This window comes from Cololabis saira, chromosome 1 (assembly GCF_033807715.1).
Source record: "Cololabis saira isolate AMF1-May2022 chromosome 1, fColSai1.1, whole genome shotgun sequence".
NCBI lineage: Eukaryota > Metazoa > Chordata > Actinopteri > Beloniformes > Belonidae > Cololabis > Cololabis saira.
In genome coordinates, this window is record NC_084587.1 from 15,750,774 (window position 1) to 15,811,721 (window position 60,948).

Genomic DNA, 60,948 nt, shown 5'->3' on the forward strand with positions numbered 1-60,948 from the left:
TCCCTTTCAGGAAAAACCTTTGGATGAGGTGAGTAGTGATCTCAATCTGTCAGTCATTGTAGGAGTGCTCGTATTATGCTGACTTACACATGCACAATGTTATTTTGGTTTTAGTTTACTTGAATATATTTGCATGCTCTGATGTCTTATAAAAATATACGTTCTTTTTCTCATACTGTGCATTGCTGCAGCATTTTTGTCTAAAGCACCCAGCAGGTGTTCAGCAGATCGGTTCAAACTCGGGTGAGGAAGTTGATTATTCTTTGTTTAATCTGTGAGTTCACGCCAGCATGAAGCAAATACAGTAGTTCAAATATGAAAAGCCTGGACTACAAAGGCATTTCTGCATAATCAGAAGCAGTTTAGTCTGCCAGATATTTCACTTGCATAAAAATACATCAATAAAGGCAAAGGGAATTGTACAAGATGCATCTTGCGTGTTCTTTATTATACAAAATGAGTCCTAGTGCTGCTTTAGGATGCTGGGATCTGTCAGCCATCATCATTTTGTCATCTTGGGCTCATGTGTCTCTCCATCTCTCTCTGCAAAGTTGTTTTTAAACCTGGATCACAAATGGAGCCAAACTGTCTAGAGTGAAAAAGTGGAAAGATTTACATATAGATGCCATGAAATATATTAAACTAGATCTATTTAGATATATGTTATTATATCATTTAGAGATATATATTCAGATAAAACTGAAGTTGTTGTATTTGTACCTGAGCGCCCCAGGAACACTTTGTTTTGTTACAGTATGTAGTTACTCTAGATGGCATTACCTTGCCTAGTACTACAGTTAGGAACCTGTGAGTTATTTTTGACCAGAATCAGTCTTTCAATCCGCATATTAAAACAGGTTTCTATGACTGCCTTTTTTACGCCTTTGTGATATTGTTATGATTAGGAACCCCAGACTGAGACAGAAAACTGATCCATGCATTTTCTTTACTTCAAAATTGGACTATTGTAATTCTTAATTATTGGGTCGTCGCAAAAATTCTCTAAAAAACCTCCAACTCATCCAAAATGCTGCAGCCATGATTCTGACGAGAACTAGGAGAGTTCATATTCCCCCAGTTTTATCCTCTCTTCATTGGCTACCTGTAAAATCCAGAATAGAATTTAAAAGGATTCTCCTCACATATAAAACTCTTCATGACCAAGGTCAATCACATCTTAAATGGTTCCATATTTTCCGAGGAGAGCTTTGCTCTCAGACTTCAGGCAGAGTTTCTAAAAGTAGAATGGGAGGTCGATCCTCTCTCCTCTGGAAGCATCAACTTCTTTTTTGATAAGGCTTATAGATAGGGATGGCTCAGATAAGCTGAAACATGCCTTGCTGCTATAGGCTGAGACTGCTGGGGGAACTCCCATGATGCACCTCTCCTCACTCTGTTCTCTTCTAGTCCAACTCTATCGATGACATAATTGCCATCTTCCCTGTCCATTCAACCTCCAACCGGTCGAGGCAGATGAACCTCCTTCCTGGGTCTGGTTCTGTCAGAGGTTTCTTCCCGTTAAAGGGGAGTTTTTCCTTTCCACAGTCGCCTGGTGCTTGCTCAGGTTGGGGGATTGTTTCAAAGGAACGTTTTGATGCAATCTGTTGGTTTCCTAAGTGAAGCAATAATTATAATTGTTATTTTTTTGGCTTTGTATGAATTGGACTACAGTATTGTGGACTATTAATTAGAACTGTATTGTTGAAGTGCCTTGAGATGACATTTGGCATGAACTGGCACTATATAAATCAAACTGAATTGAATTGAATTGAATATGCAAGCTCCTGATGGTGTTTAATACCAGACAACTGACAACCTGGCAACAAGGTAACCTTTAGTTTATCTCACTGCAGACCGAGATAATACACCTGTTAGCATATATCATCAATCAAGTGCACCCCTGCAGATATGCTACACTATTTTTTTGATCGTGACGGATCCTGGTGGGAAATAAATCCTCTGATGGTGTGCAAGAAGCATTCTTAGTTCTCAGAGTAGTGAGTAAACAATCCTCCAGGTTATTGGATTGGTCAGCCTGAGGAAGGTCACCTTACCTCCCCTCCCTGCAAAAAATCATTGATCCATAAACCTATGAGACTACAGAGAGGGGAGGAGGATGGACAGAACAGGAAATTGAATAAGAAAAGTGAAAGGAGGGAAACAAAAGGTAATCGATGATTATAATAATGGAAGATGAACACAATGTGCCATTTTTGGTTCCTTCGTTGAATGAATGTTAGCCTAATTTGAAAGTAGTCATTACTAATAATCTCAAAGTAGTTAATCAGTCAGCTGACACCTGATCAATTCTGGATCAATTTCTTTCTTATTGTGATGGGCTGAACATGATGCTTTTCTTTCTGTGCATTCTTTTGAAAAAAATAACGGACAGAGACGGAGGAGAAGAGATGTAATAAGTGTGATGGGGATATGCATGCTTTCAGCAACACAGCTGCTTTTAGATTTATTCCACCTGTGTGGGGTGTGGAGTGTGGGGACGTTTTTCACAACTTAACATAAAAATGCGCCATTAAATTCAAAACACAGTTTCTAAAAAGGCTGTCAGATGATCGACCTTCAAAATAATACACATAAAATAAATGAAATCAGATCTTTCAAAGTTCACTAAATGATAAGACAATGTACATAACTCAAATTTTACTAATTTCAATAAAATTTTAGTTTCCATATTCAATTTCAGATGAAGGTGGGTATGTGCATTGTTCACATGAAAGAAGAAATTGCTCTACACTTTTTGAATAAGTGAGTTAAGTCATCATCACTAAAACATATCAAGCCCTCAATGATGTGGAAAATAAATGATATCTTCTTTAGTTTCTGCAAAGTTAAAAAAAAAAAAATCACATGATCATTACCAGCTTTTAAAATGACCTAATAACCTTAGCTGAATAGCAGCATGTGACGTATGACTCATGTCTTTATTTATTTAACAAAAATAAAGCCAAAATGCAGAAGTGTACCATGTGTTTTCCTACCTCATCCATAAGAATGAATAGGATATATAACAGCTGGAAAATAATGATCTCATTCTTTTGATTAACTGATCATCGGGAAGTATGACCAACTCTATAAAAAGTAAAGTACTGGCTGGTTTTTGGTCTGGACCACTCAGATATGTGCCAAAAGAATGCCAAGAGGGGGAAAACATCATCAATTATCATACAGAAGGAACTGTTTTGGCCCATCAATCTGGACAAGTCTCTGGTTTCACTGCGATTTCTGAACATTTCGGATTTATCATCCTAAGGTAAAAAAGGTTGTGGTAAAATGTATCATAAATTTGAATATTTTAAATGGCAAAACAAGTATGACCTGTTTGGAAAGAGAGCCATGAGAATATCCTCTTCTCTCTGCAAAGGACGTTGGAGAATTAGCCTAGATTTGCAGTGTTACATTTGAACAAAGCACAAGATTTCTGGAATAAAGTAGAGAAGTTTTGCCATAAAGTGCTGCCGTGTTTGGTGACTCAGGCTCAGCATATCAGCACAAACTCTTCATAATTTGCTAAGGCTCTTCTGCCGATTCAAAAGCTAAAACTTGTTTGAAAGCAGACCATTCAACAGGACAATAAGCCCAAATAAAAACTCAATGAATGACTGAGAGAAGAAAAGGATAAGGGTATTGAATTGGTCTAGTAACAGTTCAGAACTTGACCGGACTCAAATACTGAGACTTAAGTTATTCCTAAAGTTGGTTCAAAAACCTTTTCAATGATGTGATGAAACTTAGTTGTTGTTTGTTTTTATTTTGTATGGCTTCTGAAATGCTTTTTGATATCTTAGTACAGTGTAACATGTTGTGTATTATTTGTTGTCCGAGGCTGTATTTATCTAATTATACTCACTTTTTTCCCCACATCTTTCACAAGCAAGCCAAATAGCATCAGTGTTAGTTCCTGATACAGACTGACAATGCTCGTCACATCTTGCAAAAAGCTGCACAAATCTTACAGCTATATTTAAAAACAATGCCTTCTGTCATCTTTTAAGAACGTTAAGCACCTATAGGAGGATGTCTGCAGTCTCAGAAAAAAAAACCTAAAAAAAACCCTACACCTGTTCTGTCTTGACCAAACTTTACTTCAACCTGGTCTTCATTTCTATTCCAGAGATACCAGTAAGCTATAATTAGATAAGGATCATTATGGAACCTGAGCACATCCAGACACTTAATGGCTTATTATGAGTCACTGCTGTCAGTATATGTTTCTCAACTGCAGTCAGATTGTTGCTGCATAAGTCCAGCAATTAGTTACTCACACTCACCTCCCACATCGATGACATAACAACCAGGTAACCCAGAGGGAAAGGTTTGCTTATTAACAATATTTCTATAGAGTGCTATTGCATTTAAATTCCTTTCACTTGTGAAAATGTCCATAGATAAAAAAAAAAGTCAATACATTTGAGATTTTTTCACAAAGCTTGTGATTAATTTAGATGAAAGGGCTAAATCAGCAAAAACAAAAAGGCGGAGAAATTACTGAGTAGAACAAAGCTGAGTTCAGAGAATTGGCAGATGGAGAAGAAAGAAACAAAAAAAATCAATTCACAGACAGAAAAACCCCCCAAACAAACAAATGGGAAAAAAAAACCCAAAGAAATGGAAAAGTAGTCAGGACTATTATTTAGACCGGAATATATTTCAGACTGCTGCCATACTAATCTGCTTTTGATATGATCAAAGAAGAGATTCACGAGGCAGAACAGAACTCTTTCCAGATGGAGCCTTCTTTTTAAAGCTCTTAAATAATGCTGCTAATCCAAATAGAATGAGCAAGACTAAAAAAGAATCAGTGAAATTAGTAAATGTGGTCAAATGTATATAGATCTGTTCTGATAAGCAAAGTACTCACCTGCATCCAGGCAGGCAGCTGTTTGAGACTGTGGGTTCTTCCGTGTAGTGTTTCTGCATGCTCTGTAAAGTAATAATTGAGAGTGCTGTGTTCGAAATACTTCAGCACTGAGTTGATCCGCCTTAAAGGTCAAAGATCCATAAGCAGCTGGAGGAAACAGGTGTTTATCATAAAGCGTGTCTATATGCACAGAGGCAGACTTCACTTGGAGAAAGACAGGAGACACTTCCCCAAAGCAGAAATTGAAGGTACCGTTTCTGATGTGCTTTCGTCAAAATGATAACCACTGCATGATGAGTTTAATGTATTAATTTAACATCATAGCCTCAAAAAATGCACCCTCCACTGTGCCTTTTCTTCCTTTATTGAATTTTTCTGTTTATCAGCTATTTTTATGCCTGTAAAGTTCATATTAATATTGTTAAAGTATTCCTTTGAGGGTGGTAATAAGAATGTCTTTTTCAACCATAAACGGGGAGTCAGGGTCTAATCTCGCGATTAAACCTCTTCTTCTCTTCGCATGACTGATAACTGGCATTAGATCCATCATATTAGATAATCATCCTTTAACTTTCCACTGGGTTGGCAGGTAATCAGTGGTCCCATTGTGAGGCACTAAGTTTGGCAAGATTTTGAAATAAGAGCCACAAAATTAGCTGAACTGCCAGGAAACTGGGTAATGAATTTGGAGCTGATTACTAACTAATGACCAATTTATTTTAAAATAAACTGACTTTTAATGAGTAAAAAACAACAACAAAACAATCAGAAGCTAATAGCTGTTAAATAAAATTTGATCAGGAGTTCATTATTAGGTAGGAGCTCATTATTAGTCACTGACTGAGACCTCACTCCTTTGAAAGCTATATTTTTGTGGCTGTGAAAGTGTTATCAAACATCATTCCGTCAACTTTATTCACTAGTTACTATAATGAACACACACTGCATGCAAGATGTCCTCATATTGACAATTACTGCTGCGTACAGTGGATCTGGGGTATGTGGGCAGCATAAACATAATGGCACAAAAGCTGGAGAGGAAAAAGCTTTAAAGTTCGTTCATCAGTTACTCATAACTAGAAGGGCAGGAGCACAACAAGTAACCAGTTCTGTTAGCACAATTAATGCCAGCACTGTAGATGCTGTTCAGATTCTGATCTTGTACATTCTTCAGTTTTATTGTCAATTCAATTCAATTCAATTCAATTTAATTCAATTCAATTCAATTCAGATTTATTTATACAGCGCCAAATCATGACAAATCGCATTTCAAAGCATTTCAACAAAAAAGTTCAACTTGTTCCAAATTAGTCCAAATAATATAAAGCCAATAAAATCAGCATAATAATAAAAGCTTCACTAAGAAATCAACGGCTTGCATCAAAACTTCTCTGATAAATTCATCATCCTGAGATTGTGAAAAGGAAAAAAAAAAGGAAGAAACCTCTGACAGAACCAGACTGGGAAAGGGTGGCCTCTACCTCGACTGGTTGGGAGAGAGAGGACAGGAGAGAGGAGGATTGTAACAGTCAAATTGCATATTCAGTGTGGTTTTAGTTGTGTGGTACAGTAAGACCTTTATATTGTAATCTTCAAACCATGCAGTGAATGCAACAAAAACAACTAATGTCAACTAAAAACTTGGCACTTTTTGAGATTCCTTCAGGAGATAACGACTAATCAACCTTTAGAAGGGAGTGTTGCTCCACATGAGCCAAATCTATGTGCAATGTTGTCCTTCTTAGAGGGGGGGGCTGTTCACCATGGGAGTTCACTGTGTGAGACCAAAAGAATAATTATTTCCGCCAACTTTCAACTATCAGTGATCATTTCACATGAAAATATAGCTGCAATCACACCTCAACTGTTTTTAACATATGATATCAGGACAGAGAGACAGGATGGAAATGCCTTGAATTCAAGTTAACATGTAGTCTTAATGAGCCGTCAGAAGATTAAACCAGAAAATATAGTATACTAATATTGTAATATGTAATATTGTACACTAAATAACTATAAATATGGTGGCCATTTCAGATAATTCAGACATTTGTATGTCGACGAAACTACAGAAATACAGAAAATAGGTTGAAAGAGGCAACATAGTTTTCCGGAAACAGAATATCTGTCGACTGAATAAAATTCACCAAGTGTTTGCAGGACTCCACAATATGATGCAATATATCTGTTGTGCACTGCAGAACAGTGGGTGGTGTGCAAAATAAAACAGGCAAAGGTATGTCTCTGAGTAGTTGTAGGATTGCAGGGGGCCAACTCAATTGGAATAAGTGGATAGCGATGGCAGAGAGAGAGGAAAAACAGACGGGAGGGCTTGTTGGATCGAGGGGGGGGGGGCATTAATCAGTGGCAGGTGGGATAATTAGAGGAGGGAGAGCATTTAGAGGACGCTGACACTGCAGCTTATCGGGGCATAACTGGCCTTCAGCTCTTCATATTCCAGCACAAGGGAGCTTTTAGCATGCATCTGGCGAACTGACAGAGTGAGAGACAAAATTAAATTGTCCAGTGACCGAAGAGCATTTAGTACATGTCAGAAGAGAGCCAGGAGATCGGAGATAAACTTTTAATCATATTCTAATGGATTACATAAATTAAACCGCTCTTACTTACTAACAGAAGTCTTTGAACTGAAATGTCAAATCAACCTTCCAGCTTTCTTCCAAAATATTCAGGTCATTTAGTCAAACTCTGTAATGAAGGTAATGGGATAAAAATGTTCTCATGCACGACAAATGTGTTTGGTTTTAAAATTGGAAGTCAAATTTGATTGTCATTACACGAGCTGTGGCGCAAGATATGACAAGAATGGTCAGCCATCGGAGCAGCCTGGTAGCTGAACACAGACGATAATGTTCATGAGTCTTGTTTCAGTTGCAGGCTGGACCTGGACCGCGTGTCCATCTGCTCCTCAGTTTCCCCTCATTGCCTCTAACAATCTATTAAAAGTGAATAAAATTAACAGTCAGTTGTAAAAATGTTAGACAATTTAATAACTGGAGGGAGTAAGAAATGTTGTGTGAAGAGTTCTTCAGGGTCTATATACTTTAACGAACTCTGTAAACATCAAGGTCACAGTACCACATACACACAAACAGACCCATAAATTGCTCAATAACAGAAACTGCAGAACAAATCACTGAGTGTGGATTGTCTTTAAAAACATCATGCTCTGAAATTGGCCATATTTGCACCAAAATTAATATATTTATATTGCTTATTTAAATGCACGTACTTCTGATGGAGAGTAGTAGCCACCTTCTTTCCAAAGAAAAGCCTGTAAACTATAACATGAAGGTATTACGTTACCCTTCAGGCTGCAGACTGTGTTTGGACCACAGCTCCTGATGCACATGACTTTATTATAAAAACAGAGATGAGTCCACTCAACTGGACCAAAAGATGGCTGCCCGCTATCTCGTAAACAATCTCTTTTCTTTTTATCAGGAAGTTCTTGTTGTCAGTTTCAAGGCCTTTAGCCAAGATGCTAACAAGTGTCTGTGAAAAGAGGTGAGAACACTAGCATTCATGAATATCCGAATTTGGTACATACACCAAAATGGTGTGGTCTCCGTTTGGAATTGGAGCTGAAAGGTAGTGCTGACAATGATTAAGCCATTTGACACAGGACTGAATGCCAACTGAACACTTTCTCGCTGCATTTTAAAGCCAGATGTTAATAGCTATACAGTTTCTTATGATTTATTTTAATGCCTCACCAATCCTATTCACTTAATTTGGGTTTACAGGGTTTACAGGCTACTGTTTTCTAACCAGGAAGTTAGAACACAGCCTAACTTCTCGTCCTCACCACCACACATGGTTAGGGTTTGGGTTCCAAGCCTCCTTGGCCCTGACCTGCCCGGAGAGGTGACATCTGGGTGGTCCTGGGTCTCCCCACTGTCCCCTCTCTCAGCCGCTGTGGGTGGGGGGTGTCTGTCCTTCTGTACTTCACTGTTGGTGACTTTAGCTCTCTTTGACAGAATCTGTCTCAGGTCCCGATAAAGTTTGTTAGAATAGACCAGGGGTCGGCAACCCGCGGCTCTAGAGCCGCATGTGGCTCTTTAGCGCCGCCCTAGTGACTCCCTGGAGCTTTTTCAAAAATGTTTGACCTTTTTTTTCTCCCATTTTTCCCTTTTTTTCTCCTTTTTTCTTCTTTTTTCCCTTTTTTTCTTTTTTAATCTGAACATTTCAACTTTGTTTCTTGAAATTTCGACTTTTTTCTTGAAAATTTTGACTTTTTTCTCAACATTTCGACTTTTTTCTCAACATTTCGACTTTTTTCTCGATTTTTTACTTCAACATTAATCTCGACATTTCAAATGTTTTTCTCGACATTTCGACTTTTTTCTCAACATTTCGCCTTTCGCCATTTGCCTTCATTCTAAGGCTTATACAAGACTTTTCATTTTTTGCGGCTCCAGACATATTTGTTTTTTGTGTTTTTGGTCCAATATGGCTCTTTCAACATTTTGGGTTGCCGACCCCTGGATTAGACTGTCAAGACGACTGGGGAAGGAAACATTCACCCTCACACTCTCAAATTTGCATGAGAAAATGTGCATGCTGCAAAATTTAATTGCATATAAAAAAAGAGGGTTTATTTTGCAAACAACGCAAACAAACAAAACAAAACAAAAAAACCTGTTTCTTATGACCGATGTAAAAAAAAAAAAAAAAAAAGAGTAAGGATCCTTTTATTGGAATAAGAAGTGGCCAAATTATGCTTGTCTATGTTTTCTAATTTATCTGTCGTATTATTATAATGGCTTGTGTATATTTTGGCATCCCCATGCACACAATTCCTTAAATGATTCTCGGGATGCTAAGAACACTTCTTGTGAGTTTTTTCCTAACATTCATAGATCTAGTTTTCTTCACCTCTGCAGTGTCTGATATGTTACATGAATGGCACAGAGGCAAAATGCTTAACACTGTGTCACCCCCCACCCCCAATGCTGTTAAACATCTGCTCTGCTTTTGGAGGTAGTAACACGTGTTTTGGAGGCGAAATGAGTGATGTGTGAACTGGCATTGCAGAATGATGTAACAGTGGAGCAAAGATGTAAACTACACTGAGACGATGAAGTCAGTGTTTCACAGGGATGCTGCGATATGGCCTGGTTGGCAGTCTAATAGCAGCGTTCAGGCTGATTGTTAAAATGCCTATAGTGAACTGACAAGTGTCACTGGGTTCTTAACCTCAGTGGAAAGAGATGTAGAGACTAGTTGTACTAGGAACTTTGTCACTCGTCTTGGGACTCTAGCTACTGGGCAAACCCTGTTGCTTAGCAACCTGGAGGAGCCACCACCAATTGTAGCTGGGCCATCACCATTGTCCTGCTGAAGTTGGATAGCATCTCCCGTCTCTGTGGTAACACCCAAACGCCAGCAGCAATCAGGAAACTGAAGCCAACAGTATTGCATGCTTCCCACAGGAACAACCAGTTACACTCTTTAATTCATTATTTACTTTATGTTTTTTTCTGTATTCAGAGCAGTGGGAATAAAGTAATCAGGTGCTGACTGTGGACCATGAAGTAGAGGAAAGGGAGCATCCTCACAACTGCAGAATGCTGTGGTGCTTTGTGAAACTACCCACTGGGGAGGGAATACTGCACCTTTGTGGAATCACCGTGAATGAGCGGCTGGAGAATGGAGGCAGAATGGAGAAGGGAAATCCACTCCCTCTTTATACTGCAATATATGTGTACCAGTGTCTTATTCCACCACGTATGATGCAATTTCCTTGTATGCTCATAGTTTCCACCCAGTGCACACCCACCTCCCCAATCCATCGCACTTTACGTTTATATCATTGATTGGTAAAAATGTAAACCTTTGTGGCGGCCTGAGATCCAACAGACCATGGAAAACAGTTACGGTCAAGATTATCTCATGTTTGTTTTTGTCTGCATCAGTGCATCACTGTGTCTTCTTCCTAGCACGATACTGCCATCATCATGAATAGTACTAATGAGTTGGATATCAAGTGCCTTGCTTGCTTCCTCAACATATTCTGCTGAATTGACATGTTGACTACCTGATCTTATGAAGCAAATCTTGCCATTTTGATCACAATTATCACAATGATTTTGTGACAATTTATTGTTTCGTTTTTTTGCCTCAAACATGATAATAACTTGAAATAAATTAAAATAACAAAGATAATGAAAACCCTGGGGGCTGTAAGTAACAACCTTTAACTGAATCAGATTTTCTTATAGTTTGCTTATGATTGGATTGACTTTTAATACAAATACAGTAACATAACGCTTCTTTTGAACTGATCTTAAAGACGAAAACCTAATGCTAGAATATATAGAAACCTGTGCTTATCAGTGTATGAGCGCCTGTTTATGGTAGATGAAGCTTTGCAGTAATTTCAGAATCTGTTTCAAACAATTATTTGCATTTATCGCCGTCACCAAGATACACTAATTGACAAAACTGACAAATTAAGGTAAATTTTTCTACTTGAACATATCTTGATCATGGCCAGAAACAACAGATCCAGCTTTGAGTTGAAATCAACAATGAAGTAATTTAAAAAAAGAAATACATAAAATACAACACTTTAACAATGAAATGGACATGTGACCAACTTATCTCGAAAATGAAGTGGAAATCTAAATCATAAATCTGAAAAAGGCTAAAAATATTTTGAGATCTGTAATTTTATTAATGAATTCAAACTCTGGTCTTCATAATTCACAGTGTGATGCGTCCATTTATCATGCTTTTTTTATTGAGGCTTTTTTATAAAAATGTTTTATTGTGTTTGCATTGTTTTTTACGGTAGGACTTTTATGGGATGTTTTACTGCCAACTCTGTAAGTCGGTTGTTTCACTGAGAGCAATAAAAGCTGATGGTGTGAATTGTGACCAATAAAGTATATTCTAAAGTTTAAAGGGTGGAAGTTACCACAAATCACCACTTACTTTTAAGTTTTAGAAATTTTGCGGATTTGTATTTACGGCATATGAAAATACTGATATCCAGCTTTGATTTGATTTTTTTTTTCACCCTTTTCACCCGCCTTAAAGAGCAAACATTGTAGGTCTCGGAGCACAACCACTCATTTGCTCAGAGGTAAGCTTGCGAAAGGTGCATTGAGAGCATATTGATTTTTTTTCCTCATGTTAAAAAGCTTTTATTGATATGGCATTTTCTCACAGGAAAGGTTATGGCTGAGGAGAGAGAAAAGGGAAGGAGGAGGTAAAACATTAAAAGCCCCATCGCTTTTGTGGCTCAGAGGTTTCTACAGGTTCATCCCATTTAAGGTCACTTTGGTGGTCGTGTCATCTGTTGGAAGGGCAAATTACACCCTCACACAATAGGCATAGAAAACATGACTAAAAGCCTTTGAACTACAGTCATACAGTCACATCAAGTCTATTTCATTGTGACCAAAATAACAAAGAAATGAAGGGAAGATTTAAGGACATTCTGTAATGAGAGTATGTTATAAAACTGTGATTCAAACAGACAAATTAGAGCAGCAGGAAGATAAGACTGGACCTCTTCATCACCTTTAAAGCATCCCTCATAATGATAATCTCTTTGTGAAACATCGTAATTTCTACATAAAAAGACATAAAGATTCATGGTGCTCTCTCTGGAGAACCAGACAACGCCTTAGTGCTGACACAGCACTAAATCACAGCGCTCTCATCCCCGTCCTCCGACTCCCCCTCCTCCTGCTCTGTGTTTAATGGAAAAACATGCTCATACTCAATTTACCATCGTTTCTCCCTCTTTTGTGTCTCCTTTAACTCGTTTGTCGCGTTAAAGGAGAGATAAGGGAGTTAAGAAAAAAATACCTTCCTCCACTCAATACCCTGTCACATCAATGCAGACATGCATAGTTTTAAATGGGGTATATTGTGGAGAAAGAGAGAAAAAAAACCTTGGATTTTCATCTTTTTTCCAATGAATACTTGTAGACTTGAAATAAAAAAAACTTAATGCATATTAACATGTGAAACCAAGCTGATGAGATGAAAAAGGCAAAATAAACATAGGGATTACTGCATTTTTTTTCTTTTCTTTTGGTCTTTACATGGCAATGAATCCATATTTGCAAATGCATTTCACTCTAAAATGTTAAATTTTTAGTTGTGCAAGAACATAGGAAGGGAGGTCACACAAGTAACCAGATGTTTAAGTCTGGCCCACAGCACGACAGTGCAGGCAAAATGATCGTGTTTTTTATTACCTCATTAACCGTAGACTTGTATTCACTTGTTTGTCCGCTGCAGAATCTAGTATGCATTTAGAAGCTGGGTAAGGTTATCTAGGGTTGTCTAATGTCCAGATTGTTCTAAAATTCATTTCAATAAACATAAAACTTTGCCTATGCATATTAAACAGCAACTCCTACCAAATAGTGTATGACCTAAAAAGCAATGATTTCAACTCTCATGGTGCAGAGGATGAAAGAGAATTTTTAAATCTCTGTAGCTATTGATGTCTTTGCCCATCTGAAAACATCATTGTGTCCATTCAAAGCAGATCCAGGTATTAGGTTCAGATATCACAGTGAGAACATGATGGGGGAAGATCAAATGTCCTTCTTCTAAAGCGTGACATGCAACCAGAACCTGCACTGAGCCTGCAGGGTGTCACCTGTTCTATAAAATCTTCTCTTGTACCTTAATCCCTAATTTCAACACGCTGTTAGCTTCAATTTCCATGCTCTCCGCACTGGATTTCTCCACTAATTCAGCTCTGCTCAGAAAATAGCCTCCGTGCACCACTCTCTCCCTCTCTCTAGTGTGATGGGTTTTTTTTGTCCGAGACGACAGCGCAGACTGTCAAGCACCCAGCAGGATGTTCATAATGCTGAGAAAATATCTGAGTCTTAAAGAAAAGTTCAGTGGTTATGATTTGACTCTCGGTCTTTACGTATGCTTGCACATACTCAAAAACACTTCTTATGTGCCCGCAAGCCTTTGCACAGCTGTGTTCATCGTCAAAGCCTCAGTTAGACGTGACAGATGTGTGATGCTTTGCAACTGTGCAACAAGAGAGATCACTATGGAAAAAAGCATCCGTTTGATTTCATACAGAATTAAAACGGTCTCAAAGAGAGTATTGACTATAAACAAGACCGAAAGTGCAAAGTTCTGGCAGCGAGCTACACATCTTTCAAACTCCATTGCTGCTTCTAAAAGTTCAGGAAGAAACATTTAATTATTGATTTGTTATTCTGAAATTCGTGGTTGGCACCGCAGCCAACATCACAAAGTCAATAAATGAGAAAGATTTATTTTGGGGAGCTTTAATGAAATGTCAATATGTTCCAGTGAGTAGTTCAATAGGGCGACTTGGGAATAAGGCCACTAATTTATTAAAACATACGACCTGGTTGAGCAGTGATATCTGCAAAACAAAAAAATTCACTGTGCGACAAAAAACTGGACTTAAAAGTCGAAGTCTTGTCAGAATGGCTTCACTAACTGACTGCTGCTCTGAAATGTATATTTGGACATTTTGGCCATCACCTAAGTGTATTAAGGTTTGTTAGACATTACAAACAGGCATAATGAGTGCAAAAAGAAAACAAAGAGGTAAACAGAACAGTGCATATTGCAGAGACGCCTCAGTGTGACATGCTGGCTTATGGATGAGGGGAACCATGTTCTGAGACTACTGGGATTTGTTGTGAATACTTTATACATTTCACATCATTGAGCTCATTTCCCCAATGTTTACTTCCTTGCCTCTGGACAATCAATCCTTTTTTAAACCAATTTAAAGCATTTGTCTGCTCAGTTTCTTTGAGCAGTTAGAGGAATATGAAGTGGTTGAAGGTTCATTTCCATAACATTCATTGCTCACAGTATAGCAAAGCCATCCCATAATGCATCAGCTGTGTTGTCAGCATAACACTGAAACAATCCCATTGTTTTCTTATTGGGACATTTTCCTGTTCCATGTCATGCACTCATGCTTGTCCACTTGTTTTCTGCCTACATTATCAACAATCCAATAAAACTCAACAGAGCAAGCTGCACCACAAGGAAACTAGCGTTTTCCTGCTTCTTGTTACCATGAGAGAGTGTTTCATCAATAAATCACAGTGGAAAGTGGACGTGTTGCAGTCAAGACAAAGTAAACTAAAAAGAAAGAAAACAAACAAGAATGATTAGGTTCTGAGTGAAGTGTCTGAACACCAGCGTTGGAGACCTTCAGCATCGTCTCTTCTGGACATTCACCCATTCATCTGCAGTTAGCAGCACGAGGAAGTCTACTTTCCACTTTGGTGAGTTTATGAGCCTCAGCACAAACATTTCTTAAATCACACAAAGACAACAGAGACTCCATACCAATGGCCGTCCGCGAAGGTTTCATGGAGGCTTGAAGATCCTGGAGAGATTTCCTGCTGGTCCCCTGAAACATATGGAACATTAACGTTTTATCACCACAGCCAAGATGGATGTTGTGGAACTGTTGTGATTGTGAGTTTTTCCTCATGATATTTAAAAAATAATATGCAAGTAGAAATAAATGTTTCAAATCTTGGCTTGGTTTTTTTTCCAGGTCCTTGGCTTCCTACCATACTCCACAAAAATGTTGGAGTAAGCTTGTATAGACAATGGATGGATAGATAAATTAATACCCATTACAAGAAATAACTATCCTTTCTATTAAATCAAGGAATACAGGGGAAAATATTGTGTCTGTTGTTTGACAATACAGAAGTATAAAATTCATTTTCATGAAACAGTTCTCATTTTCTACTTTCCACATGTTTTTTTTGTGTAAATTATGCCAGAACTGCAGTTATTTCTTTAGTAAATAAATGTAACCTAACTCATGGAGTCGTTACTGTTGCCAGTGGCGACTCGTGTGGTCTGGCAAACATAAAACGCATTTCAGTCACTCAGCCCAAATATCTGTCAGCACTTGAAGCAGACTCAATTGAACATAAAAGCCCAGAAAGTGATTTTTTTTCTTCTTAATTTTGGCTGCGTTTCCCTCCCCTCTTTAAGCTGCTGCCTGACCTATGATGAGAAACTGCTGTGGAGTGGAGATAAGCCTCCACCTGCCAGCCACGCTCATCACTGTGTTTGTGTGTGTGTGCGTGTGGGCCCACATGTGTTCAGGCTCGCCGAGATAAGTGGCTCTCAGGTACCCAACCATAAAATCTGAGCTACACCAAACACCCAGGAGAGATCCAATAAGCCTGTACAAAGGAAAATAAAAACAAGTTCCATTCAGAAGAAAATGAAAGTTAAAAAGAATAGTTGTCTCTTCTCCAGCAGCAGGCATTTTCTCACAACTAATAGAAAACGTCCCAATTCTTCAAATAAATGTAAATGTGATGCAGCATCTCATAATTATGGTTATGAGATTACAGCAGGATTGCTTTGTGATTATCAAGAGTTCATCTCTTCATTTTAAAAGCAACTGAAACATCTGGCAGATTAAATTTTTTGCTTTAGTACCGGTAGTTTAAAAGGAAAAGGATTCCTTGCATCTTTTCTTTTTGCCTTTGTTTCTCATAAAAGTATTAAGACCATTGGCCCGTCTTTTAGCTGGCACAGATGAAGCACGTAACACATCAGACATTTACGTAACATTGGAATTAATTCATGGTAAAAGTTTACTTGATCCTTTTATTGGACAGAACGATTAGAATAATTAGAAAAACAACCCCAAAAAACATTGTTAAAGGAGCTTGAGGCTCCTTTTAAGAAATGAGACTCTCTAGCGCCACCCTTCACCATGACGGCCGTTGGGGGTACTGCAGCCAACAGTGAAGCCGGCACGGGAGAACGGGGAGAACGCACATGCAGCGTCATGTGACGTCACATCCGCAGCCCAGTGCGGGAAATTCGGGACCGAATTGCAGCACATTTTGCAGCACACAGCCTGTTCAAGGCAAAGGAGAGATACACTAGAGGGCTCATTCTTTTGGGTTTGGAACGCTTCATCTGACATTATTACTAGAAAACTTAAAATGTATACAGATTTTTTTCATAAATCCTGCCACAATCCGGCCTCAAGCTCCTTTAATGTCTTTCTTTTTGACAACACAGACTGGACTACTGAGCAACTTAAAACATCAGGCAACAGACACCTTTAAACATTAATAAAGAACATAGAGTTGATTGGCATTCAGATCGATTCCTGTCTCCATCAGCCATCAACGTGTGCTGGGGCAGGACACGCAGTCCAACGCTCAGAAAGAAATCAATAAATGAAACAGCTACGATGCCAGGGCTCTTCAAGTCCAATCCATGTTGGACAGTGTCCCGCATTTAGACTTCTTTTTGCATCAACACACCTGATTCAAATGAGTGGATCTGTTAATGGCACAGTTATTTGTATCAGGATGAGTTGAAGAAGGGAAACATCTAAAACCGTGCAGGGCAACAGCCTTCAAAGATCAGACTAGAAGAGCCCTGCACTAAGGGGTCATGAGCAGAGATAAGGGGTCACAAAAGCCATTAAAACCAACATGATGATCCACTGTGGCACATCTCAGTGACAGTTAGTCGATTTAGTATAGAAGTAAAATATTTGTAGGAAAAAAACATGTGTAAGATCTGGAAGAAGGCGCCGAATTTGCATGATTAGAAATGACACGGGTCGCCACACAACAAGAAGGTGCCCTTTCCTGCATCACGTTTGCATGTTCTCCCAGTGCCGCTGTGGGTTCGGTTGCTAAGACAACTGGAGACTTTGAATTGAATACATGAATGTGAGCGTGCTCTTGCCTTTGTATGGCCCCGTGATGAACATCTGAACAGGGTGTGCCCTTTGTCTCGCTGGGTAACCGCTGGGATAGGCTGCAGATCACCACTGTCCCGAACAACAATAAAGAAAATGGATCATTTGAGCAAAACTCGTCAACCACGAAAGTTCTATTATATGATGTAGAAGCTGCTAGAGAGTCATGGTTCTTGGGAAAGTGAGTCTTGCATCACTTTATGGGAGTCATATGATGCTGTTCATGACATGGTTAAGCTTGTATTCATGAAGTAAAAGTGAAGAGTTTTGTAACTGCTGTGGTTTGAAGGAATAATGAAGAAGCAGGAAGACCGTTGAATTTTTCTGCATAAACTCAAAGCACCTGCAGACTGCTGGAGTAAAGAGGTTTGCACAGTGCAGGTGGTGGGAGATAGGAGGATGATGGCTAAGCTGTCATCCATGATGGAGAAGGACTCCCACCCCATGAAGGACACCTTCAGAGCGCTGGAGAGCTCTTTCAGCGACAGGCTCCTTCACCCTAGGTGTGTGAAGGAGCGCTACAGAAGGTCCTTCCTCCCTGCAGCTGTGAGACTACACAACCAGCACTGCTCCCAGTAGACCACATACAACCTGACAATAAATGTACATACTGGAAATAATGTGCAATATCTTTCACTCACTGCAACGTGCAATTATGTAAATATCCATCTGTAAATATCCGTCTGTTATCTTTTTCATATACTAGTATTTCTTATTATTTATCTTTCTTATTATTATTATTATTATTATTATTATTATTATTATTATTGTATACCAGTTACTGTTTATAGTGTTTATAGTGTGTTATTATTATTACTGTGTTATTACTTTTTCTATTGTTGCCTCTTGTTTTTGCACTATCCCCCTTTGCTGCTGTAAACTGCAAATTTCCCCTCTGTGGGACTATTAAAGGTTTATCTTATCTTATCTTATCTTTAACAGGAATATCCCAAAGCTGGTTGTGGAGTTGATACAACATGTTCTTGTTCTGTCTTCAGCCTAACTGAAAATGAGTTGGTAATCCACTGAACTCCACTGATTCAGCATTTACAACTGGTCAGAAACACAGCCACAAGTCCGCCGCAGACTTGTTGATGCAACCAGAAGTGACTGCTCAAGGTGCAATTTTGAATTGGTGTCTGTCACATTCTATTTAACTCAGAAAACCTGCAATAAGTTAAAACACAGAGTATTTGTTTAAAAAAAAAAAAAATCAGTCTGCTCCAAGAACAGAAAAGTTTAATGAGAACAATTTTGCCTTGTCATCTATATCCAACAAGAAAACTTGCACACGTCCAACCTTACATCCATCTCATTAATAAAACTCACTGTGGACCTAAACTCAGCCAAGAAGATCACTGTCACCCCCTGCTCTCGCACACATCCAAAACAAAGCAGACAAACACTTCTCATACTTACGTTGAGCTGATAGAAACTCGTTCTCGTCCTCGCTGCTCTCGGTTTCTCACCCTTTCTGAGAAAATGACAGGAAGTCGTAATAGGAAGTGAAGTTGCCATATAATGTACATGTGTTCTTTCCTCTGAGCCGAATCGTAAGAGCTCCTTGAAAGTGCACGAGAAGGAAAATGGTGTGGACGCAGACGCCACACATATGTTTGTGTCTCAAGAGTGGAGGCGATATATAACGGGCCGCATGTCATCCTGAACAACCGTATGTGATCTTACTGTACAGCCATGACAAAAGCTGCCCTGACAAAACTTCTCCTCCTCGTGATCCTCGCTTTCATCATCTGCCTCCCAGAGTTCTTCACTTTACACAGAGGTGAGTCATCCAGTACGACCTCAGATTGGACATATGTAGCATTTTTTATTTTCATACTTTTATATGTGAGTATTTTTGTTTATTCAGTTCATATCGATTTGAAGCATTCACTTAAGTTACTGATGCATTAACTTCAAACTGTATCATTGTTTTTTTTCGTTCGTTGTCATGTTTCTCATTATGCAGAGCTTTTCTGATTTGTTTTCTGAGATAAAAATCAGACTCCCATATACGTAGCTCCACACAACCCCAAACTGACGGCTGTGAAAATGCTTCTGTATTGTATCGTGTTGCCTTTAAACAGTTATTCATGACAGCAGCCTGCTTTAACCTTTGTACTCGTGCCGTTTGCCTTCAGTGGTTTCTCTTTTACTGTCTTCCCCCGTGTGCCTCTCTCTGTCAGATACAAACTGGAGGCAACAGTTTCCATTTTAAGGTCTTGCTTTCTGACTTGAAGAGCACTTTGGTGTTTTTCTGCCTCATCCCGGTGTCGGCTGAGTGATCTTCCTGAATTTTCATCCTCTTTATCCTTTCAGTGTTAAAAGTGAATTTCAAATGCAAGCCCTGCGAACAAGGGAACCAGGTGGAGAAAAGGGAAGATGGAAGGCCTGGAAACGCTGAAGATAAGAGGACGGATATTTGTGATCCGCCTCCGACTCCAGATCATGTAAACCGGAGGCAGATCTGCACACCGGAGAACGAAAGCATCTTAACAGAGTTAGTATCAGGAGATGGGGAAGGAGGAGATAAACCAAAAATGAGCTGGTTCATGTGTGAAACAGACAAGGACATGACAGAATTATACAGCAACGTCTCATCTTCAGGTATTGCACAAATGAACACCCGAATGTTTCTGCACAAATCTAGTGGTTCAGTCTTGATCTCAGATCCTGTCTGAAATACCTCACTAACTACAATAAACCAGTTGCTTATTTAGCTTATTTATATAAACTTCATCGTTTTGTTAACATTTTGAATTGCCAAAGTTAATTATTTGCTCATATTTCAAGTGTTTGGCAGCCAAACACTTGAAATATGAGCAAATACTTGTAAAACTAATGGCATTTCTATCAACTCAGCTTTTTTTCTTTTTTGTTCTTTTTGGATCATGTTCCTGGGTTCTCTCATCATCAAGACTAAATTAAGCTGAACGTTAACATCAAGACATATCTTTTTTCAGATTTGTAGTGAAGCCTTTGTGTGTATATCTCAAACAGACATAACTATTGTTAAGTCATCTGAAACTACTTGCACAAACCCTCAAGTCAGGGCTCTCAAGTCTCGCGCATTTCAACAAGTTCACACGTTCATACACCACACAGCATTTTTCACGCGGAAAATTACTAACTTTAGAAGAAGCAGAAACTCCAGGAACAGCCCATCTTACAAAGTCAAAGGCAGTCGACGCTACTGTGCGTTGAGCGCTCATACAGCTCAGGGCAGCTGTCTTCACTTACCACCCTATCAGCCAATCAGAACACAGAACTTCTCAGCCAATCAGAAAATATAATTTTTTGTCGCAGGGTGAGGTCTGAGTTTCAACCACTGTATCTCCCGTAAGACTTTTACAGTTTTGGTCATTTTAGGAGCCAGACAGGATCATTTTGACAGAAGGTAGAGGCACAAACTTACAATGGAGTATTAGGGCCAAACTAAGACAAAAAAAAAATGGAAATTACGAGAATAAAGTCATAATAATATGAGAATAAGTCATAATGTTGCGAGAATAAAGTCGTAATAGAATAAAGTCGTAATATTACGAGAATAAAGTCGTAATATTACGAGAATAAAGTCGTAATATTACGAGAATAAAGTCGTAATATTACGAGAATAAAGTTGTAATATTACGAGAATAAAGTCGTAATATTACGAGAATAAAGTCGTTATATTACGAGAATAAAGTGGTAATTTATGAGAACTCCAACAGGAAGAGCAGTCTTCTCCCTGTGTTAAAATGAGGAATATTGAGCATCTTGTGAAGTTATATTTTGGTATCGGTTTCACAAATAAGGAAAAACTTAATCTTTTGGCACATCAGCATCGAATTATTATCAGTAGGCCTATAAGGACTTTAAAACGACTGTGCAAACAACTGCATCTATTTTGAAGAAGGAACCACATGGACTTGGAAGAAATTGCGTCTTTTGTGGAAGAGGAAAATCTTTATGATCATCCTCATTGTTTCCTGAGAAACAACGAAACCTCTGAATGGCAGCAGATATAACCACCGATAGCCTTGCAGTCGACCAGACAGCTCCTCTTCCACAAAACACGGGTGTGCTCTTCCTGTTAGAGTTCTCATAAATGACGACTTTATTCTTGTAATTTTGTACGACTTTATTATCATATTATTATTACTTTATTCTCGTAATTTCCAATTTTCTTTTGTCTAATTTGGCCCTAATACTCCGTCGTACAAACTAATGAGCCTACATATTAGACACATGTGGTGTCTTCGGTAATCTGGGCTTCTTTGGGCACTTAAGGCTCAGTTAAAGCACTGAAAAGTACTATGTATGTACTATATACAAACTTTGTTGTGGTTTGTGTTGTATGAGCCAGATATGGCCCAAAACTCTTTAGCTAATTTTGACATGGTTTCCACAATCGTTGCAAGGGGCCAAGAGTGGCCCAAAGGTCCAAAGAAGGTGGATAAATGGAACATATGTAATGGATATGTGATCAAGTTTAAGCAGCCACACTAACCCTGAGTCAATGCCATCAGTCAAAGCCAAATGTGGGCCAAGTTTGGGCCACACATTCTTTGCTATGTAGGTACTAAATTAGTTAGAAAGATGACTAAACATTCTCATGAACTGGCAAGTAAAGATTGTTAAGGTAAGTCAATGTTGCATTACTTTAGTGAGCGTAATATATTAAGAAACATACTGTTATGTTCAACAGGCCAAGATGTTGGTCAAAATGTATTAGATTAATGAGGAAGGAGTGAGATACAAGAGTAGAGTATAATTGTACTGAAAACATTAACACCTCAATATATTTAATAACAGTCAAAAACTAGTCAGATCTTGGCATGTTAACATGTTCACTGTTAATTAATTTAACATTCACCTACAGGCACGACTGGCACTTTTCTCGTCCTCATGGAACCACGGTTTTGTTTAGACATCAGTCAATAACTTCTGGTCTTTTCATTAACAGATCACAATTTGCTTCTGAAGGTTTCAGTTGAGTTTCAGCTCAACAGTACAGAGTACTCGAATCTGACTTTGTACGGCCACGGTAATCACAGTTCCTTGCACCTCCACCCACCTGAAGATGAGGAGCGTGAAATGGGCGACGATGATGATGATGATGATGATGACAGCCAGAGGGAAGCGTTCTTCTGCTGTCTTCCTCTTCTGCCCGCAGCTACATCATCCAATCGAAGCCAGTGTCTCCTTTGGCTCGCCAATCAAACACTTTTGACAGCAACACTAAAGGAAAAGCTGCCATGGAAACTAACAGACAAAGGTTGGTGTCGGATGAGGCAGCAGCGTTTTCTTTGTTCCCCGTTCCCTCTAGGAGACAATAAGAGAAGGACAAACTGGCCCGGCTGTTATTTCATTCGGAACCGCTCTCTCCCAGGGTCCTCACTGGGGTCATTTTTTCCAATAAAGCAAATTTCCTTCAATTCTTCTTGTCTTGACTCCGGTCTCAGCTGTGATTGTTTCTTTCTCTTCCTCTGTACCGTATGATCTTTCCAAGGCCGCATCACATCTTAATCTTCTGTATCTCCTGTATTGATTTTGGCTCGCTTTCTTTCTATTCTGCTCCCCAAAACTCCCCCGGACTTAAAGCAACAACTATGTCATGTTTTCCAGTGCGCACGATGAAAGCTGGATATCCATCTCACTTTCTTTCTTTCTTTCTTTTTTTTGTCCCCTTTCAAGAGAGTTTTTCATTCACATTCTTTCCTCCTTGTGGCTCTTTTCTGTTTACTTTTCTAATGTGCACCATTTTTACCAAGCTTTAGCAGGAAAGTGGCTGATATCAATTTCTTTTTAATCTGTTTTAATGGCTCTTTGACCTCTAGATGAGTGGCTGTGCATGTTTAGAGTGGCCTGGCTCGCCCTGCTGTGTGTGGTGTTTCTGGCTATAGTTACAACTGTGATTGGACAAATCTACCGGGAGAAAAAGTTGTGCAGTAAGGCTCACAAAAAAAGAAACCTTCAAGCTGTTTTGACTGGTTTGATGTTTTGAACACAACATGAAGATGTTCCTTTTCTTCGACAGAAAAGCCCAAGGTGCGCCCCGCTGTTTATGACATCAACCGTCAGCTGTTAAAAGGTAAAAAAAGGAACAAGTGTGCGTCGTGTCTGAAGTTGTTTTTCTCTTTCAAGTTTCCTTTTCTACAGAACAAACTATTTCTCTCTTTTCATTTCTTTCTAAATATGAATTCCTGTGATAAAACCTCTCGTAGTGAATGTTTTAGGTTGTAATGTTCCTCTTAAAACACCTCCCCTATGTGAGGAACAGTTTAAGGAAAGTTTGTGTTTGCAAACACAGCCAAACTACACAAAGTTTAACATTTTTAATCAATAACGTCAAAAGAAAGCTTATCACAGGCGGAAATGTCAACATTTGAATATCAGAGGTTGAGATCTGTGTTCGTGTTTTGATGCATTATTTTTGACTATGAAATCTTTAGATGCATCTTGCTTCCACTTCCAGTCAACTTTCTGTTTAGCTGTGACTTTTTAAAGGATGTGGTTGGGTGCATTTATCAAAATGTCAGTGTGAAGGTGTTGTTATTAAATGCTATTAAGAAAAAACCCTCTAATTTACACTTAAAACATGTTGCATGAAAAGGAATTTTTTATGTTCTCAGTCTTGAGGCAAAACTGTCTGCGTCTGGCAGACAGCACGATGATGCAATGAATAGCTCTGTCGGCTTACAGCTTAATGTTTTTCTGGTTGAAACCTCAGCTCAAGCCTCAGTGTGCAAATTTGCAAAATACGATTCCTTGTGCAGGTTCTGCACTACTGGTTTTATCCTATGGCATGCATCTCGGGTTCATTTGTGCAATATCATGACAGTTAATATTGGTTCTGTCTTGCGTGTACTGTATATAGCATACAGATTTTTTGATTGTTCTTGCTTTTATTCAACATTCATTTATTTTTATTTAATTTCTTTTATGGAACCTTGAGACACAAACTCTGCCGAGTCAAGTTCCTCGTTTGTTTGCAAAAACCAGGTGAATAAAGTCGATTCTGGTTAATCGATTGTGGTAAATTGGCCGTAGGAGTGTCAGCGCAGTCCCTTGTGACAGAGGTAGCCAGCAGAGGGCAGGTACAGGTGAATAAAATACACAAAACAGCAAAAAACAACCCAAAAAATAGGAAGGAGACATGCTGAAACACATAGCTACTGAGGCAAGATATGACCAAAAAAACCACAATGTACCGGTATATACTATTCAAATGTTGAAATGGGGTTAACAGAATGTAACAGTTTTTCTACAGGTGTATAGTCGTTATCTCGACAGTTAGGACAACAACATACTGGACTAATGTTTCAGTGTATCCTGTATGAAATAAATAATAACTATTTGTGATGTGCCTTTTTACGTATCGTTCATGTAGATGGTGAGAAGCAAACCAACGTCGTCTCTTTGAAGGGTAAATTGAGCGATGATACCTATTTCATGCCATAGCAACTTTTCATCATTTCTAACTAAGTCGTTATCTAACAGGGACAACCCTGGAACTCTACGAGAGTCAAGCTCAGTCAGGTGAGTTATGAAGAACTGCAACAAACAAAATTACTCAAAATAATGATGGTATGATGTGCAGGTCCTGACGTCTGCTCTTAACCGCTTCTTGTTTTGTTTTGGACAGAACTCTCAATAATTCAAGAAGTTGAAAGTAAGGACACACACACACACACACACACACACACACACACACACACACACACACACACACACACACACACACACACACACACACACACACACACACACACACACACACACACACACACACACACACACACACACACACACACACACACACACACACACACACACGCTTTTAAAAGAAATCCTTGTGTTCATCTTAGCCTTCTAAAGGACATTTATTGACATCATTTGTGTCCAGGCTCCTTAAATAGACTTCACATTCACAACATTCAACCTTTCCCTCATTTCTAACTTTGGAGGAGGGTTGTAAAAAAAAGTGATGACCCATGAAGAGGACATTATTCAATCTTAAGTAACAATCGAATATAAAAACACATACACACACCCCCAGAAAGAGCCGTGTTATCATCACTTTGGGGGATATAATATTCAATTACATTAATTTCCAAGCAATAAAATCCATCCATCTTCTTCTGCTTGGGCTCGGTCGCGGGGGGAGTAGCCAGACTTCCCTCCCACCAGCCACGTAGTCCAGCTAATCTGGGGGGATTCCAAGGTGTTCCCAGGCCAGCTGAGAGATATAGTCCTTCCCCTGGAATGACCGAGCCTGTTAACGTATCTCTGAGCAATAAAATGTCTTAAAAAACTGACCACTTCTAGATTGATCCTAACCCAGACTGCATCCTTTTAAACATGTCTCCACCCTAACCTTTTCCAAAGCATGCAATCTCCAGAGAGAATGATTAGATTCACACACCTAAACAAATTTAGATCACCTCAAGTTGTTTCTGGGAGTTCACGTTAACCGTCTTTGCATTCAATTTTCAGGTGACGTAGAAACTGTGCTGGATGGAATCCCCGACCACTGCTACACTGGTAAAGTCAATGTTTGTGCATACAAATACCACAAAAACACATTTTAGTTTCCCCTTTTTTCCTCTCCATATTCTGGTCTCTCCTTACAAACCACAGCGAAAACACATTTCTGTTTTTCTATAAACAAATACATTTGTTAAAATGAGTTTAGTCTATTTTCAACCTCTAATAAAAAATAACAAGAGGAATTTTCCTCGTTTACATATATTTCTCCTGTCCTGCCTTTTTACATGTAAACATTGCTGGATAGGTTATCTTACAGTATTTTATTCTGCCTGTTGGTCAGTTTAACAGATTGAAACTACAAGTTTATGTATCTTGTTATATGCGTTTTAAAATGTGCATTCTTGTGTTTTGCTTTAGTCAGACAAAACCAAACAAGATAAACTACTTTGATACAAAAAAGAAGAAAAATCCAAGGCACTCTTCTGCAAATATAAAAAGCCTTTATTTAAATTGGCTATTTCATGTAGAAAAGATTTGTTTTAATCTTTTCTACATGAAATAGCCAATTTAAATAAAGGCTTTTTATATTTGCAGAAGAGCGCCTTGGATTTTTCTTCTTTTTTGATATCCTTTTTCCCACCAAAGAGCACCTTCGTCACACGACTTAGATGAACCTTCTGAGCACTCTGGACTTTCTTTTTGGTTTGCTTACTTTGATACAACTTTGCTATATTATCTTCCTGATTTATTATTTTGGAGCACTACGTCACATCAGACTTTTTGTTGAATTTCCAGTGTTTACAATTGTGGCTAAAGTCTGTTACAGTCAACTGCATGAAACAATAGCATGTGCTGAATGTGTTAAAGAGTTTAGATCAATTTATCCTGACCGTGTTAAAGAATTTAACTCCTGTGTTTCGTAACCGTTTCCTTATCTTAGCCAATCTCCATCATCGCGGCCACCCCCACCACCTCCTCCCTCATCGAGGAGCAGGCTTGATGTCAGAGGAGCTGCCACAGGAGACCTGAACATGGTTTTAAAATACACCAAAGGCCTTCACATGGCTGCACGTATTCTTCCTGCAAAGCAGAAATGACATAATTACTTTATTTTCAACATTTCATCTTAAAGGACTCTTCAGGGAATTTATTTAAAAGCAGTTTTGTGTTACAAACAAACTGTCCAAAATGAAATAAAGTTATTGACTATAATCATATTCTGATGTGTTGTGAGATGAATTTGTGCTCAGACTTATACGCGCGGCGCGGTTGATGAACAGCCATGCACAAGCTGCTGATGCCTTCCAAAAGATGGAACTATATTTCTTTGCTTAATGGCTTTCGTGCCAGCATCGATGTATCAAGTAGAAAAGGTGAGATGAAAGAAGAGGAGCAGATATATATCAAAGTGATGGAAAGGTAGCGGCTTTAAACTACAACTTAGTTTGGCTTCACGGTAAGAAAAAAAACAAGAGTTGTAAAATTTTAAGTATCTCTGGGGAGCAAAAGGTATGAACTGAGCGGCTAAAACATGTCCTGTGGTGTCTGGTACCAGGATGCGGGCAGGAAATCTTTAAAGCTCTGCAGATGCTGGGGTGATGCTGGTATGGATCGGGATCATTTCAGGACATCCTGCTTGATCAGTGGCTTTAGGGAATCCGGTTGCGTGGTTCCCAGGTTCCCAGGTTCTTTTGTTCAAGCAGTCTAGATTTTGTGACGTTGAGGGTTTTATTATCCTGCTAGTGGGAGATAGAACTGGCATTGTCGTTATGCATATGACTTTATGTTTGTTTCCCTTAATAAAGTCAACAAATGCAGGGACTGATGACCTGCATCTAAACAGATACTTCAAAAGAAACCTAAAAAACTACACAGCTGTTTGGGCAAACACTAACTGTTCATAATAACTTCACCCAAAAGTACAAAAGAAAAGAGAAAAAAGCAGGAGATCAATAACTGACTCACTTAAGACATAAGATATTACACTTATATTACATTTTTAATGTACACCGTAAGGCTACAGGACACATAATTGTTTTATTATAAAGAGCATTTCAATATTTTTAAATGAGATTGTTTGAGAACAAAATATAAGATAGTGTTGCTTCACATAATTTAACATAAAAAAACGAAATAAAAAAATTAATGAATGATTTCACTAATACTGATAATTAGTTTTAAAACAGTTGAGATGGTAATTAATTAGTGTTTCTATTTCTGAAATAATAACAGACTGTGAGACTTGCAAAGAAAACTTAATATAGATTAAATCACCTTCAATACAATCTGGAACTTTCAGTTTTTGGTTCAGGTGCTCAGCGATCAACACGTTTTTTTTTAATATCCGTTGAGCGAGAGTGTTGTTCACTCCTTAAAGCGATAGAGGTGCATAACACGCCAAAGAAACATTCATCACACAAAGTGGTAAATAAACACACGCAACCTCCATGTCAGCAGCTTCTACATAAGTCAGCTAATAACTCTTTAATTAATTAATGCATAATCATTAAGGCTATATATTTCTCTGTCTTCTTGCTGTCGTTGCTGTTTGGGACTTTTTCCAGATAAAAGCACTTAACATGGAAAATCCCTTCTTTACATGTTACTATACAACTGTACATTAGGACGAGCGGATGAGCAGTGAGGATGTTAGTGTTCTGACTGAGCTGCCGGCTCTGCAGCGGCTCGGCAGTGTTGACTCTGGATGTGGGAGATCTGCAGGACGGGCAGCAGCAGCTGGAACGCATTATGGATGTAGTTGGTGCTGTTGGAGCCCTGCAGACACAAGATCCACGGTCTTTATCAGTGTCATCACCATTATCGTCATCATTTAGGAGAAGTAGTACTTAAAATGGAAATATGGAGGAGAATAAGGGACTTTTACAGTAAGACTCACAGGTAGAACATTTTACTGATAGTCATAATGGTGCCACATCATCTGGATGTAACATAAACAACTGGCCTACAGAGGCTATAAAAGGAAAGCTCTGCCTTCACAACATTTACACGACTATACATGATTTGGTAGTTTTGTTTTTCTTTTTAAAAATGGAGCATTCTTATCAGGTGCTTGGTTATATCCTGTGATAATTACTTGGAAGATTACCCATAAATTAACCCATAAAACAAGATTACCCATAAATGAATCTGGCTTGGAACCTCAAATGAGCCAGTATTAAAACAAGCATTTGTAACAGTTACCAGTCGACAAAGGTAAAAAAATACAAACCATATTTACATTAAACACTTATTTATGTTACATATTTTATTAAAAAAACACGTGCATATGTCACCCTACTCCCCAAATGAAAGCATCATCAAGAGGCTATAACTTCAACACCCTTAAAGTTGCACTTGATAAGTTTATTTTTGACATATTTTGTGAAATGATTACTATTTTCAGATAATATTAATAAACTATGTGATTTGGGAAACAAATCTGCTCTTTTGGCAACAGTTGTTGCTGCTCCCGTTGAAGCTCCTCCAACCACAGCCAGGGGGCCAAATGTAAATCACAGAGGCCTGAACACAATCCTGACAGCCCATAATAACCCCCCCCCCCCTCAAGCTCCCTGCCTCATGTAAACATTTGCATGCAACCGCTTCAGGGAAAACTAGATGTGAACATTTGTAACAGGTTTATTGAAACGGGGAAAAACAAATACTGCAGGAAAAGATGTTGATTTCTTTGCCAGTTACTGCTTACACATGTAAGCAAACCAAAAGGGAATAAACTGACTGTACTGCAAATAAAACTCAGGTGAATACTGAAGAGGCATTTCATCGGTGGAGGGAGGTGCGGGGCTTGAAAGCTTTTCAGTTCCATGTGGAATTAGCAGTATTTCTTCTTGACAGGTTATCATCTCATTTTTACTCATCTCTGGTTTATTTTTACAGAAGTGTTTACCATAAAAGGTGTACAGGAATACCTGCAAAAGATGAAGCTTGCAGTCTAAGCCAAGGCCAAGGTTAGTTTTATTATACTGAGAAGCTCAGTCGCCTTATGGAGGACCAAAACTGACATAATTAAAAATAAAAGCAGAAATATATATTTTGTTTTTTCTTTTCCTTAAACGTGCATTTTCATCAAGAAATATATATATACATATATATATATATATATATATATATATATATATATATATATATATATATACCCCTATATGCAGTCCTTGTTCATTTCTTTCTTTCTTTCTTTCTTTCTTTCTCTCTCTCTTTCTTTCGCTCTTTCAGGCTCATTTCCTCAATTTATCATTTTTACCGTGAGATGACAAATTCTTATTGTGGGGAATTTTTTTGACGGTATATCATGAACGGTAAAATATCGCCCATTCCTAACCGGCGGTGACACACTGGGATAAACATACATACCCCTCACATTCGTTGAAGTGTATGTATAATGCTGCTCTTATACCTTTTTATTTACACAATCAGCCCTTGCTGAAGACGGAATATTCTCTAACAGGTGAATTTCTAAAGTGATGTATTAATGTTATGTGGTGTAGGGGTTGTTAAAGGGACATTACTAAACAAACAAAGTAGCTAGTGTCTATCAACTATAAATCTGGACATTATTATTATTATTGTTGGTTTAGTCTTTAGTCTTTAGGTTGTGCAAATCTTAATTTTGGCCCGATCCTGCTTCTTTCCATTTATTGACCAATAGGAGAAGAGCTGCACCAAGAAGGGCAGCCCTCTTCATTTACATAATGAAAAGCATAAGGTAAAGTAAAAAGAGGAAACGAGGGAATGTAAAAACAAGGAATGCATGTATAAGGAAAAGGAAAAACAAAATATGTATATTTCTGCTTTTATTTTCAATGATTTCATAGTTTGTCCTCCATATTGCCTTGCATTTATTTATCTAAACGTTATTGGTGTTTCTTGCTATTGTTTCCTTTAGTAAAGTAATCTGGTTGCAATATCAAAACAAAAACACTTTGTGTCTTTGTGCAGTTATCAGGCTCTCTGGCGGTACATCCAGATGCCGTTTAGTCATATAAAACGTATTTCCCTCAATTTGTTCCATTATTGATTTATTCTCAGGTATCTGTTCTCTGATGCTGAGGTTTTGGTAGTACCGTAGCTTCCTCGTGCTTGTGCACTTGTGAGCTCGAATGCACACGCCCCAGCGAGGACGCTCCTCATGGACGCTATATGTGTTCAAATATCCTAGGTAGTTACTGGATTTTTCAGAGGTTCCCAACTGCAGCTTTTTTTATTCCTTGATCATCACTGTTGGAGGGGGAAAAGAAAAGTCTCACCTCTAGTAGCACACTATCAACAAACGGATTCAAGTCCTCTGCTTTCTTCTGGCCCTGAAAGAGAGACAGCAGCGGTGATGAGAACCTTTTATTAGATCCGTATCTCCTCTCTCTCTCTCCATTATCTGTGCTAGAAAGCAGTTCCCTTCCTCCATCCAATCACATACAGCCACACCTAAATGAACACCCTGAAAAAACCTTCGTGGCACCACTTTGCAGAACAATCAGTCAAACTTCTTCTTTCATGAAAACAGACACCCATGAGCTGGAGCTGGAGCTCGCGTGCCTCTGGCCATGCCTCTCATGAAATGTCAGGTGTGATATTTCTGTCAGTCTGTTTTCTGACTCTTACAAGAGCGCCACATATTTCAAAGACTGAATAATTCATCTCTAAAAAGAGTGAATGATTTTTTTTTTTTTGTCTATTCTTTGATACAGACAAAAAAAACGTCATGCCCATCATTTCTGCACATGTCACCTACCCCGACAATAGGGAGTGTATCAGAGAACCTCTTGGCCAAACAGTCCACCTCCTTACACATGGCACAGGTCAGCCTGGATTAAACAAAGTGGCAAAGGCAGAAAGTACATTCACATTACCAGCTGAACGGTGAATCTCAGATGCAAGTGATTAGATTTTACAATATGAGCCACACAAGTGCAGAAAACCTGGAGAGGATTTGCGCCTGGTCCCTGGCGGCTTTCTCCAGCTCCTGGCCATGAAGGATGAGCTCTGCCACCTTGTGGAGCTGCTCAATACTGCGAGCCGTCACTTCAGCCAGGCTGCCGACTGATGACAGGTAGACTGCCTGCAGAGAAGAGGTGATGAAAAAAAAATGGGGTTGTGGCAGCTAAAAGGAAGGTGTCTGAATCATGAATGACATTAAAATACTGAGTTGACCTCACCTCTACTGAATTGGGGTCATTTTCCTTTGGCTCATCTTTCTCTATTCCCTTTACCTCCTCGTCCTCCTCCTTCTCCTTCTCGCTCTTCTGCTCCTGCTGCTCCTCACCATCTTTCCTCTGCTCCTCCTCTTTGCTTTCTCCAGACGAGGTCTCTTCTGGCCGTTCAGCTGTTGCTGTAGCGACGTTCGGTTCCACCTTGTTCACCCAATCATGGGCCCTCATTCGAGCCTGCAGAAGGACAATTACCGCCGTTCAGCCCGGCAGGGTGCGAGATCGCCATCCTCACGTAGGATAATAACATGCATCTGCACGATTCTATGCTGGTGTCGGCTCTACGAGGGTGAATTTGTGCCGGGGATCAGATCCAAGAACGCAGGAGGATATTAACAAGGTTACAGGTGTCTGGACGAGATTCCTCAAACTAGACAAGAAGGAAGTTAATTTGAGTGAATTCCCAAAATCAATATGCAATTAAAAGTTGGATTTCACTTCTTTTGTGCAGCTTTAATGGATTTAATATACTTCAGTCTCTAATTTCTGAAAACTTCGATTGAAACTGATCCCACTTGTTCCCTGAAGACTATTTGAATAGTTGTTTTTTCTTCTTTTGACTTAACTTGATAAACCTAAACACAAGCACATTCCCCTACATTTTGGGGGAAAGATAAAGTTTAACGACTGAAAAAAATAGTAAAGACACAAAAATAATAAAACAAGTATTCTTATAAACCACTGAAAAACAAATGTGCACCGTCCATGCGTTCGTGCGTCACCTTGTTGAGTTTGTCCGGCGTTGCGGCGACGTGAAGCTCAAACAGCAGCTCAGTGAGAACGCTAACAAACTCCTCGCCGTCGGAAGCTGGTAAAAATTCACAAACACGCCTGTTACAGTGACAGTGAATTTAAACTTACACAACACACGTAAATGTCATCCATGCCACATGCAGTTTCAGTCTGTGGTCGACACCGGTCTGATTTCCCCCCATGCTGGGATCATGATGACATTCTGCTTTTCCTTCGGCTGATTTTTGTTTGCATTCCAAATTAACTCAACCACTTGTCTTAATTACATTTCAGATGCATGCAGATTGAACTTCTTGATCTGTTGTCTCTCCTTGTGATGCCATGCGAACAAATCGACGGCCCCTGAACACCGACACTGGATCAGGCACCGAGCGCGACACTCCAGGAGGCCTGAGATGAGCTGAGCACGGCTTTGACATCGCTAGACGTTGGACACATTTACATTTTAGGGTTTTAAAAAGACAATTGTTAAACTTGTGTTTTTACCTGAATGACATGTGTCAACATAAATGTTAGGACCTGAGGTTTTCAAGAAATCCATAGATGAAACGATCACTCATTTAATTCTCAGTAACCTCAGCTGGTTTAATTTTGTGGCCTGATTATACCTGATACACCAAACTGGTGTGATTTTGAAAATAATGTACTATTTTCCAAGTAAAAGAGGGATGAATCTAATCATGAGCAGAAGAATCTTTTTTTAATGAATCAAGATGTATATTTAACATCTCTTGCCTCATTTTGTAAGAGAAGGAAGGGGTCCTGAATAATTAAGGTTTGGGATATATTTTGTCAAAACTATAAAAAAGCAACAACGTATCAGAGAATCTTCAACAATAATTTGTCTAAATACATAAATGGGCTAAAACATCTAGATGTGCTAATAATGATAATAATAATAAGTCTGAAATTTCTGTTATCTGTTTTTGTTGGAGCACATGCTCGTCGGTACTGGTGTAGAGGACTGACGTGATACCGAGTACACCAATCACACCAGTTTCTTGCTACAGTATATGCAGAAACAGGCAGGTTTCCATCAGATGGGGACTGGAGTAAAACCTAGAAAGCTGGGACTGTAACTCCTCCCCGATCCTTCAACGCCTCATATCTATTTACAGTGATGGACTGATGGGATCCACTGACTCACCAAATCACCTCTACAAATCACTTTTACTGGCCAACCCCCAATAAAAGCAGGAGAGGAAAAAGGTCGCAAAGAAGCCGAACGAGCAATGCAAGCAGCACTGAGGGAACTTAGATGGTTGCTGGGTTTCTGTTCACTGTATAGTGGCAATGTATGAGGAGATGACGTGTACTCAAAAGGTGGAAGCTGGTCAGGATCTTCCACCACCAGGGTTAAGATCAGGGTTGGCGCTCACGCTGAAGTTCCTACAGTAACCCATGGTAGGTAGAGGTTCCTGAAAATTCTTGTTATAGGCCTGATCCTGATAAAGAAGACACACGCCGACGGCTGAGGCCCAATTAAACTACCGTATTGGCCTGAATATAAGACGGTGTTTTTTGCATTGAAATAAGACTGAAAAAGTGGGGGTCGTCTTACATTCGGGGTCTAGACGTTATACCCATTCACAACGATAGATGGCGCCAGATATCTTTAAAGCGAGTGCTGAATTTAACTCCCCAGGCCAAAGCGAACCCCTGTCACGAAGAAGAAAAATAAAAAATAGTATAAGAAAGAAAAGAGAAGAGATAACAGAAAGTGGAGAAACGTAGCGACAATCTGGAGAAAAGAGGGTGGAAGTTCGGCAGGTGAACCGGCAGCTGAGGAGAAGTTATGATGCAAACTTCAAGATAATGATTTCAATGAGGCAAAATAACATGCTTTTTCTCTCGAATATATTGTTATAATCATTTGTTTCAGATGTACTGTAATATTTTCTGTATAAAAATTGAATTTGGTGTTCAAAAAGTCTTTCTTCAAACTTGAGTCTTGAAAAAGAGGTGGTCGTCTTATAATCTTATAACCTAAAATACCTGTGTTTAGCAGTGGCCACCTAAATAAGTCAATTTGTTTCAGAAATGATGAATCTTCTCACAAATATACAAGTTTATGAAGTCTGAGTTTTTCCCATGACATTTTACTCTCTTTATGCAGCGCAAACTATTTTTTCTTCCTGAAATTCAGCTCGGCTAGCTTCAGCTGGGTTTATTTTGTTGGCTCAACATGAACTCTAGATCCCCTACGTGTCAGCAAATGCAGGCTCTCACCCTCCTGTCCTAAGAATTGACATTGAAAATCAACTAAAGTGACAACTTCACATGCAGGTGCCTCTCTTCTCAGCACAGGTCCCCCCCCGGTGTGTGAACGCGCGCCAAAGGCAACCTGATCCCGGGTCAGTGTTCAGATAAAGCCTTCTACTTCCTGCTGGTCTGTGTCACTCACATAGGGGGGTAGAACAGTGTATTTGGGAACTTAGATCACCATTATCCTTCGTCTGTCCTTTGTCTTCCTCTCCTCCCTCCTCCCCTCCTCCCTCCTCCTCCTCCTCTTCTTCTGGCTGCTTGGTGAAAATCTCCTTGATAAAAATCAGTTCCTTCTTCACCTCGTCCTGCTCTTCTTCTGCCAGAGAGGAGAGGAAGGCTTGGACCTAAGAGAAGATGATACAAAGCTGTTGAACAGACTGTGCACTTGCTCACTCCGATAAGTGGACATGAACTGAAATTGAACACTAAAAACTGAGGTGATAAAAATGCATACGAATTGAAAAGTGGTACTACTTTGTGGTTTTTTTAATGGCAGAAAAAGCAAAAACTATTTGGTGGAAACTAAGCAGCTTAACCCAGGATGGTCCTGATGTTCTACAACTCACCCAAGATGACTAAATAACTAGGTTTTTTTTGGTCTCGTTCTTGAGCTGAACTAGTCTTTGTCTGGTCTTGGTCCCCGTTTAAACGGTCTTGACTACAAGCCTAGCATATTATAGTGATCAATTGTAGACATCAATTGTATTCAAATAAGATATCAGTGAAGTTAATCAAATCAAGTTGACTATCTGCTTTTTTTTTATTCACATATTTTCATTAGTTGCAAGTATTTTCTCTCTTTTTGTTGTGACTTTTCACCTTTGAGGCCTCTTTCTTGATTAAATGATATCTTTGGGTTGTGAATCAGTGTTTTCCAAATGATAACGCGGTTTTTAAATCCCTCACAGCTGTGGATGTATTCTGCATTGAATGCAGCAGAAAACTTCATAGTTATGGACCAGTTATTCAGTTTCCTGACACATAAACACAGATAGTAAAAACTGCATACCAATGTTTGCCGTGGACAGCAGCTATAACTGCACACATAGATCTACAATATATTCATCGTGAATTGGACCCATTTTAGAAACTTTCATGAAACTGGTTAAAAGGCAAGTGGCATTAAATCCTGTTCTTAACATATTTACTGTAGTTTTGGTTCAAATCTTTTAAGGAACCTCTCAAATCCTGCAGGTCTGACAGAGGACGAGACGAGCCACTTCGTGTTTGACTTGTGTGAGGAGTCTGACTGTGTGTGCTGGGCATTTTAAAGAATAAACCACGGACAGAATATCCCAATAACAAGCTGTGTAGCATGCTTCATCTGCTCGAGCCAGCGATGGATGATATTATTATATTTTTTATATTTGAATCTTTATTTTCGGCTTGTACACACTTTTTACAAAACAAGATGAAAAGGTAAAAAAAAAAAAACATTTCCTTTGCCGAAAAGGTGTAGGCTGAAGCCGTAGCTTATAATGCCTACGCTTTTTGTCTTATGATCAGCTTAAATATGAAACATTAACTTTACTCCATGGAAACAAACAATACATAAAAAGACAAAAATAAGTAAGACAAAACACAAAATTGACGTTTCACATTCTAGAATGTTCCCGATAGTATACTCTATATTCATAGTGTTTTATATTTATTTACAGTATTTTCTTTAAACATTTCCTTAAACTTGAAGATAGAACTACACATTTTTAGGTCGTTATCACAACTATTCCAAATTTCTCTAGCCTTAATTGGTGTACATCTCTTTTTAATATTAGTTCTTGCTGTCGTCATCTCAAACGAGTTTCCCCCTCAGGTCATAGTGGGTTTCTTTTATCTGGAACAGGTCCTGAATGTAGTTTGGTAGCAGTTTCTGCTGGGCTTTAAAGGCAATTAAAACAGTTTTCTGCTCTACTATATCATGGAATTTTTAAAGTATTATATTTAATAAAGAGATTATTTGTTGGTTTATAATAGTCAGATCTATTAATTATCCTTAATGCTCTTTTCTGTAACAGGAAAATAGGGTTTGTATTTGTTTTATAGGTGTTACCCCATACCTCCACACAATAAGTCATGTATGGAACTATGAGTGAGTTATACATCAAAAACTGTGCTCTTTGACAGAAAAAATGATTTGTTTTATTTAATATTGCTAGGGTTTTGGACATTGTGATCGTCAAACAATCGCAATAAAATGTACAGTTGGAATTTTGAAGAGCGCTATAATGTGTCTGGCTTATAACATGGATGTAATGAACAGTGATGTTTGTGCTTCACCTTTGCTTCGCTCTCATTAGACAGGATCTCCAGGGCTTCCAGGTGTGACAAGCCCTGGTAGTCATCAAACAGAATACCGTAGTGAGCTGTGGGAGCGCTGATTGGCTGGTTGCTAAGACGCGCTCGCTCCTTCTCCTTGGCCTCCTTCAACATCTGAGAAGGAAAAAAACAAAATCTAATTAGAGATTAGTTTAATCGGATATGAGAGCGATTGGCTCTGTACGAGTGCGTGTGCTTGTGCGTCTGCGTGCCTGACTCAGCGTGGCAGTTTTCAGGATCAGCGTTTTCGTCTTTTTGAAACCAGGGTCACTTTCGGCGAGAACGGTCATGGTCTTCTTTCCAATGAACTCCAGCGCATCCAGACCTCCGCTGATCACCGACTTCCCCTTAGAGACAGAGGGAGGGGACGGAGAAGGACAGACTCAGGTTTGAAAACAGGAACTCAATAACTGAAGATGGAAAGAAGCAAAGTCTAAATTATCACTGATAAATCAGTCAAACACTAAAATACTTCATTATTAGGGGTGTAACGATACACTAATCTCACGATACGGTACGATACACGATATTGAGGTCACGATAACGATACGATACGATACGATATTATAGCAGTATTTTTTTAACTACCTTGATCGAGGATCATATGACTGGAAAAAAATGTCTTTTATTTGAAAGACACAAAATACAAAACAATGCTGTGCGTTTGCCCTATTGTTACAGTTTGTAATGCTTTATAACTGTTTAAGTTTTAAAGAGAAAGCCAGGCCAACCATTTTCCACAAACTGAACTAAAAGTAAATGTCAGGTTTGCATTATGCATCTTCAGTTTCATACAAGTACAAATATTTAGACACAAACTGAATAGTTTCTCTCAAGTATGACTTGACTTTTTTCTTTTCCATAAATGTAACAACTAAAATTAGATAAATAAATAAAAGTACGGTAAATAAATACATACAATTTTACATAATAAAAAAGATTGATTCATGCTCACCTTATAAGTGTAAGAGGAGATTTATTTTTGTTAAGAAGGTTATTTTGGTAATTCAGGGTTCATTATTTCATAAATATATTCTTTATATTCTGATGTAAATCAGGGACTATAATGACACTAGTCAGTTTATCTGTAGTGATTAGTCTGTTTTAGATTGGGCGGAGTGATACGCCACATTACGGCACTAGGTGCTGTGTTGATGTTCTAAAATCCTACACTGTTGAGCGGACATTAAAGTACACTGGAACTCAGCAGAAGTTGTCCCCGTGTTTATCCTACTCACGACCCCAAAAAGGTTTAATTTAATAAGGTAAGGCTTAACTCTACACCAGCCTTACATAAGTAAAAGTTCAGAGCTCAAAACCCTGCAAGAGTCCCGTGATCGGGACCAAAACGGGACTAGTTTCTTCTGAGCGGAGGAAGATTCTGGTCCGTGGGTCGAGACGCGGTCGAGGCGCGGTCGGATGCGCGTTACTAGTCAACACAATAGATTAATATTAATAACCCAATATCGCGATACACTTTGTCACCTCCATGACACGTATCGTGACGTTTTTGTATTGCGAAATTTCGTGGCACGATATATTGTTACACCCCTATTCATTATGGGTACAAATTTAGATAAATCAAGTCAAAAGTTGAACCTCTGTGATCTCTAACTTTGAAACTGTATCCTTTATTTATCAAATTTGTAGTTTTATCAGATTTGTGGCTACACAAATGATGATCATTTGACCCATTTTCAATACTTTTAAAATAAATTTAAGTTATTTCAACAGCGGTATTGCACGGGTTAGTTTTGTTCATGCTGAATTATTCTGGACTTGTGAAAACTAAATGTTAATAAGTTAATATGCGGTTCTGACATATTTGTCTAACACCGACCCGAGGCCTTGGACTGCATATTTCTCATTTATTTTCCGCTGTGAAAATTAAGTTATATTAATTTATATCTTACTAAAGTAAAAGCCTGAGAGGTTTCGCAGCGTTAACTCACAGTATTCTGCACAGCATGTGTTATCGTAGAGAAAACCCCCCTGCTGGGAGAAGCAGCGTTCCCAGACGACGTCTCCCCCGAGGTGGACGGGTCGGCTTCCCCTCCCTCCCCTCCTCCCGCTCTCTTCTCCTCTGCTCCCTCCTCCTGCTTTCCCTCTTCTTTTTCTTCTTCTTCTTCATCTCCATCTTCTTGTGCCTCCTCTCCAACTGAGGTCTTGTGGAAGCGAAGAGCCTCTCCCGCCTTCACCTTCACCGAAGTCAAGCTCTGCCCTACGCGGAGGAGGACATGCAGATTCAGAGACGTGCAGACGTGGCGAGGGACTGTGTTCTTAATGAACAAGCTCGATGACGGATTCAATAGCTTATCGCAGAAAAAGAGGCGATAGGGTATTTAAAAAAGGCATTAAATAAAAGTGGGCTTTACTCCTGGAAGATGCTCTAACACAAGTCCCATTTTAATTTTATAAGACCAGGTTTAAAATGCATAACTATTGATTTTAAATCAAGCCAAGTTCAGTTGTACAATCCATCATAGTGTCACAGCTTTGCTAAAGAGTGTATTTCATTTATCAACTCATTTATGAACTCAATCATCTTGCTAAAACCTTTTTCCATCCTCCAAAGGAGATTTAATGAGGAAATTATAGATGCCGGGATGCAACGCCTGTCATCGCTATAAATGGAGGATTTTATAAAAAATGCTACCGGTGATAGCTCAGAAACTTCAGAGGATTGTTTACTGACACCTAACAGCTACAAAACATCACTTTAATCTTATTTAACAGCTTTATACGATCAAACATCAAAAGTTGTGTTTACTGTCATTCAAATTTGATGGGTTGTTAAACTTTTCACGCAGAGAGAAGCAGGGACATTGATTATTCATGTGAATGAGAATTCAAGAAATAGTATTAACTTTTGATATGTAATAAGTATACATTATCTCTTTCAAAATATGAATTTAAACCCAGGCTTCTCCCACATCTGTATACGTGGGAATATTGAACTCTCCATTTGTGACAAGTCACAAAAATGGATGCACACTGACTACTTAAAAAAAAAAAGCAGAAGGGGAAAATGTGAGTGGAGAGATAAAACAGAGTACCTACCAACGGAGGATGTAGCACTGCTTAGAAGAGATTTTCCCCAGGAACCCCAACCGCCCCAGCTTTCTTTCCCCTCGAGTGACATCTGCAGTTACAAGCAGAAACACAGCAACAGTATTAGTCAGAAATGCCTGACTGACGCCAACAGAAATCTTAATTCTAGGTCAGATTTGTTGTGGTTATCACCAGGGGTGTCAAACTCATTTTGCTTGGCGGGCCAGATTTGACCAATTTCTTTCTCGTGGGCCGCACGCTCAAAATAACAAAAACGGTTCATTTTTTTTCTAATTCTTTTTTTTTACTATTGTTATCTAATCCAATATCAGTTTAGTTAATTTTAAAGGAAATATGCACTTTGTTAACACTCTAATTATGTAAAATATATTTCTTCAGGATCTTTTCTTGAAATTTCTTGTTTTTTTCAAATTATGTAAGATACTTTTAATATCATTTTACAAAGATAAACAGAAACAAGTATGTTTTTTTATATTTCACTTTTTTATAGGAAATTTAATTAAAAGCAAAATCTTTCTTATTACATCCGAGAGTGTTTCTTTGTGATTTAGAGATTTTTCCAGTACAATTAAGTGTATTTATTTTTAAAAATTGGCGCGGATATTTACGCCAGTGTGTCGAAAAAGTCAGCACTTCTGTTTTAACTGTTTTACTTTGTCACTATCCTCGTATTCAAAACTGAAATTCTCAGAATAAATATCTTCTATCATCTTTTTTAGCAGTGATATTTTTTCTGTGGAATAACGATGGATTTGTAGAAGAAATATATTATCGGATATGCTGCGATTCATGGCAATTATTTATGCCTTCCATTTTAGTGAATTAACATTTCGTTTTTTTGCGTTGGAAACTTCTCGCGGGCCGCATGAAAATCTCTCTCGGGCCGCATGAAAATCTCTCTCGGGCCGCATGCGGCCCGCGGGCTGCACATTTGACACCCCTGACTTAACACAACAAGGTTCATTCACAATTTCAAATTATCATTTTAACCGAGAGAGTTCTCTTTATTGCTGAAACCTTTGGAAAGAAACTTGAGCCACACACCTCCCCGTCGTCCTCTGCGGTCTCTGCGTCCGGCTCCAGGCTCACCGGTTGGTCACACTCGCTAACCTGAGGGTCAGCAGGCGGCTCCGCTTCGCCCTCTGATGGGACAGTTTTGGCAACTGTGTCCTCTGTCTCCTTGGTGGACTGTGGAAGATCAGCCCTCTCGGGGGTGAGAGGAGGCTGGAGTGGAGCCGGGTTATCGAGGGCATCCTGACACGGGTCAGGACTAGTGTTGGGGACGTGGCTGGCTGGAGGTGTCAGATCTGAGCGGGGCTCCGCATCAGATGGGTCAGCCTGGGACATTGTGATCTGCAAGAGGATGGATCTTCATAAGTGGGGAAACTGATGGTCTGTGCTTGTTTACAATAGTCTCTTTATTGTGTAACAACAACACAACACTTTTACAAAGCGATAAAATATTCAAAACAATGACCCTGCTAACGCTCCCAGCCGAGAGAGGACTCAATGGGACAGTCGAAGAGTATTTTTGAACACACACATCCATAAATCAACATACGAAATTACTGCTACATAAAGATCTAGTGACATTTTCACATTATTCCTTCGTAAAGAATCTTGTATTTATTTTAAACTACAACAGTGATTGAAAAAAAGATGAACAATGTTGTGATGCAGTGGCATGCTCCTGGCTACCTGCTCAAATACAGTTTTACATTTCACTTATGACATTTAGGCACAATAAAACATAGAACTATTCGTATAGAAATAACAAATGTCTCATTTTTTTAGGGTTCCTCTTATGTCAGTTTATTTTAATTTTTATTTATTTATCTTATTTTGTTTTTTTAATTTATTTTTATTTTTTTGTTGCTGCTGTTTTGCGTGTCCTGTATTTTAGTTTATTACGTTATTTTTCCTATTATTATTGTCTTCAGTCAGAGTTTGATTGGTAATCGGTACTTACTTTGGGACCTGTTTATAATTACGTATTTTGCAGTGTGTGTGTTTGGGGGTGTTTGTTATGTTAAGTTTTGTGTCCTTATTTATTTTATTATTATTTTCTTTTTATTTTATTTATTATTATTTTTTTTTTTTGTGTGTATGGTAAAATATAAAACGGGGTATTCTGTCGAACCCTTTAAAAGAAATGTTTATTGTGTAATATAATTTACATGGATTACCCAATAAAGAAAAGAAATAACAAATGCAGAAACTTTATTTAAGTATTTTGTTTTAAATTAAACTACCATGAAATACATTTAATTTGTATCTGCAGTGGCATTTCATGAACAATGTCGCCATCTACTGGCCAGTAACTGTAATACACTCAAGATCGCCACTGTTTTCAATCAATTCTAACTTTGTTTGCAGTGTTTTAAAAGTTAAAGGGCAAAATGTCATATCTGTTTAATAGTATGTTCAACATGGGAAACATACTAACCATTCATTTTAATAATCAATATTTAATCATAAACTGGAATATAATTTTTGAAAAGCACGCAAAAATAATTGACAATAATAAAACATTCAAATATTAAATCATTAAGGGAGCTCGGGTATTAAGAATAACATTTATAATGTTGCATTTAAAGCATAAAATAATGTCGGAGATGACAACAAACAAACTGCGCGACGTGACTACGAAATTAGCCATTTCATAGAGCTGACATCAATATAAACCTAAATCACAGACACTTCAGCTTCTTTTTTTAATTGTTTTAAAAATAATAAAACATTGACAAATTGGGCAACAAGGTAAAAAAAAAAAAAAAAAAGCGTAAACAAACATCACCGCTAGATAGTATTTTCAAGACAATATAAGAAACCATTTGGATTTAACACGGAACCATAATTTAGGCTTTAAGCGAGCACTTTTTTCCCCAATTTCGGGCAAGTAATGAAATTGTAACAGCACGTTTATTTTCTTGTTTGCATACTTGATTTGACAGAGACGGAGCAAAGTTAAAGAGAGTTTTGTTTGTGAGAGTGTGCAGCTCACCCGCTTGGTACCAGACAGCTCCTCTTCCGCCCCGCCACGTCGGCAGCGCTGTCAGCTGCTGCGTCAAAGACTACCGCGACGGTCAAGATGAGTCACCCCTCCGGAGCTCATGGAAATACGGTCGCCTTTGGTGACTCAAGCTAAAACAGCCACAACGACAGCAACACTTCCATGTGTAGTGTCTTGTTTGTGTGTGTAAAAGCCGATGACAATCTTAATCAAAGTTGTATGTCTTTTTATTTTAGATACAGCTTAGTTTGCACGTAAGTACGTAAGTTCTTATCCGTCCCCTTTAGTCCGGATTCGACTGACGCAAATTAAAGAATTTATAAATAAATAAACAAATAGCAGTAAATAAATCAAATAATCAGATCCAAAAGAAAAAAGTAAATGAAAGAGAAAAAAAAACAATGATTCGCCTGTTGTAGATAAAACTAGTTCCATTTTCTCGGTCGATTGTCCGACGGCTCGTTGGTCTAGGGGTATGATTCTCGCTTAGGGTGCGAGAGGTCCCGGGTTCAAATCCCGGACGAGCCCACTTTTTATATTGACATTCTGTAACTTTTGAGGATCTTGCTAACCAGATGCAAAGCAAACTACTTTTAACGAAGGTGGTAATCTTATGACAACATGATCACCTTGAAAAGGCTACTTTAAAATATATGTGTAAGTGAAAACTTTGTAAGGATGCTTGATCGTGTAACCCAGAGTTTAAATATTTACATAAAGCACTAACGTCTCCATGAACACACACAGAATCGTTCATTATGCAAATGTTAACAATAGGTTTATTGAGTACTGTGAATATTTTGTTTAAAAATCCAAAATTTAAGACAGAGCTGTACATTTATATGTTCACAGTTTAACGCGTTCCCTTTGAATTGCCAACATTTAAAATAAAGAAATTGTTTATTAAAGACATAACATTACAGAAATGTATAACAGAGTATCAAAATCATGCTTAATAAAAACCTTTAATTGCCCTTTCAGTTTAATAATCAGTTATAATATATCACAACTTACATGTACATAGATACAAAAAACTAATATAGGCCAAAACTGGAAAGAGTATCAAGAAACAAATGCAGACCAGTTGAGCTGCTACATTCGGTATGTGTATTTGTATATGCATGAATAAAATACATGAGAGGTTATATAACATGGGAATCTGACAAACCAGGAGACCTGATCAATTTGACCAGAAAATCTAGGAATGATTTAAAATATTTGGCTCTGGGAATGTAAAAAGTGCACATTGGAGATGTACAAAGATGCTATTTAAACTATTTTACTCTCTAAAAGCTGTTTAAAAAAAAAAAATTGTTCTCTAATATCACGCCATTTAGTGGCATAGTATATTTCCATTTGAGTCATAGAGGAATATTCAATATTAATTCTATAAGATGGGCTTTAAATACAGCACAACTGCTCCTGAAGCAACACAATTTAAGAGCAGTTATCCCTGTTTTTCAATTTTCTATTCTTTTTAATTATAAAAGTGTCAAACAATACAAAAGTCTACCAAAGTGTCACATCACAAATCAAAACAAAGATACATTAACTTGTTATAATAGGTAATACATTATATTTATTTCACCCTTTAAACAACCAAGTGGTGTCTTCTCCTCACGCACACAATAATGCCCCTGTGCAGCAACTTTCACATTTCTGAAAGAAAGCATTGATAAACACTTCACTCTGACAATGAATGAGACCCACAGTCCCACTTTTCTACAAGCAGAAGCACACGAGACTTAGACCGAGCCACAAGTGCACATGCTCTGCTGTGTGTGCCAAGTATATAATGTATGCCCGAAAGAAAAGCAAGCATTAGCTACCTGTCTTCATTTCATGATGTAAGCTCGTAGAGGCAGATGAGGTGTGTGGTAGCGAATAGAAGAGAAGAAAGCTTCTGATCAAGAAAAGAAAATAAAGCCTATGTATGACACAATGCACAGTAGGTGTGATATGATACATTCTGGAAGGATTCACATTTTATTGGCTTAGCTGGCGAATGACATGTGTTTTTTACGTGTGTCTATAAGCCCACGGTTGATACATAATGGTCTGCAGAAAAATGAAAGCTGATGTTGCACAAGGAAGCTTGAGAAAGCCGAGACATGCAGTTTAGTTCTACTGCCACAAGAGGGCGGTGTTCTCAGGCCAGCTGAGACGCTGCAGGCACTTAAAAAAAAGAAGTGTTCGGACCTTCCACAGCTGATCAGAGGTCTGAAACATCCACCAGAATATCTTTTAAAATGCTGACACAAGCTCCTACTCAGGCTAATGAGGTCAAGAGGGTCAAAACCCTGAGGAATATTTCCCCACTTCCTGTTAGAGTCCACTTGTCTAAGGCCAGCTGTTTGAACGCCACCAAGGCAAAGTAGTACAGTCCAAACGATAAACCCAGCGCAGAGTTTCTCTCAAGTGGCCCGTTTCACATGGTGAGGTGGCGTTTCTTGTGCAAAGCCAAGTGGTCGGACCGGGAGAAGCTGCGATCACAGTTGGGACAGTGGAACGGTTTGACTCCCGTGTGCTTGCGGAAGTGTCTTGTGAGCTCGTCTGAGCGGGCAAACTTCCACGTGCAGCCTTCCCACATGCACTTGTAGGGTTTCTCCCCTGCAGAGACAAGTAATGAGTTGTTAAAAAAAGGAGTGCACGGTTGGAAAGGTAAGAGGGAAAATACAGCTCATCTGCGGGTGAAGTGTCTCACCGGTGTGCGTCCTGCGATGTGCTTTCAGGTGGGAGCTTTTGGTGTACACTTTGTTGCAGCTGGGGAAGTCGCAGCGGTAAATCCGGCGTTTCTTCAGGGAGTCGGGAGACTCGGCGGGGGGAGGATGGCTTGAGCTTGTACGAACAATTACTGATGGGTTGTTAGACCTAAGAGACACACAAAAAGAAAAGATAAATTAAACACTGTTGTTTGATCTGTCTTTGTCTGATATGACCAGCAGAGGGAGCCAAAGTTGTTTTTCACATTGTTGAACTTTACTGTAACTGCAATTTTTATTTGGCTGCAGGTGTTTTTAATACGAGATAACAACTTCTGCCAGTCAGGAAGCTGAAAAACCCCTCCCTCGCGTTTCCCAGCTGCCACACCTTCTCTTTTTCTTGTCACCGGTGTGATTGCTGATAATTCCATCTCGTTCAGTGATTCACCTTACTTTGATATGAGCCCTTGCGTGCAGTTAAAAATAGACTAAACACTTGTGAAGTACTAGATTGTTTCGCTACGCCGGGCAAACTTTAGGACTGTCTTTGAATAACTATAAACTTCTGTTCTTTACAAAAATCTAAGATCAGAGTCCAGAGAAAATACAGACAGAGCATAAACAGTACAAGGAGTTGTCTTTCTGCCATGTCATGAAAGACTTTGTGCACGTGTGTGTTTGTGTGAAGTGTGAAGTGTGTGGGTGTGAATTGAGAGCAGGTGTCAAATGTTGAAATATAAATCAATCCTGAATAAAAGCATGTGCAAAAGTTCCCCTGCAGCCCACACGCTGCCTACCTCATCATTACTGCACAGTAGAGCAGCTCCAAATTATTCATCGGCCATAAAATGTGTGTTTTTACAGAAGAGGTGCTGACAGATAATGTCACGCCCCCTTGCTTTTCTTTCTGTTGGGTTAATTTATTTCATGGTTGATATGACAAGGCAACCGCCCTGACAACGAAACAAAAGATCGGGGTGTGTTGCACCGTATACACACACACACACACATTTGTTTGTCTCTTTAATATTGATTGTAATGACACCTTGTAAAGAAGGAGTTTACTGATTTATCCCCAGTTCTATGAGCAGATGCTGATAGACTTCCTAACTGCAGGTTTTGCCAGATGGCTCAGCTGAAGTGCATGGTCCCCGGCCCCTAAGGAGATGAAGTAAAGAGCTTGACTGGGAGGTTTGGCTCCAAGATAAGAGCAGGAAATAAGAGAATATTAGAGACCACAAAAGAATGCCGAACTCGAACACGTACGGGATTTGTTGGGTTACACAATTGTGTGTTTGCATCTAAAGGAAATCTTTTACACATGTGTGAACGGACATGAAAGGACAACTGGACATTTTTGAATTTGTTAAGACACTGGACTGCAGCCAGCTGATAGAAAATGTATTTTACTATCATTAAGGGTCAGTCATGCGTACGCAAGGAGACAGGAGGAGAAACGTTTCCCGAGAGACTGCATTAACTCTCCTGAAATGATGCATATAATTCAGGGAATAATAAGTGATCATCAAAAGAAACTGGCAGCTTCATCAAGACTGAGACCCGACTGCATCAGCATTAAAGTTGAGACTGAAAGCCAGAGACTTCAGAGTTACGTGACTGATTTCATCTCAACTTCCAAGTGTGAGTCGCAATCTGCCAAAGATAAGCTGACTGCTCGATCATCCGATGATTTATGGCTTCGTTTTTTTGTTTGTTAACGGATTAAAATAAAATTGGAAACCAGACATTTGTCTCCAGCATCATGAACGGTAAATATTTTTTAACATCCATTACTGTCTGACGTCAACAGTCGCTGTGAGAACCAGATTAGTCCTGTTATGTTGAAGATTTAATTAAAACATTAGCTCAGCACAAGTGTTTTCGCTCAGAAAGTGTTGATATGTTAGTTTCCAAATGTGTGTTTTTCTTGGAAATTATTCACATCCACACAAATGAGTCTTATTGCTCCAGAATATGAATAATAACTGTTGTATTACACGATTTCCTTGCCAAGAAAGTTGAAATAAGATTGTAGCCGTACTTCTGGGACTGACAATGATGCCTTCAAAGAATCCCGACACAGATGGAGCTGAAACTCGGTAACTTAGATTTCAAGTTAAAAGGGAAGTGTTGTTGCAAAGCTTGCAGCTTGTGAAACTTGAGGTGTTTCTCGGAGAGCCGTTCGCTGTGGTCTACTCACTCAAGCTCGTGTGGTATCCTGATGACGGATGATTTCACCTCGTGGACACCGTGGAGGTCGATAGCGAGTTCAGAAGGGCTCTCCGATTTCCTGGGTATGAGCAGGTCGTGGCCGTCGCCTCGCAGCTCCAGCGGCTTTGAGGAGTGAACTGGGTGGAGGAACAACAATTTGAGAATTTGATTTTGAAATTTTTACACACACAAATGCTGGTGGTTTCTTGCTTTTTCTTTAAATTAAGAGTCTGACTGATGTGTCACCTTTTTTGGCCTTTTACACCATTTAATTTTTTTGTTTTGTTATTAAACGTGTATAAAAGTCCCTCTGAAGATGACACCAGCAAACACACTTGGAAATGCTTATTTAGCTGAGAGTCATGTGTTCACTTTGTAAGTGCACACATGACATGTGTTGATGGTTCGGACCAATGCGGTTACTTCAGTTGACCAAAGAAAACAGAACAAAAATAACACTTCTTCCCTACAACATAGGATCTGCTGAAACTATTATTCTGAGAGAAGAGGAAATGAAAGCCACTTCTTCATTTTCAGTAAATGTCAATGTTTATTTAAGAAGAAAGAGATGAAAATGAAGAAGAAAAAAATGCATTTGTTTTTGTTTTTACATTTTGACTCATATATTACTATAATTATCATCACGATGCGATGTTTCATTGTCAATTAGATCATTTAGTGTTGGAGTCAATCGTTGAGAAAATATTGTGCACGGCGTACCGTGCTGATAAAGCTCAAACATGAATTACTGTACATAGAATCCATGATACGCTTACTTAAGCTTTCTAAGCTTTCTGTAACTAGAAAAAGCGTCCACATTTTTAAAGGTAGGGTAAGCAGTTTCTGGATGATGTCACATCTGTTGATATTTAAACAAAGCCTTGAGCGATAACTTCTCCCTCACAGGTTCTCCAAGAAAACATGCCCTATCACAAGGACATACCCTCCCGCTGGAGAAATGTTTGTTATGGGTTGGGGGACCAGCTGCCCCTACTCTGGTTGTGGGATGCATATGATGGCCAGTTTTTTGTTTTGTTTTGTTTTGTTTCTTTTTAAATTTTGTGGTCCTGAAAGTAACTTCAGGCAAATGCAGGCAGAGAGAGAGGGAGACATGCAGCAAAAGGTCACATGCTGGGATTCAAACCTGCGCTAGCTGCATGAGGACTGTAGCATCTTTGTGCTTTGTTTTATTTGATTTATTTCTTCATAAACTGTATTTACAGGATTGACAGTTTGTGGTGATGAGGAGATATTCACTGACTGTTTTATGTTTTCAATCATATCGAAATGCTTACCCTACCTTTAGGCCCCTTTAGTGCTGAAAGACGGCCTTTTATTCTTTGTTCGGGAAATTCAAACTACAGTATACTCAGACTTTATGTAACTGTGTCCCATAGTGACATACATATATAACCCATGCAAAGCTCGTATTATAGTAATCTAGGTGAGGCATTTGAAGCAAATCGGGAGAAGAAAATAGAGAATAACGTCATCTGTTGTGGACATTGGCTTGTTTTTAACTTTGCAAATCTTTTACGCGCACAAATAAATTAGACTACACTGTAGGAAAGTGAAAACCCCTTGAAGCATTATGGTTTTCTTGAAAACAGCAATTAAATAGATACTGTATGGAAGTACAGGACTGTCTCAGAAAATTTGAATATTGTGATAAAGTTCTTTATTTTCTGTAATGCAATTAAAAAAACAAAAATGTCATACATTCTGGATTCATTACAAATCAACTGAAATATTGCAAGCCTTTTATTATTTTAATATTGCTGATTATGGTTTACAGTTTAAGATTAAGATTCCCAGAATATTCTAATTTTTTGAGATAGGATATTTGAGTTTTCTTAAACTGTAAGCCATGATTAGCAATATTAAAATAATAAAAGGCTTGCAATATTTCAGTTGATTTGTAATTAATCCAGAATGTATGACATTTTTGCATTACAGAAAATAAAGGACTTTATCACAATATTCAAATTTTCTGAGACAGTCCTGTACTTCCATACAATATCAATTTAATTTCTGTTTTTTTCTGTATGTTGTAAACAGGTCTTACCTGGATGTTGATCTCTGCTTCGGCGGTGGTGGTCGTCGTCATTGGCGACAGACGGGCTCACTATTATCGGCTGCTGCAGGTGAAGATGCGAAGGGTAGAGGACGGGCAGCGGCACCATGACCGGAGACACCATGACGCCCGACCCTTGGATGACCCCCGAGCCCGAACTGATCATCATGGTGGGGTACGGCATGGTGGGGGTGGGCGGCGAGAGCGGGTGGGGGGGCGAGGAGTGCAGCTGAGCGTGCTGGTGCGGGGAGCGCGGCGACGCTTGGCTCCGGTGGCAGGGGGGCGAAGACGGGGACCTGGGAGGGGAGGCCGGGGAGGAGGCGGTGGAACACGGCCGGGACGAGGAGGAGGAAGAGGAGGAGGACAGTGTGCAGGTGGAGGAGGAGCGCTTGCTGACGGACAGGTCCACGGGCTCCAGCTGGGTCTGCGTGGGGTTACTGGGGGCGTGAGACTGAGGGAAGCTGGGCAAGTGCATTCGGTAGAAGGGGGTGGGATGGGGTAGGATCACTCTGTACGGCTCTGGTGTTTCCACTAAGGAAGGGTAGAAAGACTGTGGGAGGGAGACAAAAGAGGGGAGTATTTAACATTTCCGCTCTGCTTTGAGTAACGTGGAAAAACATGTTGTTTTTTTTTTTAAACCACACAAACAACTACAGGCAGCCAAAAAATTAAATGTTTGGGAGCAGATAACTGTTATGTTCTACGTGTACGGTGTGTGTCTGTGTGTGTGCATGCGATCGTTAACCCACTGCCTGGCAGTGTGTGTACCCATTGTATGTAAATGTCCAGTGTACAGGAGCCTGTTTGTCCAGGAAGAGCAGGAATGTGGGAACCAGTATGTCTAGACACGTAGCAGGAGTGTGTAGGTGTTGTATCTCTGTGTGAGGTGGAGGTGATGGTGGTGGAAGGAGCACCAACAACATGTTCAGGCGTGATGGCAGCACACACACACACACACACACACACACACACACACGTCTCACCGTCTCCATGTCTGCCTTCAGAGGGTAATCATACATCAGCATGGCTGCGAAGGCCAGGCTCCTGCAAGACAACAAACACCTGGTTGTTAGTACACACACAAGTACACACACAATACAACATTCATCCTGTTGAGGGCCATTAAGCATCTATTGAATTTAGTGTGAACTTGTGAAGAAAAAAAAATAAAATATTGGTCATCAGTGTTTTCTCTCGCCATGATCATTTTTTTTTAAAAGACTGTAAACCCTCCTTTTCTTTGTTCCTCTTTATCTGTCTCATCAGAAACTGTCCCTGGATCCTTGCCTAACAGAAACTACTCTCCCTGACTGTTACTGTAGTCTGCTACAGTCTTCACGTTTATCCCCTTCTCGCCTCCAACAAATGCAGTATTTATGCGCACCAACATGTCGCCACGATGTCGCCACGGCCCCGTTATTTAAAATGGATTGTGAAATACGGATAGATTTACCCGCTGCTGATAGACATAATCAGCATTGTTTGAACATGTTAGACGTGAACTCGTACAAAATTCATCTATGTGTAAAAGTCCTGAAGTCCAGCTTTAAGTAGAATTAGCAGCACAACATTGTAGAAATACAGTTAAAACCTAATCTTGTTTAAAGAAATGTAAGAAAAAGAAGCAAAGCTGCAGATAATTAATCCTTGTGGCAGTTTGGTTGGTTCTGCAGCAGGTCACAAGATAAATCTGAAGGGTCATGATATGATTAATGAGGCTAGAACGGAAGAAACATTTAATCAAAGGAGATTCTCAGGCTCTCTTCTAGTCTTTTTTTTGACTTAGAGACTTATGGTCGCCTTCCTTCAAGTTTCTTAAAGAAAGAACATTACTTTAAATGAGATGCTACATTTTCTAGTCTAAATACATGAAGCCATCAGAGATACCAAAGTAATTGTGATGCACCAGCAGAGTAGCAAAAAGACACCTGAATCAAAGACCACGGACTGTTAGAGCAGCATGAAAACACAGATAATGAGAAAAAAGCTGGTGTGCAACCAATAACTTTTACAAAACAGTAAAAAGAACCAAATGAATTGCTGCGTTGACTGAGACAACTGAAGAAAACCGAAAATCACATCTTTGCAGGGACCATTTCGTGTCAACATCAGCATTGCATCACATTCTGACAAACATGATGATGGTCACATGTCACCATCACTGCATGAAAATGTTCCATTCTGAACATATTTATTGATTGTGTATGACAAAGTTCACTTGTCTCATCTTTTCTTGCAGAGAATCGCCATAGTTTTAAAATTACCTTATTTCCATTGCGTAAGAAAACAACTAACCCACACGGTTCTTGCATCACAGAAAGTAGAGGAAACGTGAGGCAGGAGAAAAGTGAATTTAATTCTTAATCCAGTAAATCACTTCAGACAATAGTCTTAAAAAAATGTCCTCATGCGGTCCCGGATAGCTCAGTGGGTTGAGTGGGAACACCATATACAGAGGGTATCGCCATCGTGCAAGTGGCGCGGGTTTAAATCGCTCTCTCTCTACCCAAGTTTCTTATCCAGCCACTTTCAAATAAAGGACACAAGAGCCATTAAGAGTCTACAAAAAAGATCTCTCCTTAGATTTGTGCCCCTCAATTAGGGCTGGGCGATATATCGAGATTTTAATATATATATCGATATATTTTCAAACACGATATGGTACAATACAATATCGTTTATATCGATTTTTAATTTTTTTTTTTTTTTACTTTTTTTTTTTATGATTTTGATATAGCTTATTTTGTGACAAATTGACTTGAATGTTTTATTTGAGATTTGCACAAATGTTTTGTTATTTGCACAACTGTCAACCTCAGTGGAAAAGTCTGCCTGTTACTGTCTACATTGTATTAATTGCAGTGTATTTTAATTTAATTGTTATGCAGGAAAGGGAAATTTCTTTTATTTTATTCAAGAAGCATTTTTATTCTATATATGCAGGCAGTTTATTTTTATTTCATTTGTTTTATACATTTTGATATTGTGCAGACCTCTGTTAATAAAGGTACCTGTGTGACATTTGGCACGAGGCTTTGTATTAAAACTGACAGTTTTTTTAAGGGTTTTTTTTGGCTTTTAAGGCCTCAGAAAAAAATGAAGCTAACAGAGATGCTATGCTATAATGCTTTGGGGGAAACCCCAAATAAGGCACAGAAAAAATATCGAGATATATATCGAGTATCGCCATTTAGCTAGAAAATATCGAGATATGACTTTTGGTCCATATCGCCCAGCCCTACCCTCAATACATCTGCAATATTTCACAGCTAACTGGTGCGTCATGTTAACATAGATGCTGTCAGTCTACATGATAAGAAGCATGTTTACCGGACATCACTGGTAAACTACACAACGCTGTTCCCGTACGACTCTATGGCGCTTCATGAGACTGCCACCAGTCCCAGGTGTCCCTTGAAACCTCCCAGTATTATTGACAAGACATAGAAACCCCACACACCACGTCTCAAACATGCAGAAACACACACTCACCCTCCACAGAGGCCTGTCAAGTATTTGGATAAAAGGGTGTGATGTTTCAAAGGAGCTTCCAGTTACATTGGCTTTGAATGGCCAGGTGCACCAGCGGTTGACTGTTTGTGCCCTAAATTAGTGTGTTTGTGAGTGTCGCCGTGTGTGTGTCTGTTCACCAGAGCATGAAGGCAACATGAAGTGTCAAAGAATGTACCCTGAGGGAGTTTGCGTACGTGTGTGACCTGATTAAAGTCCACAGTCTGGAGACAAGTTAGCCTTTAATTATTAACAAATGGTTTGGGAACACAAGCCATCACTCCCCAGAACACACACACACACACACATACAGGAAAGCAGACAGACACAGAGTCCAGATGGGGAGCAGACCAATGGGAGAGCAGGATGCTCGCTCGCTGGATCAGGAAGGGCGTGAATGTGACGAGTGAAGCCTTACCCTCGGTCCGGCTCTAAAGGAACAAAGGCCCGAAGTCAGGTGGGAACTCAGACTATGCGTCTGTGTCTGGGTGGGTGTGTGCGCGAGCGTGTGTGTGTGTGTGTTTTGAGGGTGTGTTCTCTAATCCGGGTTTGAATTGTACTGTAGTTCAAGCACGGGTCAACCGATTGTCCTACTATAGTTGTGAATAATATACTGAACTGACAAAAGAAGAGCACAAAGCACAAACAGATGACGACACAGGAGCGGGACAAAGGAAGTTGGTTCCAGGTAGTTTCACTGAAAAAAAACAATTCATTTAAGATATCCTAAAGGCTGTTTTGAAATACCAGCGGCCACTGCGGAAGTTTCCACTTAACCCACATTTAATATTTCAAGTTTTCATCATTGGAAAACCTCAATGAGGCATCAGCTGTTTCAGGTCTCAGCTGTCAGAAAGCTGTTGATATCAAATTGCACTACATATTTAAGTGTTTTTCAGTGCATTTGGTAAGAATCAAAACTCTCTCCGCATCACATTACCATAACAACGACTTTTGGTTGGTGTGTAATTAAATGTTATAGCAGAAATAATAATTAATATTTATATTCATGGTAGAATTGATATTTTTTGTTGAATAAAGATCAAAATGATTTTGTTACTGCTCTATAAATATGCAATGTGTTATAAACAATGTAATTATTGTTTAATTTCAGGGTTAAAAAAAGATCTGGGTTACTTACTAAAAAGCATTATTATAGATATAAGTCTAAAAACAGAATTTTAGTGAGTTTTTGCTCATCTTTTGATATTTTTCAGGAAAAACCTTAACCCTAAACTGTCTAAATAGTAGGTGATTAGTTCTTTGTCAACTGACTAATTGATTTACTAACTAAAATTGATGAATTTTGTTTTACATCTAGCGCCTTGCAGACTAGAGCTGCCCATCAGCGCCCTCTAGAGGCGAGGGAAGTAACTGCTGTTAAAGTTTTGAAAATTAAGGCTCCTACTGTTTTGCAGGCTGTGCGAAGCAGTGTCAGTATTTCTTAACTACTGTTTATGAGTGAATCATTTAGACTTGCATTAAAAAAAAAAAAGCTAAAAAAGGAAACCTAAATTCAATACAGATGTACCCACGATTCAGTGAGTCTCTGGAATGCAGGATTGTGAAACAGCTCTTTACGTCAGATTTAAGTCAAACTCAGGTATTAATTCAGTTGTACTTCTGAACTTCCATGAGCAAGCATTTATGTGCTCACGCGCCACAGAAGAAAAACTTGGAGAAACTCGCCTATGTGGGCTCCTCAGGAAAGAAACTAGGGAAGGAAAGAAACTAGAACAGCCTGTGTCTGACAGCACAGGCTCAATTCTTCAAAAGAGCACAAGCAGAACCAGGAACACACAATTCTTTTAAGAGTTCATCTGACAGTCATGCCGTTTTGACAAAAAAAAAAGCCTGGTCACACACTTGTGACACAATTTGTCATTACAGATATGGATATAAGTTGCTTACGGCTTCAGTGTGCTAAGTGCTCATCGTTCCTTTGAGCAGATGATAGACATCACACAGTAGCAACGTTTCTTTTCTTTTTTCTAACCTAATCTAATCGAGTCCTTCTACAAGTGTCTGAGCTTTGGATTGAGGATATGAGAGCTAGCACGCCCACAAAGACTCACAAAGTTTAAAAGCATGAGGTTATTCACGTCCTACTGATTGATATCAACTGAATGGGATTATTTCAGTTCAGTCTCTCCTCCAAGAGGCCGCCTGGAAGACAGAAACCTCCTCCTCCTCCTCCGTGTTAGAAAATTAAGCAGCTGCTGCAGCTTTCTCTTTGAGGAAATTGCACATTTTTGATAAAGGGAACATTAACTCGGGTTGTTGAGGACTATTTCCCCCCTTGTGCAAAAGTGGGTGTGTGTTTGTGCATGTCTGCAAATATTGTCCTTCTAGGTCAGTGGAGCTACTGTGTGCTCAACCCCAGCCCACTCAGCAAACACTTCCCACATCCCTCTTTCTCTCTCCTTCCTTCTCCACCCCTGGACTGCAGATCTTCTCTTGCACCTCGTCTTCACCCGCTCCCCAGCAAATCGCTCATGTCTCTACTACTGTATTTATCCGAACCACACTGCACCCCGCACTCTTCTTCTCCCTCTTCCCCCCCCCATCTCTGTGAATGATATAACAACATGACTGAGGGGGGAAAATATTGTGGCTTGGAGTCCCTGGCTACCAACTCATCTGCACACACACACACACACACACACATACATACTTATACACACAACCGCACACCGAGTTTCTGCTAGCTCAACAGAATACACACACTAAATCACTAAAGGGCTAAATTATTACAGACACGCACACATAAGCACACATGCTCTAATGGCAACAGGCTGAACATGATGAGATCACCAGAGAGACCAGAAACCTCCAGACAACGGCTTTGTCCAAGAACACGCCGCAACACACACATGCACACAAAACCCACAATTCCCTGCTTCTGACTTCTACTTTATAGTCTTTTTTTTCTTCTTCTTCCCCTTGTTAGTCTCCCCCGATGTTAGCACGGTGCTGTTTTATGTCACGACAGTCATTTTTGATCCAAAGTTGCCCAATTTCAAGAGCAATGATTACAGGGATGTTGCTTCACTGTTTGCAGTCTTGAACCTCGTGTGCACGCTGCAGCTTGACTCAAACTTTGTCACTGATGTTGCAATTTCTTTTCAATTTAGGACCCTAGTTTGTCTGACTCAACCAGGTGGAAAGCCAATATTCCAATGGTTTTTTTTTTTATTTTTATTTCGCTTTGTCTCGGTTCCTTTTTTCGTCTAACTGCTTTTCTCCTTCTTTAAATCCCTCATATGCAAGTGTACCTCCCTGCTTTCACTCATTTCATTTCAGCTCTTTACCTTTACCTCTTGCTCCCGACTCCCCCAATAATGCTCTGCTCTGCTGACTCATTCCACTTGAGTCCTCTTATTTTGGCTTCACACTCCTTCATCTAAGCTTCCTGAGTAACCTATCCGTCTCCAGAATACACTCCACGTGCACGTGTAACACGCTACTTGGTCCCTCTTGAGCTCCCCTCCAGCAGACCGTGAGGCCACGGGCCTTGCAGACCTCAAGGGAAGCCAGAGAGAAAAGGGAGAGGATGAGAGGGAGGGCATCAGGAGGGGAGAGGAAACGGGATCCATCATCACGCACATCCACACATGCAAACGTAGACGTTTGAAGAAACACTGCGAGCTGTCAGGGAGCGACAAAAGCAAACATGCATGCACACACCTCCAGACGAACTTGTCAAGGAGAGCACCGTTTTTTGAGGCTTTGCAGACAGCTGAGGACAGAGGGGAGAAGAGAGAAAGAGAGAGGGGAGAAAGAGGGAGAGAAGCGGAAGCCCTGAGAGTTCAGTCCGACTGTTATTATTTCCACACCGCGCGATGGGTTGTGGGGGGGGGGGGGGGGTTAAAGGAGAAGGAGGGGGAGGAAGAGGAGAGTGAAGCCAAATGGGAGAGGGGGGGTACTGCTGAGGGGGTGGGGGTGTGGGGGGCTCATGGTTTCCTGTCTGATCCCCTCCCCACCATCACCACCACCACAAACTGCACCTCCCTACCCCGAAGAATGAGAGGGGAGAAGAGGGGGGTAATGAAAGGAGAGAAAGGGCAAAGAAAACAGCCGCTGTGACCAAACTATGTCAGAATGGAAGTGGAAACAACAAGGCAAGAGTCATAAACACGGGGGGTTTGTGGGGGGGAAATTAAGCGGGTTTCAACCAAAAAATGACAAAAACTTCAATGAGCCTCTCACACAAGCGGGGAGAGCCAGTGAGATAATCGCAGTGGCTCAATCTGGCGGTTTGAAGACGGCGACACAAAATCAAGAGAGTGTGTTTTTGTGTGTGTGTGTGTGTGTGTCCCCTAAAGCAGGACTTTGTGTGTGTGCGTTGACACGCGCTAAGTTGTGTAACTTCTCACAGCTTTTTAAGTTTATGAAAGTCTGCAGAGCACAGTGTCCTTTTCCCCTTAACTTCTCATGGAGAATCACCAACTATTCGGCGTCCAGGGGTTTAATGTTTTACCGTAATGTTCCCTTGGACATGCCCTTTGAGCAGCTCACACACACACACGCACAGACACACACGTGTGTGTGTGTGTGTGTGTGTGTGTGTGTGTGTGTGTGTGTGTGTGTGTGTGTGTGTGTGTGTGTGTGTGTGTGTGTGTGTGTGTGTGTGTCTACACACAATTTGGTGCATTTTGTTCCACCAGATAACATCAGCCTGTTGATTCAGGAAAGGAGGCGTAGGGATGGGTGGAGTGTTTGGGGCGTGTGGGTGTGTGTGTGCACAAGTGTGTGCTGTCCTAATGTTAGATAAATAAAAATTTACTAAAAAAAAGAAAAAGAAAAAGAAAAAGACACACAACTCATCTTTTTCTTCTATATGTTTCTCGGGACAGAGAGAAAATTAAGTGAAAACAAGAGTCAGAAGGAAGAGGAGAGATGTTGCCCTCATTCCACCCGTCCACCCCCCACATCCCTCTCTCCTCCCTTCTTCCTCCCTCCCTCCTTTCTCCAGGCTCTAAACAGGATAAGGGCTTCATATGCCAAGTGGAATGTGTGACGCAAGCCTCAGCCTTGAAACAAAGCACAGGAAACAGGCAGAGACAGAGACGGAGAAACACACACACACACACACGGGGAAAGAGATGTGCGCTGGGAAAGATGCAGCGAAACCAGGGGACCGCCAGAAAGAAAGCTCAGGTGTGACGGAGAGTAAAACTGGACTCTGTCATCAAGTCCCACCCGCTCCTTTCTGCATCAAGCACCCCAAAAGTGTACATATGTGAATCACTAGATGATTTCACTGCTCGGTTAAAAGAAATCTGTCAAATGAGTATATGACTTTTTTTTTATCACCTCTCAATATTCCACCATTTCTTCACGTGACCGTTTTTTTCTGTACATATATTTTCTTTCTTTCTTTCTTTACTCATCCTGGTTTTTCAAAAGTCAAATTTAAAGATACATTTTTCCACTATTTCTAAAATAAATGATTGTATTACTTGGATATAAAATACAATGGATGATTAAGATATCAGCACAGTATGGTATCATCACAGTAAATCTCATGTGCACTTTACACTATTCTCTATCTGTTAAACATTAATGTAAAAGGGGGAAATATATGTTAATAAAAATGTTATTACAATGATGGTAATGACATTCACATATAAACAAAATATAAACGGTTTCACATTGTTAAATGCTATTAGACAAGAAAACAATCATGTCAACCCACATCTGTGTTAATTAACAACAGCCAGTTTGTAGGACTCTAAATTCTTGTTGTATAAGTCATCAGCCAAAATCAGAAATCATGCTGTCAGAGGATTAAAAATAAGACCATAAAAGTCCTTTAAAAACAGACTTGAACCTTGTACCCGGTAATTAAAAGGCGCTTCTGTGGTAAGTAGTCTGGAGTAATTAATTAACTAATTAATCACAGGGTTGCACACCAGGATGATCTCCCTGGGGGAGCAGTTCTGCAGTAAAGTCTCAACAAACAAGCGTCGGTGAGTTTGAAAATACCCCGTTGGAGTTGCAGACATCAGTATATCCAGACAGCCGGGACGCGCTGCAGATGCAGACCCCAGACTTACTTCTCGGATTAGGTACACGCTCCGGTCCCGCAGGGGAGAGTACTGGCGTTTCACAGCTGCCTTGCTCAACGGCACAGGGGAGGAAAAGAAAAAAAAAAAAAAAAAAAAAAAACTTAATTAGACAACTCCTCAGAAAAAGTGACGCAGAAGACGCTCGGCTCCCCGCCGGGACTCTGACATCAGGCTCGGGGAGAGGATTAAAAAATAAATAAATAAGTGCGACCGGTGAGCGGTGAGAGATGGCTCCTCAACAAAACTTCCCCGGCTTACGAAACTCTTGTCTCTGCGTGTTTTCTCACGGCGAGAGTGTGTAAGAGTGGGTTTGTGCGGGTCCGCTTTTGTCGTTTAGGAGCCGCTGCGGCTGTCACGTGACCCGCTGTCGGCTGTCCTCATGGGGGCGTGGCCAGGGCGGGGTGGGGGCGTGGTCAGGGCGGGGGCGTGGTTAGGGCGGGGCGGGGCGTGGTCAGGGCGGGGCGGTCCAGGTCAAGTGTGAACGACCGTGTGTTCAATTTCACATTTTGAGCAGACAGCCTTGTAGCATCCTATAATGTAATCATTTCCTGAAAATGTAATAAAATTTGCACTTAACTCAATCGAAAATGTAATAAAATCTAATAATGTAATAACTTCACCAATAATGTAAT

The 60,948-nt window shown here is 39.6% G+C and overlaps 3 protein-coding genes and 1 non-coding gene across 9 annotated transcripts; 2 read left to right on the plus strand and 2 right to left on the minus strand.

Moving 5' to 3' along the window:
- Nucleotides 1-19,242: 19,242 nt before the first annotated feature.
- Nucleotides 19,243-26,542, plus strand: LOC133451170 (uncharacterized). Of its 3 annotated transcripts, none has more exons than XM_061730134.1 (9): nucleotides 19,243-19,419; nucleotides 19,956-20,243; nucleotides 22,582-22,893; nucleotides 23,456-23,566; nucleotides 23,656-23,709; nucleotides 25,009-25,044; nucleotides 25,119-25,157; nucleotides 25,264-25,290; nucleotides 26,115-26,542. In XM_061730134.1, exons 1-9 carry the CDS (start codon nucleotides 19,332-19,334, stop codon nucleotides 26,207-26,209), a joined length of 1,050 nt encoding a protein of 349 aa, XP_061586118.1. In that variant the 5' UTR covers nucleotides 19,243-19,331; the 3' UTR covers nucleotides 26,210-26,542. The 3 variants fall into 3 exon arrangements, with proteins under 3 accessions (XP_061586118.1, XP_061586133.1, XP_061586126.1); XM_061730149.1 differs by having other exon boundaries at nucleotides 22,792-22,893; XM_061730142.1 differs by lacking the exon at nucleotides 23,456-23,566.
- Nucleotides 26,543-28,088: 1,546 nt separating this feature from the next.
- fam114a1 (family with sequence similarity 114 member A1) lies at nucleotides 28,089-43,836 on the minus strand. 2 transcript variants are annotated; one of them, XM_061710735.1, is made up of 13 exons: nucleotides 43,740-43,836; nucleotides 41,780-42,088; nucleotides 40,724-40,805; nucleotides 39,616-39,884; nucleotides 37,876-38,010; nucleotides 37,625-37,777; nucleotides 35,526-35,691; nucleotides 33,052-33,137; nucleotides 32,279-32,506; nucleotides 32,042-32,181; nucleotides 31,855-31,927; nucleotides 31,373-31,426; nucleotides 28,089-28,883 (listed from the first exon to the last, which is right to left on the minus strand). In XM_061710735.1, exons 2-13 carry the CDS (start codon nucleotides 42,080-42,082, stop codon nucleotides 28,758-28,760), a joined length of 1,815 nt encoding a protein of 604 aa, XP_061566719.1. In that variant the 5' UTR covers nucleotides 42,083-42,088; nucleotides 43,740-43,836; the 3' UTR covers nucleotides 28,089-28,757. The 2 variants fall into 2 exon arrangements, with proteins under 2 accessions (XP_061566719.1, XP_061566641.1); XM_061710657.1 differs by having other exon boundaries at nucleotides 35,487-35,691.
- A 368-nt stretch (nucleotides 43,837-44,204) lies between these two features.
- Nucleotides 44,205-44,276, plus strand: trnap-agg (transfer RNA proline (anticodon AGG)). Its single transcript has one exon. It is a non-coding gene; the product is annotated as a tRNA-Pro (tRNA).
- Nucleotides 44,277-44,504: 228 nt separating this feature from the next.
- On the minus strand, nucleotides 44,505-60,631 carry klf3 (Kruppel like factor 3 (basic)). Of its 3 annotated transcripts, none has more exons than XM_061710856.1 (6): nucleotides 60,305-60,631; nucleotides 51,719-51,779; nucleotides 50,727-51,285; nucleotides 48,651-48,798; nucleotides 46,453-46,619; nucleotides 44,505-46,358 (listed from the first exon to the last, which is right to left on the minus strand). In XM_061710856.1, the coding sequence occupies exons 2-6, from the start codon at nucleotides 51,758-51,760 to the stop codon at nucleotides 46,177-46,179; spliced, it is 1,098 nt and encodes a 365-aa protein (XP_061566840.1). In that variant the 5' UTR covers nucleotides 51,761-51,779; nucleotides 60,305-60,631; the 3' UTR covers nucleotides 44,505-46,176. The 3 variants fall into 3 exon arrangements, with proteins under 3 accessions (XP_061566840.1, XP_061566821.1, XP_061566848.1); XM_061710837.1 differs by having other exon boundaries at nucleotides 60,234-60,631; XM_061710864.1 differs by lacking the exon at nucleotides 60,305-60,631 and adding an exon at nucleotides 54,228-54,502.
- Between the last annotated feature and the right edge of the window lie 317 nt (nucleotides 60,632-60,948).

Coding starts and splice junctions, on each gene's coding strand:
- fam114a1 (XM_061710657.1), bottom strand. CDS start 42,082: ATGTCCCAGGCTGACCCATCTGATGCGGAGCCCCGCTCAGATCTGACA. Junction 40,806..41,779: donor CCGCAGAGGACGACGGGGAG/GTGTGTGGCTCA, acceptor TTGTAACTGCAG/ATGTCACTCGAGGGGAAAGA. Junction 35,692..37,624: donor CTAATGAGAGCGAAGCAAAG/GTGAAGCACAAA, acceptor ATCTTCTCTTAG/GTCCAAGCCTTCCTCTCCTC.
- LOC133451170 (XM_061730134.1), top strand. CDS start 19,332: ATGACAAAAGCTGCCCTGACAAAACTTCTCCTCCTCGTGATCCTCGCT. Junction 23,567..23,655: donor CCGGGAGAAAAAGTTGTGCA/GTAAGGCTCACA, acceptor TTTCTTCGACAG/AAAAGCCCAAGGTGCGCCCC. Junction 23,710..25,008: donor CAACCGTCAGCTGTTAAAAG/GTAAAAAAAGGA, acceptor TCGTTCATGTAG/ATGGTGAGAAGCAAACCAAC.
- klf3 (XM_061710837.1), bottom strand. CDS start 60,253: ATGTCTGCAACTCCAACGGG. Junction 51,286..51,718: donor TGAAGGCAGACATGGAGACG/GTGAGACGTGTG, acceptor TCCCTCCCACAG/TCTTTCTACCCTTCCTTAGT. Junction 46,359..46,452: donor ACATCGCAGGACGCACACCG/GTGAGACACTTC, acceptor TTGTCTCTGCAG/GGGAGAAACCCTACAAGTGC.